Genomic DNA, 72,089 nt, shown 5'->3' with positions numbered 1-72,089 from the left:
ACTTCCTTATGACCCAGAAGTACTTCCAATGAGTTAAAGCCCTAGCACTGGAAGTACTCCCGGGTCCTCAATAAATGGGCTGCACTCCCTTGTCCAGACGAGTCGGAGATGGGAGGACAGACAGCAACACTCGACTAGAGGAGAGCAGTCCAGTGATGAAAGAAGACAAAAACCTGTACTTTGTGCTTGTCTTACTTTTGGAGGTATTTTTGGTTAAGAAATCATCCTTTATTTGAACACAGGACTTCATTTGTGTGGTCGTGTTGAAGTTTGGGGCTCACTGGCACCCTGGTTCTATCACACCATTTATTTGTTAAATTTCACCAGTAGCATGACTAGTTCTACTATTCACCAACTCATTGTGGAATTTAACAAATACGTGGAATGATTGTGGTGCATCAAATAGAGGTTTAGAAATGTGAATGTTGTTCTAGCTATCTCGCAAGAGACCAGTAAGTTTTGTTACTTCTTATGGTATCAATTTTATTTGTTTTTTGTTGTATTGTGATATAGTATTTTCACAAAAAAATAACAGTGCCCAGATCTTCTGCTTCTTTTGGTCTCTCCGATTTAGGGGTCGCCACAATGGATCATCTGTCTGTCATGATTTTCTGCCACACCAACTGCCTTTTTGTCCTCCCTCATCACATCCATAAGCCTCTGCCACTCTTCTCCACCCAGTCCACCCTGCGTGCACCCTCTTCTTCACCTCCCTGCCACACTATCCACTGCTTTGGACAGTTGAACCCAAATATTTAAATTTATCTGTCTTTACCACATCTGCTCACTGCATTTGCACCCTTCCACCAGTTTCCCTCTCATTCACGCTCATGTACTCCATCTTACTCCTAGTGACTTTCATTCCCCATCAATCCAATGCATACCTCCACCTCTCCAGGTCCATCTCAATCTGCTGTCTATTCTCACTACAGATCACAAAGTCATCCATGAACAGCATAGTCAACAAAGACTCCTGTCTGACCTTATTTGTCAACCTGTCCATCACCATTTCAAACAGGAAAAGGCACAGAGCCGAATCTTGATGTAATCCCACACTCACCTTGAACCAGGCTGTCATTCCTACCATACACTTCACTGTAGTCACACTTTACTTACACATATCCTGCACCAACCTCACATACGTTTCTGCTACTCTCAACATCCTCATACAGTACCATCACTACTCACTTTACACCCTGTCATAAACTTTCTCTAAGTAAACAAATATGCAAAGCAATACTTTATGACGATCTCTGTTCTTCTCCATCGACTCTCTTAAAGACATCGCATGTCTTTCCCGGCATGAAACCATATTGCTGCTCACAAATTGCCACCTCTCCTGTCAGCCTATCATCCTTCACTCTTTCCTGAAAATTTGCACTATACTTTTTCTCCATTCCAAATGCATATTATTTGTTAAACAAACTAGTTAACTGATGTTATATACTATTTTAAATTGGAAAAAAATCTAATTCTCTCTTAGATGATTTGTCCAAAACATTTGTAAAACCTGGCAGGACCTAATTAATAATATTTTAGAATAAGCACCTATACTGGAGAGAAAGACTCCTTTCCCTCTATACTACTCTTAAAAGTTGGCTCTGGCTGTTGGCCTTCTCTCTTTTTCATGGGTGGGGGTTGAATTTAATTTAGTTTCGTTAAATTTGACTTGATTATATGGAATGTTACATGCTTTAAATAAATTCAATAAAAGTTAAAAAAAGAAAGAAATTCTACTGACATTTCACCTAGACTTTCCATGCCTCCACTGGTATATCATCTAGGTCAACTGTTTTTCCACTTCTTATCCTCTTCATAGCTTCCATCATTTCTGCCTTGTTGATCCCCAGTACTTTGTGATTTGCTATTTATGAATTACTACCTACTCTCTCTCTCTCATTTTCTATATTCATAAGTAGTTCAAAGTACTCCTTCCAACTTTTCAACACATTCTCCCAGGTTGTCAGCAAATTTCCATCTACATATTTTATCACCCAGACCTGCAGAAAATCCTTCCCTTCTCAGTGTGTGGCCAATCAGTACAAGGCTTTTCTCCTTTGTTTGTGTTCAGCTTCTCATATAGCTCGATATGTGCCTTTTCATTAGTCTTCATCAACTCTCTCTTCACCTTGTGCTTCATCTCTTTTTACACCTCACTTCCTCTCCGAATTTTACCCAATAGTCTTCCCATTTTCATCTTCCACTACTTGATCCTTGGTTCCATTCTCATTCTCTCAAAATTCTTCCTGCATACCACCAATCGATGCTGTCTAGCTACACTATACCCTGCCACCACCTTATGGTCTCTAATCTCTTTTACATTGCATCTCCTATAAAGGACATAGTCCACCTGTGTGCACCTTCCTCCACTCTGTGTTCCTCCTTCTTCTTAAAATATGCATTCACCATCGCCATTTCCATCCTTTTTGCAAAGTCTACTACCATCTACCCTTCAAGATTTCTCTCCTTAACACTAGAAGCCTACAGAAAAACTTGCAATGCCAGGCCACCTTAAATTCATCAGCATCTTTTGTTTTACAAATGTGTCGATCAGCACCAACAGCAGACAGCCTGCTATCTCGTCCCCCACTAATGCAGCTTGTGGGGCAGATTTACTGGCATGATGACACCCAACCTCTTGCTGCATTCCATCTTTCACCTTTACGTCTGGTGCAACTGTATTGTTCTTATATGTGAGTGGCTGTCTGTTTTTCCTGAGGAGGGCTTCTGTTCTCTTTCTCTGATGTAGAACTCTCATCCTCATCTGACTTCACCTCTGTTATAGCACATCGTTATTTGAATACTAACAGTGTCAAATCAGGGGGAGCGTAAATGTGAGTGAGAGAATAAAAGTGAATTAAAAAAAAAACACTAACTTTTACAAGCACCATAAATTTACACCAGCTGTTACAGCCTCAAATAAATCAAATAGATATTTTTATTCTATAATATTAATTTAAAAAGCCACTCACTGCTCAAAAGAGTTAATGTATGAAGGACCCAGGATTGAACCTACTACCTCTCAACTTGGAGACACAAGCCAAGCAGACATATATATAAATATGAGTGTGCGTGCCGTACCCTATCCCAATTTCTTTTACTTTGGTTGCATTCTAGAAAAAAGGAGCATTTGTTTTGTTATATCTGTGTCTTTTTTGAAAATGTTTCTTTGATATTTAGACTTCAGCCTTCACACATTATACACTTCAAGTCAGTATTTTGTCAAATATTAGTACATGAAAAAGTTTCTGTTCTAGTTATGTGTTCAACATTTCTTGCCCCGCATTTACCCATATCGTTGTAGACATGGAACACTCATGAAATGCATGTGTTCCATATAACATTATACTATTTACCCTATACAATTCAAGGAAACACACCGAGATAAACAGACTTGAGCTGGGAGAACTTGGTGTACGACTAAATCTATGTCGGTGGGGGGATGGGATAGCAGGCTACTTGCTGCTTGTGCTGATTGACACATTTGCAAAACAAAAGATGCTGATGAGGAGATGCAAAGGAATTTAAGGTGGCCTGGCATTATGAGTTTTTTTTGTAGACTTCAAGGATTCTAGTGTTAAAAACATACCTGCACATTACCTCCTCATCACCACTGTTCTCTTCGCCAATGTGTCCATTAGGGTCCACTCATAATAGTACTCTTTCTTCTTTGGGTATACCCTCTAACATTTCTGCTGTCTCACTCCAGAAATATTCTTTTTCCTACATCTCACATTTCATTTGCAGGGCATACGACATTTAACACTACCCTTTCAATTTCCAACTTCATGCTCATCACTCTGTGCGACATTCTCTTCACCTCCAAAACACTCCTAACATACTTTTACTTCGTATCCCATTTCTCTTCCCATCCATACCATGGCAGAACAGTTTGCACCCTCCTCCAATACTTCTGGTACTCCTTTTCCACTTTTGTCACTACACTGGTTACCTGTGTCATTCAGAATTGAATTTAAAATACTGCTTATGGTTTACAAAGCCTTAAATAATCTCACTCCATCTTATATATCGGAATGTCTGACACCTTATATTCCAAATCGTATCCTTAGATCCTCAAATGAGTGTCTCCTTAGAATTCCAAGAGCAAAACTTAAAATAAGTGGTGAGGCAGCCTTCTGCTGTTATGCACCTAAAATCTGGAATAGCCTGCCAATAATAATTCGCCAGGCTGATACGGTGGAGCGCTTTAAAAAACTGCTAAAAACACATTACTTTAACACGGCTTTCTGATAAATTCTCCTTCATTTAATCCTGATACTCTGTATATTCAATTCATTATAATAACTATTCATGGTGACTCTAAAATCTGTACTGACCCCTACTCTCTCTTCTGTTTCTTTTCCCAGTTTTCTGTGGTGGCGATCTGCGCCATCACCACCTAATCAAAGCACCCTGATGTCCTACATTGATAGATTAAAAGCCAGAAGTCTACATGACCGTCATCATCAAGTCCTTCCAAGAGAACCCTAAATACAAAGAGGACTGTTTCCTTTATGTTAGGTAGAATGCCCTTCAGGGGACTGGGCGGTCCCGTGGCCTGGAACCCCTGCAGATTTTATTTTTTCTCTCCAGCCATCTGGAGTTTTTTTTGTTTTTTCTGTCCTCCCTGGCCATCGGACCTTACTCTTATTCTATGTTAATTAGTGTTTTATTCTAATTCTTACTTTGTCTTTTATTTCTCTTTTCTTCATCATGTAAAGTACTTTGAGCTACATTATTTGTATGAAAATGTGCTATATAAATAAATGCTGTTGTTGTTGTTTTCCACTTGGTCTCCTGTACACACATTATATCTGCCTCTCTACACTCTAGCATATCAGCCAGCTCTCTCCCTTTACCAGTCATAGTGCCAACATTCAAAGTTCTGACTCTTTCCCTTACTTCTCTCCTATTTTCCTTGAACCTACTTTCTCTTATTCTCCTTCACCTTCTTTGCCCAGCAGTAGCATAGTTTCTGCTGATACCCTGCTGGACTGCAGCATCTGTGGTGTTCATTGGTAACCTGGGCCTCAACTGATCTGGTATGGTCATTCTGTTTCTCATCTTCATGTTTGATTTGGCACATTTTATACGACAGATACCCTTCCTGATGCAACCCTCCCCATTGGCATGGTACTGGAACTAAGAACGCACTGGTTGTGCGATCCCAGTAGCTGCATTAAAGAGTAAGTGCCCATATAATTAGCTTTAAAAATTAAGGCACAGTACTTCATACTTTCATTTTAGCTTCACAAAACCAATACATACTCCAAAAGAACTAGTGTTAAGTGCTTCATTTACTGTATGTTTATATGCCTTAAAAACAGGTGTACAGTTCTCAGATAATAGAGCACTCATTTCACTGTGGAAGCGCACAGCTCATTTTATCATAAACTACTTTTGATCTTTTCACACAGTATTTTTGTGGTTTGATTTTATGTATATTGCATAAAAAAGAAGTTCATTGAATAATTGTGTGATGTGCTGCTGCGACCCCAGAGCATGCATTCTGCAGACCCCAGAAAAATAGCAAGCAAAGGTTTTGCAAAGAAAGCATGACAGTATTTGCAATAAGGTGTAAACCTACGCAGTGAAGGTACGCGCCCAAACGTTTTCCACTGTGTTTTCTTTATAATAGCAGTTGCTAATTCAAAGGACACTGATAAAATACGTGTTCGTGAAGAAATAGGTTATATGATATTAATGTCTTGAAATTGCCTAGAAGCTTATTGCAACTACACTGTAAAGTTGTCAATGATTTGCATTAACCTGTTTCTACCATGCTAAAGGCATTAGTGCTAGGTTTTGCCATGTCACACAGAAAACTAAGCAAAATTACCTATAAGATAAAGATTGAATAATTTAAAAACAAATTTTAGGGGATACTAAGCTATAGGCTTGACTGAAACCAATAATGAAAGAAGAGGAAAATATTTGTCAACTAATCAATCTTTGTTTTATGAGGTTCACTTCACACGGTGCACCATCACAAACTGCTCACTCAAGTGGGGATGAATGTACAAGTGTGTCATTCAGTGGACTTGCAGCCTAAGCAGTTGCAATTAATCTGATTCGAATATAGGCAGCAGCCCCAAATAACGCTGAAATAGTAAAGCAATTAGAACTAATGAATGGTACAGCAACCAAAGCTTGGGATGAATAATATTATAGAGATGATTCAATATTATTCAAAGATGAACTAAAATTATTTCCACTTATTATTGGTTATATATAATCTTGTACAATAGCCAATCACAGATGGAGCATCAGAAACATTTTTAATAATAAAATGCATTACTATAAATGTTTATGATGTGCCATCTGTTGGAATGACAACTGCCAAGCACATGTCTCAATTATATACCATTTGGTATGGAATTCGTAAAAGCAGTGTTAATGTTCGTGATGTGCCACCTGTGGGAATGACAGATTCAATGCATTTTATTATTACAATTGTTTGTGATGTTCAATCTGTTGGAAAAAAGAGATATCACAACCAGATGGTCATACAGACACACAAACACTTATCCTTTTATTAAGGTGGACTAGATGCGCTACCCATCTAAGATGTGTTGAAATCTAAGTAATCAATGGAGCCCTCAGCGTTCAGTGCTTGCAGTGCCCCATGTAACGCATGTGTCTCTGTTATATATTTTTTTGTTCTTTATTTTGCTTTATACAATTTTCTTGTATTAGGAATTTGTTAGTTTTCGCATACACCTTGGGGTCAGAGCGCAGGGTCAGCCCTTGTACAGCGCCCCTGGAGCAATTACAGGTAAAGGGTCTTGCTCAAGGGCCCAGTAGGATCTCTTTTTGGCAGTGATAAGGATTCGAACCGGCAACCCTCTGGATACCAGCACAGATCCTTAGCCTCAGAGACACCACTCCGCCCGTATGCCTTTTGGTTTGGGATTTGCAAAAGCAGTGGTAATATTTGTAATGCACCATCTGTTGGAATGACAAATGCAATGCATTTTATTACTAAAAATGTTTCTGATTCCCCATTTGTTAGAAAGACAGAGACATGGCAACCAGACATGCAGATGGAAACACAGACAAACACACAGACACCAATCTTTTTATTAAGGCGTATAATATCTATGTATATTTTTGTTGTTGTTTTTTTTTCTTTTTTTTTAAGGTAATAGAGATAACTTACAGTTTTATCCATGAAAGTAATCATTGTTAGACAGGCCATGGTCATGCATCAGTTTATCATTGCCAAAAGTGAATGTGACTAATATTAAAACAAAAGAAATTTACATAAGAAAAATGCAATGTTAAGTTAAGTAACATATGATAGTTTGGTTAACAAGTAGATGAACTGTTTCTAATACTGCGTGTAAGCATTCTTTAAAAGATATCAGTCTCTGTACTTTAACTACATGAGTCAGTGCTTTATTCCAGATTATGCTTCTTATGAGAAGTGTTTCATGATATCTATCTTATATATATTTTTGCTCTGGGGCTTATTTCAAATCACCATTTAACTGAAAGGACATTGAAAATTGAAACATGAAATTATATTTTATAATCAGTCAAAAGTTCTCTAAAGCATTTTTACTCAGTTGTAGGCTACATTTAAGCATTTTCTGATTGGAACAACAGTGTTTATGTTCAGTTTTTGTAATAACCAAAATAACCGCTATGATGTCACTTCCTTCACAGACAGGTAGTGTGGTGTAGTGGCTAAGGCTTTGGGCTTCAAACCCTGCGGATGTGGGTTCAAATTCTGCTACTGACACTGAGTAAGTAATTTGACCTGCCTGTGCTCCACTTTGGAAATGAAAGAACAAATGTAACCAATTGCATCATAAATGTTGTAAGTTGCCTTGGATAAAGGCATCAGCCAAATAAGTAAATGTAAATTTATGCACTGAACTTAAAGGGTCCACCATGCTGCATGAAAATTATATCTTCAACATCCAACAATAAATACATAAAAAAATGTCAAAACAAAACATGACAGTAATATTTCATTGTACTTACTTCAAAATTCAGAAATGTGACTGCTTGTAACTATGATAAAACAACCAACAATTGCATGTGCATAAACAAATTTAGAAAAGTCTTTATATGGTTTGCCTTACACTAATGTAAATTGTTTTGGAGATAAGAAGTTAGGGTTAAGCATATGTATTGTCTTTTATTCTAGGGGGCTTATTGTTCCTGCCATCGCTCCACCTTTTGTATTCCACTTTTTCTTGTGTAGCATGGATAATCCAAAATTATATTTTTCTACCAATTTGATGTTTGTTATTTGGTATAAAATTAGCTTTACATATCACTTTACCCAAAATCAGATTTCCAATCCTGTAAAACTGGCATGATAATCAGACAGCTTGAAACTGAAATATTTTGGTTTCTTCCCTGAAAGGCAGGTGCAGAAAGATATATTCTGTAGACTTTTCAAATATTATAATTAGCCACCAGTCTTCAAGTATAATAATCTTTATCATCACAAAGTAAAGAAATCCATCCATCCATCCATTATCCAACCCACTATATCCTTTTTTTTTTTTTAATTAATTTTATTACAATCCATATAAAGCAATCAAGTTTTTACAAAAAGAAAAATTAAGTTAAGAACAGATCAATCCCCACCACTGAGGGAGAGAGCAAGCCAAACAGCGTTAAATTTAAGGCTTGTAAACATACCTAAATTAATAAATTCTCTGTGCTTTATGAACTTATTTTAAAATATTACTGATTAGATCCTGCCATGTTTTGAAAAAAGTCTGTACGGATCCTCTAACTGAGTATTTGATTTTTTCCAATTTCAAATAGTATAACACATCAGTTTCCCACTGACTTAAAAGAGGAGAGTTTGGGTTCTTCCAGTTTATCAGAATGAGTCTGCATGCCAAGAGTGTAGTGAATGCCATCACAATTTGTTTGTCCTTCTCCACTTTAAGCCCCTCTGGAAGAATCCCAAACACAGCTGTTAATGGGTTAGGAGGGATTGTGAGTCCAAGGCTGTCTGAGAGGTAATTAAAAATGTTTGTCCAGAATAATGTTAATTTGGTGCAGGCCCAGAACATGTGACCCAGTGAGGCTGGGGCTTGGTTGCAACGCTCACAGGTTGGATCATGCCCTGGAAACATTTTGGAGAGTTTTAGTCGAAACAGATGTACTCGATATATAATTTTGAGTTGTATAATTGTATGCTTTGCACAACTGGAGCTTGAGTGAATTCTCTGCATTGCTATTTTCCACTCCTTTTCTGATATATTAATTGAGAGATTTTTTCCCAGTGTCCTCTTGGATCTTTGAAAAGGGAGGGATTGTAAAATGATTTTATATATTGTAGAGATGGAGTCTAAGTCCTTGAGATGGAGCAATATTTTTTCCAGCATGGATGAGGGTGCAAGATGAGGAAAATCTGGAAGGTTCTGTTTAACAACACAAGGTGCAAGGCAGGAAACAAACCCTGGGTAGGGTGCCAGCCCACCACAGGGCAAGTAAAGTGAGGAAACTAGAGCTGAGCCATACCAATGGCATCATATTTCAAGAAGGAAATGGTCTGGTTTTTATTGTGACTGACTATTTTTCAAGAAATTTAGTATGATCATGTGATGCCTGAATTATGTTCAGACAAGTTCTCATCATAACTGTGTCTTGTCTTGTGTTGTTTGCTATCATACTGTATGTCTACTGAGCACATGACAGGAAGATAGATATACAGTTGGTCATGTGTGGAAATATTTCTGTTGACAGGAAAGGTGAAAAATATATATAACACTGCATACAAATTACAAGATTACAATATGTACAATAGAGGCTATTACTTTAAAACTTAAAACAGGACTTTCTTATGTAAATAATTTGTGTGAAGCCCTTCTGTTCTCTTAGGAATGCATAAAACACTCCAACCAACTAGTTAAAGAGAATGTGCAGAATGTGTATGTAGATTTTGATATTCCTTTACCTCTCTGTGTTTGGAGTCAGTGAACTTAAACCAACATGCAGACTAGAGAACTGTCCGTAAAAAGAAAGACATTTAAATATATTGTTAAAGAACACACACAAGGGCAATAAAAAAATGAGGCCGTCCAGAGAAATCCTGTTTAATACAAGAGAACAAATAAAGTGTGCTAGACACCACTGACATTGCTTTTTGCACAAACTTTATTATTTGCTGCAAGTCCTTGTGGTCAACAACGGTGCCATTATGAACAAGCATGGGGGTTTGTGGAGGGTCCTGAGGTTGGAGTGACAGTGGCTGGAGAGTTATGTGATGGTTACTGGGGGTCATGCATCTTCTGGTCTTATAAATTCTGTCCTGCATAGGAAGCAAAGAGAGAAGTGAATTCTGGCCTCTCCAGTAACCTACTTCTGTGATTCAACTAGCTTTGCTCTCGTGGGCTCATTTGAAAAGGGCCATCCGTCACAACATTCAGTCAAAACCAAAGAACAATTTGAAATATTTTAAAAAATAAATGATTATGTATAATGTATAGATATTACTCCTGACAAAAGACACAACATTTTAGAACTGCAGAGAGCTTTAGAGAAACACCATTACAAGTACCTAAATCTTCTGCCTACAGGTATAAAAGTACAAGGCACTCACCTTAAGTCTTCTTTTCTCTTTCAAAAAATTCACTGTGCCCATTAGCATACAGTAGCAAAGATGAAACTAACACTGACCTTTGCACATTCAAATAAAACCATTACTGTGGCCTGTTTTAGCTTTATTGCTTAATTAAGCCATTCAATCCCATGTACTGCATCTTCTTTAATGACCTTATAGTTTGTTGACTGAGTTTTAAAGTTGGTAAAGTGAGGAATATAATTTATCTGGTCAAAAAGTGCCATTTACTTATTTTACCCATAAAAAGATAAATAATTACTCTTACATTAAGTTGATTGATATGAATGGAGTCAAGTCTGGGCTTCAAGGATTCATTTATGTCGGGTCATCTAATCATATATAGAAATTATTATGTTTCTTTGTCTTTTTAATACCACTCATTTTATTCATTTCATATTCCAAAATGTTGTTACAAGAAGCAGGTTCTCTAACAGTAGAATCATGGAAAGAGAAACAAAGAGACAGCCTTGGGTATAACGCACCAGGAGAAAGTATTCTTTTTACGGAATAGGTAAGGCACGATAAAAACAATTATACCATTTATAGAAAAGTTTGTCCAGTGCTGTTTTGCAGTTTATTTTCTGAACCTTCATTTTCTATTACATCTTCACAGACAGCCACCAGGAAACAACATTTAATGAAATGCCATTTAATTCTGGGATACACACATGGACAGACTCACAATGACCCTAAGAGGTTCAATTTAAAGTGTCCAATCAAAATGTTGAATGTAGAATAGTGAGAAAAAAATCAAACTCATACACACATTGAGTGCCCAAGGCTCAAGATCCATGAGACAGCATTGCGTTCTAGAACATACAGTATGCATTTTAGTCTTCATTTCTAAAGACTGGTGAAACAAAAAATAATGTCATAGACGTTCTTTAAGTAAGTCAAATTTAGAGCTAGCTAACTAGAAGTGAGTAGAAACTATAATTTTAAATGATCCAAACCTAATGAGAGCCTGAAAACATGTTGATCTAGGGGCACTTCTGAGCACCAGTAACCAGCCTCCAGCAACCATTCTGATACTGTTTCCTGTCACTGAAGTGAAGCCCCCTGCAGTAAATTACATGCAGCATTCAGTCAGCTTTTTTTTTGCAATACTGAAGGATGGCTCAACTTCTCCTAAGCACAAAAACTGGAACCATGCTATTGCTTTTCCTTCTACTGAAGCTGGTTCAGAGTAAGTTACTGAAAAATGTCTAAATATAAGACAACACACTTTAAAGGTTACAGGATATACTTGAAAATTTTACATTTCTGTTTCTTGTTGAAGGAGTAAAATAACTTTTCAAGATTGCAATTTACTTCCAAAAGAGAACTTTGCATAATAAGTAATGCTGGGCAGAGCAATGATTTTAAATGATAACTGCTCATTCAATCCATGTAATAAACTGGAAACAATCATGTTTGCGAACAACAATGTAAAATTCAGATTATTTATAATTTACAAGATGTTTTTTTACAAATATGTTATTGTAAAACCAGTCTGTTTCTGTTTGCAAGTAGACATTTGCCATTGAGTTAAAACAATATTAGTCCTAGCAATATTATACTTTCAGGAAGTTTATTTATTGTTTTATCTATATTTTTAAGATTTTTTATTGTACATGACTAAGACAGTGTCAAAATGCGTGATCTGTCCCAGTGACTCCCTTAGAGATCATTGCTAATTAAAAATATACTAAATGTTTGTCAATATGTGTCAAGCATTTATACAGTTTTATTAAGTTACAAATATATTAATGAAAAATTTCAGATGAACTACGCAATGTTAGAGATTAATGCTCTAAAGTTAGATGACATAATATTTTAATGCTGTTCATGATCATGTTAATGTTTACTCCTTATTGTCTTTCCAAAGAAATATTTGGAAGCTATTTTATAGGTAAATTCTAACAATAGAAGATATTTTTTTAAAACTATGTCATAACACAAAAAAATTACAATTGGAAATTGACAATGGAAAACTTTGCTCATTTATCAGCAAACAATCTGCTTTTTAAATTAGATTGAAAAGGAGTCTTTCCTGTACATTTCTAACTTTTTGATCCATACATTATTATCTTCTGTCTGTTTCAGGCTCTGATAAATATAACAATTTTGATCAACACAATGGGCCCTTTTCTATTGAGGCAGGTCAATCTTCGACAATCTCGTGTTCTTCAGTTCAACAAGGTCTATTAGATCACGGCATCTATTGGTTCAGACTGAAGCATGGAAGGATACCAGAAACAGTACTTATTTCTAACAGCTTAGGAATTGAAAAATATAATATGAATAAAACTCATTTCAAAGGCAGTAAGACATCAACAGAATACAAACTGTTAATCAAAAATTTTAATTCTGGACTCGTTGGAATTTATTACTGTATGACAAACTACAATAACATGATGTATTTTGGAGGCGGCACAAGCATATTAATAAAAGGTAAGATAATCATTTTCATTTTAATAATTATGAAGATTTAAACTGCATAATTTATCACACACATAGTTTATATACGGTGTAAACATTTTGACATAATCCTTTACAGGCACTGTTCAGAACTACTCTTATTTTATTAAAATTAATTCAGGAAAAATTAAACTTAAAAGTGATTTTCTGTTATTCTGCAATGTCAAATTAGTACATTTTCCAAAATTCATCATACAATACATTAATATTGATTGAACAAAAAGTGGATTATTATAATACTCTGAAGAAAGACTGAAAAAAAGAAAAAATCTATGATTATTCACAAGGCCAGTTCTGTCTCAAATAGGACTGATTGTTTCCACTGACACTGCACTGGTGAATGTAAAGTAATGGGCTTTGCCACCATATAGAACTAAATTTACTAACAGGATTTAATTTAAAATCTAATATATTTTTGTAGGACTATAGCACCATGGTTATTCTCACACATACAGCATTTTTGAATCCCACATGGGCCATAGTCTATGTGGTATTTCATCTCACATCTAAAGACATACATGTTACATTAATTAGAGATTCTAAAATGGTCCAGTGTGAGTGCTAGTGTAGGTGTGTGCAGTAGTGTATGCTGCAATGGGCTGGCACCCCACACCTCACACCTGACTCCACCTTAAATCAATAAAATGAAAAAGACATACATTAGATAAGGACACTACAATCAATGATTTTTGCAATATACAAAACAAATTAACCATTTCTCATATCAGTGGCCATCGTCCACTCCCTACCTAACTCTCAACATTGGATAATGTTTTGTAATTTATGTAAAATAATTTTTACCTTGGACACATGCAGTGCCTATATTAAAAATGCAATTTGCTCCTCTTACTATTATATAACTCTAGTACTGAGTTATAAACTTTTTTTACTAAAGAATATTTAATCACACAAAATTATTTTAATTGGTCATTACTACACTATTGAAAAAGCTTTTTGGTGTTTATCACTCATGCAGCAATGGACCATGAGAGAGCTAATGAACTTTCTATGACAATAAGGTTATTTATATTATATTTTAATGTGTGGTTTCAATGCTCATGCTCCTAACCATTATGAATGAGAATGTTGTGATGAGAATCAGCAGTACTGATAAAAAAAAAACTGTGTGCAAGACAGGAATCTTATGGTAGGTACAATCACTCATGCACCAACACGAACTTATAATGTCAATTTACAGCCATTCATTCTTTTATGCTGCATCTCTCTCTTTTTTTTAGAAGGAACTGAAATACCCACTAAAATCCACGTAGACAGGAAAAGCAAACATACTCAACACAGAAAGTGACCAGAACAGGATTTGAGCCCAGAACAGACTCTCTGGCTGTAATCAATTGCTGATCTGCTGCATCTAGCAGAGTACAAAAATATCTAAACACACATCTATGAACTTTATAGTTTTCTAATTGGTTGCTAAGATTTTTGTAATCTACACTCAGACTATCTCAGTGATATTTTTTTTACCACTACATAAATTATTTTGTGATTTTGAATGCCTCTTACTCTAAGAGACTTTCTAAGTAACATTGTATTAAGCTAATGAAGATTTTTCATGTATCAAGACAAACTTTACTTCACTAACTGAAATACTTCCCAGTCTGTTCAGAAAATATACACAAATACTGTATGTGTAATCAAATCACTTTGTCTTCAAATTACTTGTTTTATGTGTTTTTAAAATGTCTCCAGCCACCGATTACTTTCTGATTGCCCTTGTGAACCATCATTTTAGTGCTTTAAAGTAAGTTAACAGATATATAATAAAGGAGACTTTACAAGAAATTATCAAAATTTCTTAAGGTGTTCAACCCTAAAGAGACCCGATGACAGCTTCACTTAAAAAGAGACAAAGTGTGTTAATTTGCAATTCATTTCATCGTAGCATGCAAAACAAAAAAAAAAACAGGACCGACACCCACCTCCTCTAATTATTATTAGAAATACCTATACTGTGTTTAGTCCCTAAATTTTAAAGGAAACTACTCATTGCCGAAATTCATCAACAGGTGAATTAACTAGATAAAATCTGCCATTGATTGTGTCACTAAGTTGTTCTTTCAGGGCCTTTAAATTACAATTAGGTGCAGATAATAAATGATTGAGTAGACAGTTAAAATGAAGGCTGGAATATTTTCAATGAATTGCTGTACTTAAGCAAAAAAGTGAATCAAATCCAATCAAATACAACTTTCACTGAAACATTTCCGTTAAAATATGTAAATTAGAGATTTTGCCAAAATATACATAGCAAAGTTTTCAAAACCTCCTATACGTATCTACTACAGAAATGATGCTTTCTAGCTATGATAAAGATATGGATAGCATCTCCAAACTAGAGCAGTCTTTTCAAAAGAGCAAACCACTATAAAATTCGGGATAGTTTTGAGAAGAGGGCTTTCAGTAAAATTTGTGTGGAATATAATAATTACATTCAGAAATGTACATTTAATGCGTCCTTTTTAATTTAGACTATTCAAAATGCACCCAGATCTAGTTTATAAGCATGATCACCTGTTTCACTGGATCATATGTTTTGTGAACATACCTTATTGAAGCAGAATCTTTGCATATTTATCATTGTCCTAACTGAGCACTGTTTTGGGTATTATCTATGACATTACTGTTATTACGATAACTCACATTATAAGTGAAAGGCTGCCTTATGTTCTGTAAAAATGAAAACAAAACACAGAGAACAGACCAACTTTTTTTTTTTTAATTGTGGGCAGTCATTTTGTAATTTTGTTAATTACGTATGCTGGAACCCCCAGTGTTGGAGAGATAGATAGATAGATAGATAGATAGATAGATAGATAGATAGATAGATAGATAGATAGATAGATAGATAGATAGATAGATAGATACTTTATTAATCCCAGTAAAAGAGTAAAGTCATACACGGAGCTGCTGGAATGGCTACGCTCAATATTTTTGAATGTTTACTCAATATTAATTAAATATCTTCGTTCTTTGCTTTCTATATGCATTTGAGCTGATTTGAATAAGTTGTAGCATTGTAAGTTTGACTGAGTAAGTAACTTTACTAATACTAAATATTCTGAATGGCTATAACTCCTTGTGCTATTTTATCAAACAAGATTAAACATGTTGCTCCCAATAAAGTGTAAAAAATTCAAGAGGCCAATCAGTTATGTTTTACTAATAATATGAAATATGATTAAGAAAGTATTTAAATTTTGAAACTGGAAAAAAATAACATTACAAATTAAACCAGTGAATAAAATGTTTTGAAACACATAAAACATATTATTCAGCAAAAAAAAAATCCATCTACTTCAGAATTGCTTTTTCCCAATGAAAACTGTAGACTATAAGAAGTCTGAATTTATCAAATGTAATGCAAACTACATATAAATGTACTGTATATGTAATATTATTATTAACCAATATAGAGTAGAAGAAACATTTCAGAAAAAAAGTCTAGCTAGTCATCATCAGAAGTAGGAAAAAAATGTTATGAACAATGAATAATTTTTTAAAACTGATCTTAAAAGAATATAAGCATTATTTTAAAAGAAAGAATAAAAGGCTCACATCCAAGCAACAATTTTAAATGATATTACAGAGAGAAGCCGTTTCAGATTCAGCCATTATCGGACCTTCCATTTTACAAATAAAAGTACTCCGTTTCAGATCACAGATAGGTACAGCATCTGGTGGAATCAGACATGATGCAGGGGTCATTTCTGCTTAAAAGCCAGCCTTATTATGTTGAAGTTTCACACACAAAGGCACATTTGCATAAAACTGATGTCAAGTGATCATGCATGCCTATGAGAGAAAATAATACATGGAAATCCACTCCACATCTCTTGGACTGAGACAGTTTCTGGGTCAAATACTAAAACTAGATTCTTGTAGTTGTGTGACTACTGAGCACCATTGCACCATCATGCTTTCCACTATTCATGCTATTAAATTTAACCAGGTATCTTATTTAAATGTGTCTTTCAAATCACTACTTTAGGCTTCACTGTCTTGTTGTTCTAGTTACTACAGTTCTATATACTAAATAGCTTTACAGAATAAATCTGGGTTATAATTGTCAATTTTTTCTTTAAGAGCTGAAGGCGGCTACTACTACTAAGGCTCCAACAACAACAGCCTTTGAAAAACAATCAGACAGCACAAAGAAACCAGATTGCCTCTGTAACTCCAAAAAAGGTATTACAAACATTTGACTCCAGTGGGTATCTTTTTTTTCAAATTATATATTTTTAGAGAATGATTCAAATTGCATTTGGTTTATTAATCTGATATTTAAAAATTGTGAAAGATTTTTAAATGTTAAATAGTATGATTTAGTAGATGAAGTCACTGTATATCTAGGTCATTTAGCAGTGAAGTGTCAAAAGCTGCACTTTGGCCTTTTTTTAATGCAGCTGAAATTTAACCAGAAATCAATAATGAATTATTTAGGTAATTTGAACAGTATCTAGGAGAAATGGCAAAAATGTCGAACATCAAGTCCAAATAAATGGTAACTAAATAGCTTAACATTTCAAGTTGTAACTATATTGTAATGTTACCTGAGTGTAACCAGTACTATCAAAAAAGTATTTTTTCACGTAGCAACTGAATGCATAACAGTTATTATCTCTCTATATGTAAAACAACAAAACATCATGCATCTGTCTATGAGTGGACATGGTGTTCTCCAGTGTTCACAAGGAGGGTGAAATGTATGATGAACAAAAGCAGCATGATGTCCAAAGAAAGGGGAATATAAGGACTAGCATATCTGGTGAACAGATGTTCTTAACTGAACAATGTGATTAAAACAGATGGACTTTCCACTGTGTTTTTGTGTCCATTTTATTAAACAGGCCTTTCACTATGTTGGTACTGTTTAATGGATCAAAGATTTCCCTGGCTAGGAACAACAAACAAGAAACAGGATAGCTTAGACTTTCCACATAAAAATAGAGAGTTCAGTACAGTAAATCTTGTCAGGCATGGCGCCCTATAAGTTCAATATTTAGGAGCATTAACACATGAAGTGGTGGCAATCTGGGATAGAATGCAAGTCATCAAGTGACCCAGCAGATGCCAAGGGATGGTGACCTTATTTTTAGAGAGACACAGTGAGGTCTAGATAGAGGTGGTTTAACTCTCTGTCTTTCAGCCATTAGCATGTGATCCCAGACTAAGAAGGGAGAATGCTCTAAATATATACAATATTTTGCTAGGGGTTAAGCTGGCCCACCTGAGAGACAAGAGTTGAGGGACTGTGGTAACTAGGTGCAGTGGCAAAATTACTATTTTGTTCTGATTATTTATTTCTTCATAAAATTATTTGTTGGTTCCTGTCTGCTTTTTTATAACAAACATATAGTTTTTATACTTTTGGCTTTTTCAGAATTTGTTATAGATATGCAAAGGCTCCACAATACAAATATAGTAGCTCAGCCACACTATGGCCATGCAATTCAGTTGCTTTTCTTGTCTGTCCTAAATCCTGTCCCTAAAGGATATTGAGTTAAGTGCAGGTGTGCAGTCTCTCCTGGTCTCTGAAATAATGTTGAAAGTAGACCCGCTGCAGCCTCCTAATATCTCTACACCCCTAATTTTCAGTTGGGCCAGGGTATCAGGAAAATGGCAGACTTTCAAAGGGGGATTCTAGAGAAATATTAGCAAATGCTCTTTGAAACAAAGCACTAAAACCAAAATGAAACCTAAACATATTGTCAAAAAAAAATCTAACAGTAGACACTAATATGCCTTCCCCTCACTTTTCCCCTCTTGTCAAATGTAGGACTTTTGAGATGTATATGGCTGTTGTTCACTGAATCAATACATATATAGTAGTGACCAGAATTTAAGATGTAGAAAGGAAACCAAAATACCCTGAGAAAAACACAGATAAGACACATTGTGAATATGCAGACTCCATATAGTTATTTTCTGGGCTAGAGTTTAACCCAGGATTCTAGAGTTGTGTAGCAGGAGTGTGAATCACTGCTTTGCCAATACAATATCAAAAATACAAACTAAACAGTGCTATAAAAACACATAATAACAAAATGAAAAACTGAAGAAACTAGGAAGAGGTGGAAATATACCTGACAGATTTTAAACATTGAGTAAAAAAATGATTTATGCAATGCAAATAAAGACAGAAGGTACAAACCAAAAAAGCACTGGATACATTGATTAATAGTAGGTAGAGCAAACTAATTTAATCTGTTAAACAGTTTTGTAGTGATAGTACACTCTTTTTGAATAATAAAGATTGTGAATAATAAGGACAGCACTGAAAAAGCCAGAGAGAAAAATTAAAGCTGAAACAGATGGAAATGAGATTCAGAAGGAAAGCCTATCAATGTACCTTCTGTAAAAGAAGAGTTGAGAAACAGGCAAAAAATTCTTTGGGTACGAGTTGGAAAACCCCTTCTATTGACTAAAAAAAGAAAAAAAACACTTGTTGATTAAGGTTTTGTGCTCTCCTGATCAACATTAGATAGCACCTTTTCAATGCAAAGATGGTTTTAAAAGCAACAGAGTGGTGCTCTGTAGGTAGAGGAGGATAACCAAGGGTGAGAGATCTTCCTGGGATTGACAGTCTCAGAGCTGAGGAAGAAATGTTCCCTTGTTTCTCTAATAGCCCTTTGCTCTTATCCCCTATGCTTATTCCCAATGGGTTTATGTAAATAAGTATGCTCTTGACACTTCCTATACACCGATGTCCTCCTTGTAACCAGTATAAAGAGGAGTTTATTATCATATTAGTCATGCCAACAAATTTTTTTTGAGAAATTACCAATACTATTGTCTTCCTCTACAACAATACTAATAATACATTTATAATAATACATGTTAGTGATATAGCACATTAAATAATGTAGTTATCTCTAGGTGTCTCACAAATAAAAAAGAGTTGTAAAGTAAAATAAATTTAATAAAAATAACAAATGTAAAAACCAGAATTTTACAAAATATATTTAAAATAAACTACAACACAACATTCTGCCTTTGGTATTTGGTTATGACCTGTCTTCTTCTCACCTTTTACTAGTGGAACATAAGTCATGCTCTCTTTGCTAAGAGCTGAAAACAAAAAACAGTTCAACCGGTCTACTGCTACCATTTATTTTGTACAGATTAACAATAGTTAATGTTGGCTATTTGTTTCCTCTGCTGCTTATTCATGCTCAATAATGCATATAAATGTTCTAGGCTCTATCAACATATTATTTTCAATATTATTCTTGCAGTTGTCTTACTTTTATTTGTATTTTAAACAATGAACACAAATTCTTTGTATAAATGATGTAATTATAATCAATGTTTTCCAGTGTGCTTTTAGATTTCTTTCACATTTGAACTTGTTTTACTCTTTCTATAGGTAAGTACTGCATTAAAGTGAGGCCTAATGGCCAAGTTGCTGGAATGTAAACCACTGGGCTGTCAATTCACTAACCAGTGCTGATTCACTGATCAAGTCACTCGCTTAGCCTGTTTCTGCTTCAGTTGTTGTAACTATGTAGATAGACATTTGTGTTATAGATGTATACAAGTTAAGTATAATAAGATGGCGTTTGTAATGCACGAAAGAAGTATATAAGATGACATTTATTTGTTTGAATGTGATTTATATTTTTATTACCTTTGTTAATAACATAAAATATTAAAATGCTGGGATTGGCTCCAGCAGAACCCCATGACCCTGTATTAGAATATAGCGGGATGGATAATGGATGGATGGATGTTAGTAAACATACTGTATATAGAGATGAGGGGAGACTGTACCATGTTATTCCATGGTGTGTAGAGGACAAATACTACAGAGATATCATATCATGCAAAGTGTTTTAATAGAAACTGACTGTTGTGGTTGAGACACCTTGATTAAACAGGATGCTCATAGATCCTTTCGCTGTTAAGGTGTGGGTTGACTTATGATATCTAGAAGAAGGACAAACGTGGGTAAGTGCTGGAGTGGGTAGTGGGAGGTTCCATCAAGGGTATATTATATTTGCTTTATGGAAATCTTTAGTTGTTGTGCTTGCTATTAAAAAAAACAAAATTGATCACAAGAAATGAAAAAATAGCACACTCATTGAACACTGATTAAATAAAAATACATTTTATTAAAGGCATAATAATACTTTCATCCATCCATCATCCAACCCACTATATCCTAACTACAGGATCACGGGGGTCTGCTGGAGCCAATCCCAGCCAACACAGGGCGCAAGGCAGGAAACAAACCCTGGGCAGGGCGCCAGCCCACTGCAGGGCACACACATAACACCAAGCACACACATACTAGGGACAATTTAGGATCACCAATGCACCTAACCTGTATGTCTTTGGACTGTGGGAGGAAACCGGAGCACCTGGAGGGAACCCACGCAGAAACCCAGGTCTCCTAACTGCGAGGCAGCAGCTCTACCACTGCGCCACCGTGCTGCCCATAAAAATACTTTCAGAATACCTTTTATATGCAGAATGAAACAGATTAGTAAAAACAAGACCTTGGGTTATTTTGAACTTGCCTGGTCTTTATTAACAGTTTTAGAATCAGTACGAGTTATAAACTTCTTTCTTAGCATTTCATTGCATGTTGTTCACCTTAATATTTAATTTTTAGTTCATCTGATGTGTAATCAGTAGTTTTAGCTCAAATATATACTAAAAAATCAAGTTAAAAGACTTGTTGCACCTTTACTTTTTGAGTTAAATCTGTTTATTTCATGCATTCTGAGGCACAGCTAAAGTAAAATAAAGATAAAGCAGGAAGGCAGTGATTTATTACAAGGCACACACAAAAACTTTAAAACAATTTATAATTTCGAATTACTGTCTTTGGACTGTGGTAGAAAACTGAACACCTGCAAGAAAACCATGAAAAGGAGCAAGAAATTTGAGGTCCAAGTGCTGTGAGCCAAAATATGACTCTGCATCATTATGCTACTGTGCCTTTGTTCTGGACTAAACAATTTAAAAATGAGCAATGTGTTAGTAGTAGAGAAGTCTGCAACATCTTCATGTTAAATGATGGCCTTTCCACCTACCCTCTCACTAAATAACACAAACGGATGCTGAATTCACACCTGCTTCAGTATCTTAGAGCAATGTCAGCTAAATAAATGTGAGTCTGTAGCATTAACAGATGTTTGTGGCTCCTTTCAGAAAAACTGCTGCAAGCTCTGCACCAAAAATGAAGCACCAGGGTTTTATTTGCAGACATCTTTAAGTTCTCTGCAATATACAGTCTCATAAATTAATTTGTGTTGCTTATTATTTAAGCAAAAACATTTCTGAAATAGTGGACTGGAACAGTATAAACGTTTGTTAAGTTTTTGTTTGAATGGCAGTTCATTACATATGAAGAAAGCAAAAGTTGTAAAAGTTATATAAACTTAACATATAGCTAGACGCCCTATGTCTACATTTATTGTGATATTAAAAGAAATGCTGTTTCAATTTTTAAGTGAAATGTAACTATTCTCAATACATTTACAGCATAGAGTTACTTAAATAGTTTGCAAGTTTAAATCGATAGTTTTATTTTGTCAGTTTCGGTCTTTATCAGTCCATTGAAAGACTAATCTGCGGTGGGCTGGCACCCTGCCCGGGGTTTGTTTCCTGCCTTGCGCCCTGTGTTGGCTTGGATTGGCTCCAGCAGACCCCCATGGCCCTGTAGTTAGGATATAGTGGGTTGGATAATGGATGGATGAAAGACTAATATGAATAATATTTTCTTTATTATGTGCTTAATGTGAACTGCAGTTAAAACTGACAACTTACAGTGCCAGGAGACACGGTTCAGATCCAAATTTCTATATGAAGTATGTTCTTTACTTCCTTTTGTTTGTAGGTTTCTCTGCAAGTTCTTGGGTTTGTATTCCATAAAATGGCGAATATTAGTTTGATTGGCCTCTTGACAAGGAGTGAGTAAGTGTGGGGATGAGTGTGGATCATCTTTGTTTTTAGTAAATTAAATTTCTTCTTATCACTGCATGACAGGCTAATGTATGAACAAACTACTATATTGCAAGGTTTCATAAAAAGACACATTTACTTATTTCCCTGAAATATTTGCATAACATTGCAGCCTTAAAATTTGATAAAACTCTTGTCAGTTTTCTTTGTGCTGGCAATGCTGTTTGAAATGCATACAGCTGTTTCCTCTATAAGGTGAGTTAAACCTGTGTCTTTACTTCATTATACTCTCCTTTAGTGCTTTATTACTATGTAAACATTATTTGTAAAAATATACATTTATTTTACAAATTCAGGTTTTGTAATTCATCTCTTTGAAATATATTCATTTAGACTTTTGTTCAATGTCACCCCTAGCCAAAATGGGGCCCTAAGCAGAATTTTCTTGTTGCCCATACCCCACCCCTACCCTGCCCCTCCTTGAATCCACTACATTAGTATTTCTTATAACAGTTTAATTTAAACTATAAATACTGTATATGAATAAATACTAAATAAACAAACAAGCACACAGAACAAACTTAGCTATAGCTTTTAATATCAAATAAAAATATATTTTTAAAAAAATCAAATCTTGGAAGTGAATATTTAGGTGTATCCAGTTTTTTTATTGCATGTCACAACTGCACATGCCTACATTTTCTGAAGGCAAAGTCATCTTTGAATTCATCACACGATAGCTTCTGTGAGAGGTCGGAGTTGATGCTGATGATAACCGAGCTGCTTATATGTTGTTGTGCCATTTAGTATGTCTTGATGAGTTTAAGTTTTGAAAAACTGGACACTGAAAGAGTTGCTGCAATCCGGAGCGCAACCCATAGATTTGGACTTCAATGATATTTAATGACAATGATATACCAATAGATTTGTTTCTTTTATTATGTCAACTAACACTAGACACCTTTAACAATGTGTAGAGGTTTGGCAACATCAGATTAAACACTCAATATCATAACTATTAACATAATGCTACTCTACTGTTACTCCAGTAAACTGCTAGCTTTAATGTAGTGGCAATTGATGTTACATTAGCTAGCTTAATAGAAGTAAGAAAAAATTAGATTTCAAAATACAACTAATTTTGTGGATTTCTTTTTTCTGTGCTCCTGACTGGTTGACTCTCTTCTTATTAATGAAAAATCATCACAACAGCTGACTGTCAACAATGTTAATTTGACGATTCATGAAACAGCAATAACCCTAATAGAACCTCCAGAGGTCTGCTCCATTGAGCATGTTGCTAGTTTACATTATACTTCAAAGATGTTACACAATATGCCTGGTTATGCTGTGGTTAAGATTAGGGTGATTGGAGGAGTTATCTGACAAGTCAAGTAAACCAAGCAACAAAAATGTGCAATCCGGCTGTCCAGCAAAGCTACTGAATCGTGGAGATCTGCAAACACCCAATGTGTCCCCCCACATTGGTCGTCTGATCATCTGCATATAGGAAGGGGCAGCTGCTTTCATACTCCATTGTAATGTTACATAACAAACACAGGAGCTTAATAAATTTTTATCCATTCATTCAACAACCCATTCTCAGAGACTTTCCCACCAAAGCGGGACCCAGGCATGGGCTGATCACCAGTCCAATGTAATGGACACTCACACACACAATTGTTCATTACAATTATCCTAAAATACACATCTTTAGCATTGGGATTGAAAAAATTACATAAATTACATTTACTTATTTGGCTGACCACAAAAATTAAAGACAAGGTCATGGTACTCATTTTTAGTAGTAGGTGAGCTGCTTTAAAATCTGAAAGGATCACATACACCCGCTACCACTTCAGATCAGGTGGATCTAGTGAAAGTGGTTAAACAACTTTCAGTATTTCTTCAAAGCTAACATAACATAGAATTCTTAAAGCTACTTACATCAGTTAAGAAGTCTGAGGTCCTGTGCTGATCCTGGCTGCATCACGCATAAGGCAGGGACTGAAACTTAATGGGCTGCTACTCCATAACAAGGCCTATTTTACATACAGTAGTTATATCAGGGATGTGTGGTCAGGGGAGGCAGGTGAGGTAGAGCTGGAGCCAATCCCAGCCAACACTGGGCGCAAGGCAGGAACAAACCCTAGGCAGGGCGCCAGCCCACCGCAGAAAACTTATAATGATAACATAAAATAAATGTGTCCACTGGTCAGTCAGTCAGTCAGTCATTTTCCAACCCGCTATATCCTAACACAGGGTCATTGGGGTCTGCTGGAGCCAATCCCAGCCAACACAGGGCGCAAGGCAGGAACAAACCCTGGGCAGGATGCCAGCACACCACAGAAAACTTATAATGATAACATAAAATAAATGTGTTCACTGGTCTATGCTATAAATCTGTTTTCTGTGTGACTCCAATAATATTGATAATTTGTATAGTCAAAATCTCTGAATAGGCTCATTTCCTGAAGAAACGCAAGGTGTGGCAGTGACGAGACGAGACGAGTCTCACCTGTGACTACACTATCCCTCACACACTGGCTTGATGCATGCAACTAGTCCATTCCTGTTGCTGTCTCTTCGTATGTCACGAATGTCTGCAGACACGATTATTATACACCCTGACTTTCCACAGTCTGGCTTTAATGAATGTGTGTGACATACAGTGATCTGTGTGTTGTCTGTAACCATTCTCACAATCCTGAGCATATGCCGCTCCTGTATTTTTCTTGTCCTTCCAGACTTGGGTTTAACAGCAACTGTGCCTGTGGCCTTCCATTTCCTGATTACATTCCTTACAGTTGAAACTGACTGATTAAACATCTGAGATAGCTTTTTGTAGCATTCCCCTAAACCATGATACTGAACAATTGTGGTTTTCAGATCTTTTGAGAGTTGCTTTGAAGAAACCATGCTGTCACTCTTCAGAGGAGAGTCAAAGGGAAGTACAACTTGCAATTGACCACCTTAAATACATTTTCTCATTACTGGACACACCTGTCTATGAAGTTCAAGGCTTAACAAGCTAATCCAACCAATTTCGTGTTGCAAGTAATCAGTATTGAGCAGTTACATGAATTAAAATCAGCAAAATTACAAGGGTACCCAAATTTTTGCACAGCCAGTTTTTCACATTTGATTTAATTTCATACAACTAAATACTGCTTCACTAAAAATCTTTCGTTGGAAAACACCCCAGTACTCCGATGTTCCTAGGAAATGAAAGACATACCACTGTTATCTCTTTTTTGAAAGTAGAGTCAATTATTATGCAGGCTGAGAGGGGTTCCCAAACTTTTTCATATTACTGTATTTAGTCTTGTTGATCGGACATAAAACTTCGTGAAGACGCACAAGGTGAGGCAGACAGTACTGTGCTGCCCTTAAGGGGGCACATGTGAGCAAAACAGGTGTTCGTTGCTGCTGTTCTTCTACACAGGGGCGCCAATAAGTTAGCGATATCAGAAACTCACGTTCAATGCAGTCCATTTATTTTTATTTTTTGTTCCAACTGACTGCAAACTGAAAGATTAAAATTTTTTAAACTAAAGGAAAACAAGGAGGACTTTTACAAGAAAGTGATGGCTAACACGGTACAACAACCTAGTACTAAAGAAAGTGACTGAGATTTTTGTGGAGAAGGGTAGGCGCTTGGACTTCATTTACAAATAAAGGTAAGACCAGACACAGTTTTCAATTTTATAAAAAATGGGATCAGGCTAAGAAAAACTAAATCCAATATGCAAAAACTAAATTTTGACCTTAATTAAAATATTTTTTGTTTTTCTTGTTATCCTTTTGTAGTCATTGTGCAGGCTGCCAATTGAATGGTGAATAAGCTACTCTTTTGGGTTGATATATTTGTAAATCTGACTCAGCATTCAGAATAATGTGAAATGCTAGGAAGCAGATATAATATATTATTATATATTATAGTTGATTAGCCACCAGAGACTTTACAAATAAGTTTATTTACAAATAAATCAAAAACTATTACATAACACAAGTTATAAATGTTCCTTATGCTGTAACCACAAAAAGGTTCCATAGTTATGTAACTGACAACATTTTACAAATTCTGTTCGTATTATTTTAATCCAACTGCTATTTACATTAGCTAAAGTTAAAAAAAATATATATATATATATATATATATATATATATATATATATATAAAATAATTTCCAAAGAATTATTGCAATTTTCTATATAGCGCTGTTTTAGACTAAGCACCATTAGAGTAAAAGCAAATTAACTGAATACTGGAGGTGATCAATAGTGAAAGTTCATATAATGTATGTATGTTCAGCATTACCAGAGAAATTAAAATGTGCATCAGTACATTAATTAAAAAAATGCATAGTTTTACAAAAAAAACTTGTGTAGCAGTCCTTCCTTTCACATCCTGCACATTTAAACAAATGAAGCGACTTTCTCTAACTTGAAGATAAAAGAGTCAGCACCAGTAGAGTGAGTTCTAGAGTGCACACTTATGAAAAATAAAATTAAAACTTGATAAAAATGTAAAGTACAAAGATCCTTGGGTAAGTTGGGAAAAGGATCTTTAACTTAACACCTCTGTAAAGGAGTGGAAGGCAGCTGTATGTAGAATACATTCCAGCACCATATGCACAAAGCATTCAATCACCCAACTTATAAATTTTTATTGAGCACATTTATCTTATTTTAAATTATCCAAAATGTATCCAGAGTAAGATTCAACATGTGAATGCTGCAATTATAGCTACAGCCTTAGTTGGCCACTTGTTTTTGGGTGTGCACCAAATTAACATCATTCTGGATAAAAATCATTGAATTCCTATACATAGTTGAAGGAGCAGAATTTGAACAACAATTTTAGAAGTGTGAGGCAGCATTGCTAACACTGCACTAACATATTTCTAATATGCAGCATAAATACAGAACAAAATATTGGTGACCTTGTATAGCAAGGACCCTCAAATTCGTCTTCCAGATTCAACAAAGCATTTAAATTATACTGCAAGTAAGAACACCATGTTGTAGTGCAATATGATAAAAGTGAACAATTTTGGCCTAAGTGGAAAACCTGAATTCTTCTGAAAACCCTCTATAGCACTGTACCACTATCAAACAAAAAGCAGTGGCTAAATTATAGTATAAAGATCGCTCTCCTCTGTAGTCTTGTAATGGTTTGATAAGAAATAGACGAAAGAAAGGTTAAACAACTGCTTGTTTCAGCCTGTTAAAGATCTATAGGAAGTGTACACTACAAACATTCACAAATATTATATATCTAAAGTAGTAATTCAAATAAACTGTAAAAGGATGATTCATATATTGTTCACTGCTTCATACTTGATAAAGAAGACTTAAGATGAGCTCTTACTTGCCATCCTGATTACTTGTATAGTCAGCCTTCATTCTTTAGAAGAACAGTTGTGCTTTGTTCCCAACTCACGTAGCTATTGCCAGGTGGACTCAGCCCTCACTCAGGACACCATCAGCTGCATTTTAAATGTTGTGATCAGTCAATATGACATGTAGATAGACAGCTGAAAAGACAATTTCCTAATGTTAATGTACTGTAATTTAAGCATTTTAAAATAAATCCACATGTGTAATTCAGAGGTTATACATTATATTCTGAGATTTTTTTTTTAAATGAAAGAATTAAGTATTTGCTTTATATGAGATTACAATGTTCAAACTTTGGGGGCACTGACTCTAAGGCTGAAAGAAATATTATGGCAAAATGTATAAATCATCAGTAAAGAATCACATATTTTCAGTTGACTTAGAAATTCAACAAAAAAACTGATCAATTTTATTAGTATAAAAGATGCCCATGCAGGGTATCATTAGCAAAACTATGCTAATCTATGGCCAACATGAATGCAGTTGCTCGTATTGTTTTATCTCTACCAGCAGGAGATTTCTTGAGTAGACACCTGAGGAGGATTTATTCAATTGAGAATAAATTGTTCAATTAATCTGCTTTACAGATTATACCTTAAGTGGGCTGATGTTTTTCTTCCAATCTGCAGATTCAAAATTGTGCAGTTTTTTTTTAATATGCTAGTAAAGATTAATGTATTCAATTCATTATATACACATTTTGACTGGTATTTTCCTCATTATTTATCTGTGTTAACTGTTGGCCCTGCACCAGTGATTGTGGTGTATATGTGCATGTGGTCTGCAGTCGGTGGACACCTTGTTCAGGGTTGGTGCCTGTTGGTGTGAGCTCTGACACCCTGCTATTCTGAATTGGATTGGCAGATTTAAAAATGTATGTATGTCTCGATGGATGAATCTGAAATAGAAAAAATTAAAATAAACTTTTTTTTATGAAAATCTGAAAGCAAAACTTGACGGTCAATTAATATCTACCTTCCTGAAAACAAAATAATTGATCTAGAAAAATATACTTTGAGAGGACCAAAAATGTTATTAAAAATATATTGAATAAGTAGATTCTGGTAGTTAAAATTATATATTTAGTTAAATTAAAATGGATTAATATTCATTCAAGAGTTTCATTAATTATTTGCTTGTTTACTTGGTTATTTATTTTGACTTTGGTTTTTTTTTTTTAATTTCTTGATTTATGCAAACATTTCAGCTCTTGATGCCAATGCTGTGAAGCCTGGGTTGAAGTGTAGCATAGCCATTTTTGCCCCTCTGGCCGTCGGGTGCATTGTTCTTCTAATTCTTCTCATCATCAGCATTGCAGTATGCAACAGTAAGTAAATATTTTTCTTTTTATTGGCAAAGTGTAGGTGACCCTTATTTTATTTTGCTTCAGGTCATATCATCAGTTATTATATATTGTCCCCAGCATGGCTTCAGCACAAAGCTCATCTCTTCAGCAGTTAGTCCCAATTGCAGATAGAGCTGCATCAATACTGACTTGAAAATATTATTAATAGCATGTGCAGTTGAAAATAATAAAGTTAATTTCCATGTATGGGTTGTTTGACCAAGTTTTTATGTTAAATTATCTTATTAGAATAAATCCTACCAACAAAATAAAACAATATGTACATGCTTCAAAGCTTTACATTGTTCAAAAGAAATAAAAGCTAGGCATTACTGAGACAACCTTCATTTGGGACACTGAATTACTGTATATCACATGACTTAGATGGTGGTCATACATTGTAATTGGTTATAATATTCACTTCTGTTGCAGCAATCAATAGTAACACATTTCTGATTTCACAATTTTGGTCATTATTAATGTTTATTCTGTAATGACTGTAAATTTGGTGTTGAGAAAGACTTTTTCAGGTGAATTTGCATGACTAGAGGAAGACAATACTTCATAACTGATCTTAGATTACATTGGATTAGTTTATATATATATATATATATATATATATATATATATATATATATATATATATATATATATATATATATATATATATATACAACCCTAATTTATACTTTTAAATGTTATGATTGGCAGTTTTTGTAGACCATACCAAAGGCTGAGTGCCCAAAACACATAGAATTCAAGACAGTTTAAAAATATATTTATTTCATACAGCACCATAACTCATATCCTATTTAATAATGGCCATATTATTGAATTTGTACTTTTTTTCACTGTCACCATTGGTGAGGTCTGTATTTTTTACTGTTAAAGGAAAATGTAAAGATAGTGTATATGTATCTCCCTGGACCATTTTTCAGTAAATTAATGAAAAACATTAGATTTGGTTTCCACATAATAGACATAAGTAAAAAAAAAAAAATCGGAAGCCATCTTAATGTGGGTAACAAGTGGGTATAAGTGAAGGTAATCTTCTCACCCCCACATATGACATGGTACAAACTAATATTTGATGATGATTCTGTGTGTGTGTGTGTGTGTGTGTGTGTGTGTGTGTGTGTGTTTTACTTTCCCACCAACTATTAGAGAAGCTGCCATTTTCAAAATGATACACTTACCAAATACACAAAAACAAAGAAGTCTGTCTTTTCTTGTAAGTCATTCTATAATTGACAAGACATACACTATGAAACTTACTTCACTTCATGCTTTGGCTGGTATCATGAAACTAAAAATAATAATATCTATATGCAGCCAGAAACTACTTTATGTTGGAATGCATTCTTTTGTAAAGTATGGTTTCCATTTAAAGACGCAGAAGACTACAGAAATGTTAGCCATTATTTATTGTAATTAGTTAGTTACTGTAATGATAAATAATCTCCAGAATGATATCTCACAACTTAATAGAACCCTAAAGGCCTATTTAACTAAATAACTTTGACAATGCGTTCCTTATAAATAATCTCTTCAGATTAATAATTTTAAAAATCACAGCCGTGTAAAAGTAAATTAATTTAACATCTGCATTTGTCTTACAAATAATCCAGTCAAAGTCTAACATAGACCGCTGTTCTTCAGTCTGTCGCTTTCCTAAACGAAAACTTTTTTACGAAGGTTTAATTTGTCATTTCATATCGTTTGCTATCCCGTTTAATCCTGAGCAGGGTCGCGGAATGGAGACCAGAGCCTAGCCCAGCAAGCATAAGAGGGCAAGGCAGAAACAACCCCTGATCAGGGCGCCAGTCCTTCGCAAGATGAACACACACACAGACACACACACACACACAAACCCATGTATACTGGGACCATTTTTTCTAACACGTATGTCTTTGGACTTGAGGAGGCAACGCACCCGGAGGAAACCCACGCAGCCACCGGAGAACAGGTACGTTTTACAGTGTACATTAATAATGGCGTGGACACACCTTCATATTTATTGCGAAAGATTTTTTTGATCACTGATAACATCGAATCAGTAAAAATAAATGACATTCTGCTTCAGATGAATCCAAAAATTGTTGAAATATAATGTGTAAGAGCTCATTCAGCTGTTGAAATCAACCAAGCGGTGATGTTTACTTATAGTTTAAAAAGACGCAACCTGGCACACTTACAGATCTAGGTTTTCTAAACGCTGTCATTACTTATGTCGATTCGAAGGCAAACCTAAAATACGTTTTCTGGATGTGGAAGAAAACCAGGCGACCAAGACAAAAACTGCCAAAATACGATCAAGAATTATAGTGTAGTGGTGAGATGCGGCTGTAGGCTTGATATCGAAAGGAAAAATTAATTCTTTTAATATTTAGGTTGCCAGAATCAGGCTGCTTTTCACAACAACTAAAAATCTTAGCGATAAACTAGTAACTTTGATGCACATGCCTACTTTTATTGCGCTTCAAAACGCTTCTTAAGCTGCCACTCGTGGTGAGTATGAAGTGGTATTCTGTTAACCCCGACTGAAAACCAATCGATCGACTAAATCATTATATATTAATTCATTGGTCCATTGGTGGAAGGAAACAAACCTGTGTCAAATCACAAGAAAACATGACGTTATAAGTGAAATACCAAATACCACAATGTGAATATGAATAAGCACGCGTATTGCTTCTAAGTCGGACGCAAAATTCATGATGGACATTTGCTATAAAAAGCACACCTTTTAAAGAAGAATCTGTAATTCTTTTAGGTGAAGGCACAGTGTAGTTGTTTACAAAGTCACACAACAGCTTTTCCAACAGGGAGAAAAACTAAACTGGGATGATACAATGAAGAGAATATGTCCACGTATCACAACCTCACGTTACTGTCTTTCAGACACAGCAGTTTGTAAATTAATTATGTATTATCCCTCGAAATCATTAAATGAAACAAATAAATTCAACCATACAATAAAAGTTTCCTACACTCATTCGGAGGTGGTACGATGCATTATATAGAATGAATAACTCGAGTTTAATGCAATGCAAAATAAAAAATAATTCACAGTACTGCTTATGAAGACAGCGGAAGTGCATTCTCCACATACATCAGCTCTTCGTGGCAACTATACTGTTGTATTGCGATATTATTCTTCGATTACAGGTGTCAATAAGTTTACACGAAGGCGATGTCTGTTTTCACCAAGTACTAGTGCACTCATAAAAACTTTTTATTTCTTGTCTTTTAACACACACATTGGCTTAGATGAAAGTATTGTGGGTGCTTGCAGACTATTTTTTCACAGAATTCGTAAAAAAAAAAAAGGTCCGTGCAAAGTCAAATATACCTTCAATGTAGAAAACCTTAATGGCAGATGTAACAAGAATCCAAGAGGCCGAACGTATAAGTGGGTATTGATTACATCCCCTCGGTTTATTTAAATAATGTTAAGTGCTGAGGACGTGAGGTGCATGGTGCCCGGGGACACAAAACCAGAGTTCAACTGAGGTTCTGGGTCATCTTTCTTTATCGCAGCCGTACTCGGTCAATCCAAACGTACAAACACCCAGGTCCTGCCACTTCACTTATCTTTCTTCCAGTTTCTCTACATAACCAAAACAACACAGAAAATGTCTCCGCATAGTGTCTTCAAAACTTTTAAAGAACATGAAAATATCATGAACGTATAAATGTGCACTATACATAAAGAGTATACTATAAATACTTTAATACAGCTCATCATCAAAAGAATACAATCTTAAGTATAAATATTATTGTTGTAAATGTTCAAAGCGCTGCATAATGTAAGTTTGATGTATTCTTCCTGGCATAAGAAGTAGCCAGTTTAGGAGGCACTTAGCGATTCATGAGCGCGTCGAGGAGTACGCACACGCTTAAAAAATAACGGTTCTTTAAATGTACTATATGTTTTTTTCTTATGTTGTGTTGTTCCTCGTATCTCCATTGCTTGAACAAACGTCATTTCATTCTGAGACAGTTTATCTGCATATAAAATTGGTTCTTCGTGCTTTGAAAAACTTCATAATACGTAGGAAAAAATTGTTAATGTATGGTGGGCTGGAGGACACTGTCAGATTAAGAAAACCTGGACTTGGCCTCTGTTACTGAATGTATGCAGCGAGACAGATTGATATTTCACAAAGCGGTTACCATCAATTTGTGGTTATTCACTGTATGGAGCCTGTTCCGGATCTACATAAATAAAAGTTATTTCTGAAACCTTCACAAATGTTTTCTTTTTTGGGAACCAAAAGTAATTCTCCTATGTCATCGCTCTGAAGAACCACTCTGGCACCTTATTTTTAGGAGCGTAACGAAGGATTTAACGTGCTAATTTAATTATAACTGTGGTGGGCTGGCGCCCTGCCCGGGGTTTGTTTCCTGCCTTGTGCCCTGTGTTGGCTGGGATTGGCTCCAGCAGACCCCTGTGACCCTGTAATTAGGGTATAGCGGGTTGGATGATGGATGGATGGATCTAATTATAATGGGTTCTGAGTAACACATTTCAATTAAAAACTGATCTTAAAATGCAGTTTGTTTTTAAAGATGCTTTCGGGAAACGCAGCCATTTAAAATTATTACAGGAATTTCAGTATAGCAATATTTTTGATTAACATGAGGCGTCGAGATCAGTGTAGTAACAATACTCATTGGAGTTTACTCCGTTAAGTAATGTTTGAAGAATGTCTAAAAAAAAATTAGTTAAACTCTGGAAAGACGCAATTTTTAGGTTAATTGACAACACTTAATTGTCTCGGACTGTGTGTCTGTACGGCATCCGACAGGCTACTGGCCAGAAGAGTAAATAAATAATAATAATAATAATAATAATAATAATAATAATAATAATAGACCCCTTTTGATGCAACATCTTTGGAAGATTTGGAATTGGTATAGATGACATTTACACAATATTTAAAATAATATTTGATGTAAAATTACCAACGTTGATTTTGAACCATGGGTAATTAAGTTTAAATGTATTTAATTTCAACTGTACATAACAAAATGTTCAGTGTTATATTAATCATTGAAATTGCATATATAAAAAGAGTGAGAGTGTGTGAATGCTAAGCTGGTGTTTCGGTTAAGTCGTGTCAGTACTTTTCAATGCGCAGATATGGCCTTTCTTTCTTTCTTTCTTTGTTACAAACATATTTCAATTATAAATACGATCGTACTAACAAATACTGATATTTTGTCAAATGAATACATGTATACCTCAATCAATCAGTCAAATAAACGAAAACATAGCCTCTATCCCCTACTTAATTCAAACTGCTGTGATTCCTAACATACAAGTGAAATAAGACAACAAAAACGGGTTTAGTTGTTCACCTCAATAAAACACTATATCATTTTCCAATATATTTATGGTAGGTGGGTTAGGAATTTTCATCTGAGAAAGATCAGCCTTTCTCTTCCAATACGGTATGAGATGCCATTATGGATTTTTTCATTAATTATGTGATTTTAAATCCAAGAATACACAGAAAAATAGTTTAGTCAGACGAGTACTTGATGACACAATTTGAATTGTGTTCTGTATATATGTTAAATGCATTTTACAATAATAAATATCACGATGTACACTCTTAAAAATCAAGGTGCCACAGTGGTTCTTCAGAGCTTTATTTGTTTAGTTTTCAAGCTGTCCTTTCATATGAATGTTTCAGAAAGAGTCTTTATTAATTTAGATCCTTAATAGACTCCGTACAATAGACAGTTTTGCGAACTACCAGATGGCTCGTGATTTTAGGATGACTGTTGATACATACGTGCAGGCTAGCAGGTTTTCATTAAAGAGTTCCATTTTTATTAAGACGTTTGTCAAAGAACCAACTTCATATGCAAAGAGCCCTACCCAGAATAAAACGGTGCTTTGTCAATCAATGGTTCTTCAGGGAAACGCACAACCCAGTAAAGAACCATTATTTTAAGAGTATACAGTTATAGATTAATTAAAGATGCTTTGCACAAACTCAGTAACAAAGTTTTTTTTTTTTTCATGGATGGCTGTATTGCACAGTCTTTCTGAAATTTAAATGTAAAGATCTTTGCCCCATCATTTCGTGAAGGTATCTTCATTATTTATTGAAATTTGTAAGATGGAAACGTGAAATACCACATGTATTGTTGCTACAGCTTGGCGGTATCAGCTCAGGAATGCATATCGATGGAAGATATGCAGTGAAGCAAATCACTTATGAAGAAATTTGTATTTTGTATACACACGGTTATAGCTGGAAGACAGTCTTTATGACACGGTAGCTCAAACGTTGCTACAAGTTTGTCTACATTTGGAATGCCTAAGGGACTGGATAATTGTGACTTCCACAAACCAAGTGCTGCTTTCATTAATGCATTTTGGATTGTCACACACGAGGGAAAATGATATGGACACCTCTTCCAGTATGTTCTACTGGGTTGCTGGTAAACGAGTGTTTACTGGAGCGCAGAGGTGGGCATACACTAACGATTCTGAGCTCACTTTCCTTTCTACGACTAACCAAACAGGTGAGTTTTTTTTTTCTTTTTCTCATTTTTCTCACTCTTCACTTGCCGGTACTCCGCTTTAACACTCGCATTTTCTGCAACTAATTCATCGCTCATATAGGCGTACCAGCCCTGGTAAAAGTGAGAATCCCCTCCTCCTCTCGTCATTAACATTGATATTCACATTCTATTTTATAACGAATATTTTGGGTGTTCACATTTTAAAAATATTTGTCTAATAGACGCTTTTATCTTAAACGACTTTTGTAAAAAGGTCAACATAATGTAGTAATACCAGTCTGGAGACTATTTCAGAATAGATATTACAGGACAAGGTCAGAAAATTGATCACCACAAGTGAAAAGCTAATATCAAAATTTAAGAATATCAGCTAGACGAATTCATCAAGCATGGAGACGTTTCTCAACGTTCTGGACTGGGGTGTTGCCTAAACGTTTAATATTGCCATTGATTTATAGACATCCCGCGTCTGGCTCTGCTGAGCATTACGCTACACAGCTAAGATGTGACCTGTTACACAAATGACGGCAACCTTACGTTTATATAACTTAGTTTACTAAACAGTCGTCATCATTTACTGCAAGTCCGATAACCACCCCACAACCCTCATCTCAACTACAATGTAACCAGGCGTGTCGCCCTTACTGTCCATGTAGCCTGACAAGTGTATTGTTAATTAGGTCTCTAACTGTGCTCTACTTGTTTCACTGTGAGTAGACATTTTTCCGCTCGTTTTAGTAAAGCCACTTAATCGGTTACGCGTCTCGACGTCATTATTTTTTTAAGCGTGGGGATTTGAGGCCCTCTTGTGGCCAAATGTTGTTATGTCAGTTACAACATAAAAACTTAGCAAAGCGCTTCAAAGCCAGTTTTTACCAATTGAGGTATAATATACAATAGATTGTTCTTGGTGATTTTCAAAATTGTCATGGAATTCATAAGCTAAAAACCTCATGCTCCTCTGTGCATGAAGAATGGACAGAGTTGTTTACAAAGAAATGTGATTAGTTACAAATTGTGTTTATTTAGTCGAGTGTATACTTGTAATTGTAAGTGGCTATCCATACAGTCCATTGAGATGACAGCTGTAGTTCAGTTCAATGTGTTCTCAGCCGGAGATGTTGCTTCATCAGCCCCATTCAGATCAGGATTGCTTATCCAAAGTGTTGTAAAGTGATATGGTATCTGGATGAATTATTTGAAAATTTTTTGTAAACATAAACAGCACATATACAATTTTCTGCCAAGATGAGCATTGTACACTAGGCTAAAGCCTTTTATATGAAGAAATATGGATGCCTTTAAAAAACTTACTGAAGCAGCAGTCTCATACAGCCTAACAGTAATTTCACTCCCAGGACACTTCAATATCCCAAAGATATGTAGGTTAAGCAGACTGGGGATTATAAATCTTCCTCTTTGTGAGTGTTTCTTGTGATGGATTGACACACTGATTAGGGATGCTTTGTGTCCAGTGTTCCCAGGATAGAGCTTTGCCCCAAAAAACTGTTAACTGGATTAAGTGGGGTTGAGAATGTTATTTTATGCCTCAGCTCTACAGTAGTGAAAAAACTGAAGAAAATGAATAATGACATTTCTCTGCCATTTACTTAAAATACCATACCACATTTTTCATTAAAATACCATACCACATTTTTCAATGTTTTAATGTGTTGTGCTTTTTAATCATTCTACACAACCATCTTGTTAAAATAGATTATTTTCTGCTGCTAAAAAAGTAAATACATCCAGAGTTAAAGCTGGAAATTTGAAAAGTTCAGCCTGGAAGCAACTCGGCACAATCGTTACTGATAGAAATGAAGCATAGGAATAGTTCTGACAAGAACTGACTATTTAGTTCAACATAGTTCATCAATTGCTATTCACCAAAATATTTTCAAAATACACAGTCTGAAGTCCCAAATGCTCTACTATCCACCACACTGCTTGGTATTTTATTCCTCTTATGTAAGGTTTTTGGTGTGATGAAATCTTTTTATCATTTGTGGAAGTACAGCCTTAACCATCTGCCATCTGTGTTTAAGTGATTTTGTTGAATAACAAATTTTAATGTAACAGCTGCAATCCACTGTACTATTTCTGTTAATAATTTTGAACACTTTTACTGTCTCTTATCCACTGTTGGTTTAAACTGAAAAGATTCATATGTTGTAGACCTAGAGTCAGTACAATACAATACAGTTTATTTTTGTATAGCCCAAAATCACACAAGGAGTGCCACAATGGGCTTTAACAGGCCCTGCCTCTTGACAGCCCCCCAGCCTTGACTCTCTATGAAGACAAGGAAAAACTCCCAAAAAAAACCCCAGTAGGGAAAAAAATGGAATAAACCTCCGGAAAGGCAGTTCAAAGAGAGACCCCTTTCCAGGTAGGTTGGGCGTGCAGTGGGTGTCAAAAAGAAGGGGGTCAATACAATACAATACACAGAACAGAACAAATCCTCAATACAATATCAAAATAAAAAATTTAGAAGTACATAGCAGAATTTAACAGTGGATGACATCACATAATATGAGTTGGATTTGTTTAGAGTCCTGGAGACCTCATCCATTAAGCTGCCTCCCCCATTTGGCCATTCCACAGCTGAAACAGTGCTGGGCCAGCCAATCCGATGAAAGGACCTCACTTTCCCATGATTCCAGCAATCCTCTATCGGGGATGACTTTACCATAGGCAGGTACAACAACTTGGCAGGTGGGCCATGGTACCAAGTGCCACATTTGAGTACCGAGAAATCAGTCTAATTGCTCTTCTCTAATTTTTTTTTTTGTGCCATTAAAAATCATTTTTGCAATATAGAGACCAGCACTACATACAATATTTCAGAAGAGATGTTACTCTTGGTAAAGCATTTAGTTAACAATTCTCTGGGCGTGTCCAGGGAATTCAACTAGCTTAATAAGTATCTTGTACTTTGTTACAGCTCAACCTATGAGAAGTACAAAGAGAGAGGAGCACTTTCAATTCTGTCAAATTTGTTTTGTAAGCTACAACCCCAAATCAGAAAAAGTTTGGACGGTATGGAAAAACGCAGTGATTCTTAAGTTTACTTTGACTTCATTGCAGACAGCATGAACCCAAAATACTGTATTTCATGTTTAGTCTTGTCAACTTCATTTCATTTGTTAATAAACATCCATCTCTGCATTTCAGGCCTGTAACACATTCCAAAAAAATTTGTAACGGTAAAGCATTCACCATTTTGGAATGTCACCATTCCTTCTTACAACACTTAAAAGATGTTTTGGCATTGAGCGATGAAGCATTTCAGGTGTTATTTTGTCCCAGTCTTCCTACAAACATGTCTTAAGGGTGTGGGTCATTATTACACTTTTCATAACAAAATTCTGCACAAATTCTTTTTTTTGGGGACTGGTCAGGACTGCAGGCAGGCCAGTCCAGTATCTGTACCTTCTTCTTCCACCCCATGCCTTTGTAATGTGTGTATGTGATTTGGCATTTTATGGCTGAAAAATGCATGGACATACAAGGAAAAGATGTTGTCTTGAAGGCAGCATATATTGCTATGTTGCTCTAAAATCTCAATGTATGTTTCTGCATTTATGCTGCCATCACAGAAGTATAAATTACCTTTGCTCTGACACAACCCCATGCCATAACAGACCCTAGCTTTTGGACTTTTTGCTGATAACAGTCTGGATGTGCCTTTTGGTCTTTGGACCAGAGCACAGTGTCCATTTCTTCAAAAAAATATCTGAAACACTGATTCATCTGACCACAATACACGTTCCCAATTTGTAATGTTCCATCCCAGATGCCACCAAGCCCAGAAAAGTTAACAACACTGCTGCACATGGTTAACATACGGCTTCTTTTTTGCACAGTAAAGTTTTAAGTGGCATTTGTGACTGTAACTCCATATTGTAGTGCTTGACAAAGGTTTGCTAAAGTAATGCCTTGCCCATGAGGTTATATTAGCTGTTGATGAACGCTGTTCTTAATGCAGCGCCGTCTGAGGTATCGGAGATCACAGGTGTTCACCTTAGGCTTGCCCCCTTACCCTTTACACACTGAAATTCCTCCAGATTCCTTGAATCATTTAATGATATTAGGCACCGTAGAGGAAGAAATATGCAAATTCCTTCCAATCTTTCTTTGGGGATACTTGTTTTTAAATATTTCAATAATTTTCTTGCAAATTTGTTGACAAACTGGGGATCCTCTGTCAATCTTTGCTCCTGAAAGACTCTTTCTTTCTTGGATACCGCATTTCTACCAAATTATGATTACAATCACCTGTTAACATCACCTGTTTGAAACCACATCATTATTTAATTATTTTACCTCATTACTGGCCCTAATTTGCCCCCTTCCTGACATTTTTGGAATAAGTTGCAGGTCTGAAATGCAGGAAGGGATATATATTAACAAATTAAATTAAGTTGACCAGAAAAAACATGAAATATCTTGGGTTCATGCCGTCTGCAATGAAATAAAAATCAAAGTAAATTTAAGAATCACTGTTTTTTGTGTTTTTCATTTTGCATTTCCCATACTGTCCCAACAATTTCTGATTTGGGGTTGTAATAGCTAAGCTGCTTCAGTATGTTGTTCAGATAACTTTCAGGGCGTTTGTTGGAGTTACATGGCTTAGTTTGTTCCCGATTCCCATGATTCTTTGTCTAAAGATGTGCATCCTAGACATTTTATTTAATTTGATTTCTCATAATTTGTTCAAAGATTTCTGCTTGATCAACCTTGCCTAATAAAATGTTAGTGTCTATACCTGCTTCTGGAGAGGTAAACAAGGAAGGAAAGCAGGAGGTGTGGCACTATATGTGAAAAATAATATTCAGGCCAGTGAATGCAAGATGTAAGAAGGGAAAATGTTGGCATCACTGCGGGTTAAGCTAGTAAGGAAGAAAGCCAGAGACTTGGCTGTTAGAGTTAAATATAGGTAACCAGATTCTGACATTTCAGGCAATATTATTTATATTATTTAATCAAATAAGACATGTGTAAAAAAGATGATGTAGTGATCATAGGTGATTTTAAATTTCCAAACATTGATTGGGAAGCTCCAATAGGAAATACGAAGGAGAAAACTGAAAATGTGCTGATGAAAATTGATTATTTCCTCACCCAGGCTGCTGCAATCACATCATGTGGTAACACCAGTGTGGAACTCATGTCTTCTAACAATAAAGTTAGAATAATAAACACAGAAGTTATTGATACTTTCAGCAGCATTAACCACAACATAGTAAAATGTTTACCAAAACAAAGCCTTATAATGTGTGGAAAGAAGACTTCACAGGAATTAGAAAGTTTCTGGAAACACAGAACAGGAAAGTAAAACGTGCTCAGCTATAAGTAATAGATGGCCTCACTTCAGAGACCTTTAGATCGTTATCAAAATAAGTATATTCCGAAAACGAATAAAGCAAAAAGACTAAAAAAAAAAAATTCTGAAATGGACAAATAAGGACCTTACTCTAAGAGTAAAACTGAAAATGTCAACGTACAAGAAAATTAAGAAAAAGCAAAATAATTCTGACACAGAGGAATACCAGAGACTACAGCAAGAGATCCAAAAAGTCTAAAAAGAAACTGAAAAAAATTGCTACTAAAGAAGCCAAAACAAACAGCAAGCAATTTCTTTTTTGTTCTTTATTTCATCTTATACAATTTCTTGTATTACGAATTTGTTAGTTTGTCAATACCCCTTGGGGTCAGCCATTGCACAGCACCCCTGGAGCAATTGCAGGTTAAGGGCCCAACAGAGTAGGATCCCTTAGTTAGTAACAGGTGTTCAAACTGGTAACCTTCTAGAAACCAGTGCAGACCCTTAGCCTCAGAGCTACCACTCTGCCCAATGCTATTAATACCAAATAGTACCAATGTACTAAAAGATGATAAAAGAGAATTTAGGCAGCTAAAGGGCTAGAATAGTGACAATTCCATGTCTGACCAGGGGGTGGTGAGGTGCACTGACTTTTTCTCTTAATCCTCTGCAGACCATTCAAAGGAAATTCCACATGGTTCTGGTGGCTGTGATCACGTCACTTACGGATCCAGTACCTGTGATGATGTCACTTCCAGTGCAGACCTATAAAGCCTCATCTTTGCCACATGTCATCAGCTCTGTTTTGGACATTGAACCACACACAACTCCTTGATAATTAACCCTTTTGCAGCTAGGGCATAATACATGGGTGGCTTCCCCAAACCTTTTTATGTCTCCTGTTTATTTCTGTGACATGGGATATTACCAATTGTTTTAAAAAATCAATTAAAGAGATTATTTATAAACCCTTATTTAGCATACAGCAGTCATTTCAGAGAGGTGAAGTACCTGAGAACTGGAAAGTTGCAAATATGACTCCAGTCTTCAAAAGAGACTATAAAATAGACAATACAAACAAAATAGAAACTGGTAATTATGGACCAATTAGTCTTACTTCTGTGCCATGCAAAATTATGGAAATTATAAGAAGAAATAAATTACAAAAATATCTGTACGAAAACAGCACACTAATTAACAGTTAGCAAAGGTTAATGAGAGGATGGTCTTAGCAAAACCAATCTTTTAGATTTTTTCAAACAGGCAATTGCAATAGTTGACAAAAACAAAGAATATGACAATTTATTTAGAATTTCAAAAAGCCTTGGATACAGTCCCACGACAAAAGATTAATTCTGAATCTACAACCTGCAGGTATCAGAGGTAACCTACAAAAATGAGTCTCAGGTTGGTTAAACAGCAGGAGACAAATATTCTTAAAATTTTTGAAAATTACTCCCCCTGTTGTGTTCTCTTTTGAACGCTAAACAGATTTAATTTGTTTAGGCTGTTAGGGCAGGGGTGTCAAACTCCGGGCCTAGTGGGCCGCAGTGGCTGCTGGTTTTCATTCTGACCCTTTTCATAATCAGTGACCAGTTTCCCCTGCTAATTAACTTCTTTCTCTCTTCATTTTAATAGCTCTGTTTTTAAGGATTCAGTTTTCTCAATTGATTAATTTCTTCATTAAATGACAGCCAAACAGAAATGAGACATGAAATGAGCCAACAGATGAGCAGATAAACTGGGGCTGCAAACTCCAACCAATTTCTGCTGTTAATTAAACTCGTTATTTAATTCCATGGCTTGTTGCTGCTCTCATTCTGCCACAGCACTGTCAAAATATTTTGGTGACCTGGGAGATCAGCCTTACTGAGACCTTCACTTTCCTTTATTTTCAGATATTGTGTGATGGGCACAGATGGACTGGTCATGTAGTGGCTTGTTTTATTTCTCACTATTATTTGGCTTCTAATTAAGGATAAAAGAAACAACAAAGGGGTCCGAGTCAACTTAATTAAAATTAAGGCAAAAGAAGTTAATTAGCAGCACAAACTATTCACTAATGAAGAAGATGGTTAGAATGAAAACCTGCAGCCACTGCGGCCTTCCAGGACCGGAGTTCGACACCCGTGTGTTAGAGTAGGTCATGCCTGTTAGACCAGAGATACTGTTGGTTGCTCTTCTCTGAACAGTCTCTAGTGTTGCTGCCTATGACCAGAACTGTATTTATTGCCAAACATTATAGGACTAGTTTATTGTAAAGTCATAGCATCCCTTATATTATATTAAGCCGTCTGTATAATTCTCTGTGATTTGCCTTTACAAAGAGAGTGCTCCATCAGTATAATGCCCAACATATATTTCTATATATGATCTAACAGTACATGGTCCAGATAATAGTTAAACTTACACTGTATGAAAGTAGCTAGAGCAAAACTGCAGGAACAGAATTGTAATACTGACATGGTGCCTTTTACCCCACAGAAAACTGGATCAGTGAAAACTGTTCGTATCTAGAAAACATTCATTTTTGCTTTAAACAGATATAAAAATAACAATGAGTAGCCATCTCTTTCCAGAACGGTTTTTTAAGAGTTAAGTTGTTTGGAGTTTTACTTTAATACATTCAATTTTTTGTTGGCTATTTTTATTTTGTACTTCAGAGAGCCCTGGGGACATTTGCAGCAAGGGAAGATTCCATTAAGTGGTAAAATAAGATTTAATTTAAAGAATATGATGTTATCTGTGGAGCCTGATCTTTGGTTACAGGTTGCTGTAGTAGCTGACTAGTTGACTAAAAAGGCCAGTGTACCAGAGATGATGTATACCTCTGTAGATAGGCTGTCACAGTTGGTGGGTCAGTTTCATGCAAAATTTATTGGGTTACACCATGTGAGTATCTCCAGGGGTTTGTATACTCTGCTGTGTGTTCCAGTGTAGCATACCAGTGGTTTAAGATACTTAGCAGGAAAAAAGGTACGAGTGAACACAACAGTGAATAGTAAAGAAGTGTCTGTTTTTTTCTTTTTCTTCTTCTTCTTATTCAAAAACACTGACCACATTATATTCCTTCTGATGAAAGCTGTTTGATAATATCACTTCAGATAGTTACATTTGCTCTTGTTTTAACAAATTTCCTTAAATGAATGCTGAGATCTGGGTGATTACATTATAAAACATGTACACATACTAATCCATTTATCATACAAACTTGTAGAAAGATTTTGTCCTGCTCTCTAGTTCATAGCTTCCGACCAGGGATGTAGCAACCACAAGGAGTGTGTGGGAAGTCTTACCCTAGGCCTCGGGTTGTACGGGCTGGGCTCCTAAGTCCCTTCCTTATTTTTTCCCCAAATATTCCAACCATTTCATGTTTACCAACTCATGCTGAAGGCATGTGTGATCAGGATTGCAACCAGCAAATTTGAAATCATATGGTTTCAAACTGTAGACCAGTGTTTCTTAAACTATGGGTAGCAACCCAAAAATGGGTCATGGATGTATTAGTTATCCCAGGTATGAATTATATACTGCCCACCATTTACTGTGGGAAACAATGCCTTTAACTCATCACAGAGAGCTTTCATTTTCATAGCACAGAAATATATAAAACAAAACATCTTACATCATCTCCTCTGTCACAACCAGAAACAATCACAAGCAAAGATATGAATAAGAAAGGGGTGAGAGGAAGGAATGATAGGTGAACCTGTAAGGCGAGGGAACCGTGGCTACAAGTTTAAAATGTCAAAATGAAATTAACTGATGTGATACAAGAAAGTGATCATTTTCGTAGTATTACAAAGCATAGAACTGAATAGAACTGGGGTAGATTTGCTGTATACTAGAAGCAAGTTCAGTTGCCATCCCAGCAAACAATTAAATGTTACTGTAACATTAATGGAAGGTTATGTATTGCTTACCGGAATATTAACTGTACAGTAATATTCCTGAGTAAAGTGAAAAGTTTGTATTTGTCGGCAGAACGGTATCTGTGAATTTTGGCAAACAACCTTTTTGGAAACTTTGAAGAGCATAGTGTGTATAGTTTTAAGGGCTCCTGATTTTCTGGGGTTATGGCTTCAGAAGGAGATGAGCTTGGGGGAGATTAGCTCTGCAACCCTGTTAATCCATGTTAGAGGGGCCCAAGGTGAAAAATTTAGATTTATTTACTGAAAACCCAAAAACAAAATGTTTTATTTTATTAAATACAACTTCAAATTTATTTATCCTCCTCTTCATCCACAACACACTGAATATCAGGCCTGAGTTTCTTTCACTTTGCAAAAAAAATAAAAAATCAAGAATCCCAATGTAACACAACAGTGACATTTTCCTTGTTTTAAATATTCTGCAACTTTACTGAGAAGTGTACATGTATACTTGACCAGATTTTGTTTCTCTGTGTGTTACTGTAACAGTCAAGTACAAAAGATTTCCCTGCAAGAATATATATATGCTGTAAAGGTTTAAACAATAAGTGCTATCTGCTGTTTGACCGTTTTTCTAGCTATCCATTCTATAATTACTGTGTTATAGCTTATGTCATATAACAAGGGCATTTCACTTTTGTTTTGATTCACAGTAAATATACACATTATATCCACAAATTAGTTACCTAATACCACTTCATTGATAAAAAAAAGCTCCCAAATTTCAGTTTTTCATTTTCCACTTCACTGTGTAGGGATGCCATCAGCTGGTTTGAGAAGAGCTTACTCATAATTTCAGACTGCATCACGCAGGTCTATGCCACAAACTCAGCCAAGCTGCTGGATCTAATGAAAAAGCATTAGTTAAAAAACTCATGGCAAACATGAATTATCACAATTATAACTGCAAAGCAATATTATTAAGAGTGTGTATTTGAAAATATAAAGAGCGGAGTATGCTTAGATTGAAACACACAAGCTACATGGAATTTTTCCGGCGCACCTACTGTATGCATAGAGTGAATACCATACTTTTCCAAGGTCAATACTTTATTTAAGGGAGGTGGAGAAGTTGTCTATTTCTGAGGTTGTTTTCAATAGTTCTTTGAGAATATCTGATAATATCTATGCATGTTAGTCCCAATACCTTTTCTTCATATTTCTCAGGTGCTCAGTTACAGTTTAAAGCTATATTAGAACTATCCACTGGAAATCTGCCAGTTATTTTATGGAATTTTATATTTAGACTTCACCTAAATTTTTCTCACACAAATTTATTTTTTATCAGTAGAAAAGTCACTTTAGCGATAAGCTTAATATTAATATCAAGGTGAATATTTCAGTTAGAGACTTAAACCCACCCTACAACTATTCACTAAAACTAGGTGTTGCATTAAATTCTTCACATACCAAACAGATTTATAATGATGTCTTTGTAATCCATGCTGGTTCTGCTAGCTGTACAGTTCCATGATCTTTACCACTCACCTCTGGCACTTACGGACATTAAGTTTTTATCTAGAACAGACTATTTTTATTGGGGGGGGGGGCACATGAAAAAAACAGCTTGTTAAGGAGGGATGAACACATTCTGTCAACTGTTACATTACAGTAAACATGTTATTTTTTTCACTGTAATAAAATTAATATCCACCAAATATTCACAGATTATTTGATTTATGGAACCAAGGAACATACACACACTATATCATGCTAACACAATCTATAATTCCTGACTGAGTAAAACAAAAAAATAAACTAAACACATTTTACTACATTAATCATTGATAAATTATTTTACTGTCTCTGTACCTTTGACAACTTAGTGGGAAGAATTACGTCTTTGATGAGCTTCAACTAGTGCACTGAAGTCAGGTGTAATTCCTGATACTGCTATTCATAGTACAGCAGACAGACGAGCATCACTGAGAGAACATATGTATCTGGATTTGTTGAATTTCATTACTGAGAATGCCTGTCCGTTTATGTATGTTGATTCAAGTTGGACAAGCATTCCCTAAGCTAGTTTTCTCAAGTGTGGGAAATTCTCCTTTTTGAGAGACTTGTAGAATGTAAGTAATGGAACTTAATTGAATTCTGCCAGGAGTATGTATAAGTTCAAGTTGTACCTCACTGGGGTCACTGTCCACATTACCTGGATATGGTGAACATTTCAGTCTCCACTGCTTTGAAATCTTCCGAGTGGCTGGAAAACTCACCATGCAGTTCCTTAAACGTGGGTGCATATCTGTTAAGTTGATCAGCAGACAGATTCCTAACTCTCAGTAAAGGAAGGTATGTCAATGTGTTCCTGTCTACTTGTTGAGAGAAAAGCAGCAGCTTCCTCATGAAAGCCTTGACTGGGCTGTGCATATAATGTGCAAAAAAGACCTTTTTCTTGCAATTTTGTATTCATTCCATTCATAAGTGCAGTCACATCAACATCAAATGCTAAGTCTGATAACCACTCAGTGCTGCTTAGTTCATGGATGGGTTTTCCTTTCATTTAACAAAAGTCCTAAACCTCTGATTTTAGATCCCAGACTGAGCACTTTGCCCAGACTTAGCCATCTGACAGCTGTGTGGTAGCCCAGATTAGTGTTATCAGTCTCATGCTCCTCCAACAGTGTAACAAACTGTCTGTGATTTAATGCCCTAGCCCTGCTGAAATAAATATTTATTACAACATGAACCACACAATTAATTTTCAGCACTGATTACATAGAACGTTTTGTCACTTTTTCCTGCATCCTTTTTAAAAGTCCAACATTTTACCTGTCAGATTTGGAGAACCATCAGTTGTCATACCTTTCCCATTGCAGTCCCAACATTTGCAAGCATGTACTGACTTTAGTAAATAAATCCTTATCAGTTGTTATATCTTTCACTGACTGAATAGATGTAAGTTCCTCTGCCATTTCAAAGTCTTTTATTATTCCTTTCACAAAAATCAGCAGCTGTGCTGTGTCACGAACACAGCTCTCATCCAAGGCCAATAAGAAGAAGAGAAGTTGACATTTTCCATCATGCATTTCAGCTGTAGTACCAGATTCTCCGCAATTTCCTCAATCCATCTTGTAACCATTCACCATGAGAAGGACAGAAGTTCAAACATATCCTTCTTCTCTGGGCAGAGAACAGACTATATGCACACTCTCTTCCAGGTTTCAAATCAGTCAGATGCTGCACTTCTGGAGCCGATATCAGAACAGACTAGCTATGGTATTTTTCACCTGATCGCTTCAAGATGTGCCCAGACGTAAGTGACATAAGTCGCATTTTTCAAACATTGTGCCAAAAGTCAGGAGCTAAAAAGGAGAAGGGCTTCAAACTAAACTACTCAAAAAAATTAAAGGAACACTTTGAAAACACATCAGATCTCAATAGGAAAAAAAATCATGCTGGATATCTATACTGATATGGACTGGGTAAAGTGTCAGGAATGAAAGGATATTGTCACATCACTTGATGGAAATGAAAATGATCCACCTACAGAGGGCTGAATTCAAAGACACCCAGAAAATCAAACTGAAAAAATAATTTGGCAGGCTAGTCCATTTTCCCGAAATTTCATTATAGCAACTCAAAATCGTACTCAGTAGTTTGTATGGCCCCAACATGCTTGTGTGAATGTCTGACAATGTCGAGGCATGCTCCTAATGAGATGACAGATGATGTCCTGGGGATCTCCTCCCAGATCTGGACCAGGGCACCACTGAGCTCCTGGACAGTCTGAGGTGCAACCTGGAGGCATCGTATGGACCAATACATAATGTTCCAGATTTGTTCTACTAGATTCAGGTCTGGCAAGTGTGGGGGGCAGTCAATGGTATCAGTTGCTTCATCTTTAAGGAACTGCCTGCATACTCTCGCCACATGAGGATGGGCATTGTCATGCACCAGGAGGAACCCAGGACCCACTGCATCAGCATAGGGTCTGACAATGGGTCCAAGGATTTCATCCAAATACCTAATGGCAGTCAAGGTGCCATTGTCTAGCCTGTAGAGGTCTGTGCATCCCTCCATGGATATGCCTCCCCAGGCCATCACTGATCACCCAACTGGTCATGCTGAATGAGGTTACAGGCAGCATAACATTCTCAACGGTTTCTCCAGACCCTTTCATGTATGTCACATGTGCTGAGGGTGAACCTGTGATTTGTGAAAAGCACAGGGTGCCAGTGGTGGACCTGCCAAATCTGGTATTCTATGGCAAATGCCAATTGAGCACCACGGTGCCGAGCAGTGAGCACGGGGCCCAATACAGGACATCAGGCCCTCAGGCCACCCTCATGAAGTCTGTTTCTGATTGTTTTGTCAGAGGCATTCACAACAGTGGCCTGCTGGAGGTCATTTTGTAGGGCTATGGCAGTGCTCATCCTGTTCCTCCTTGCCCAAAGGAGCACATACTGGTTCTGCTGATGGGTTAAGGACCTTCTACGGCCCTGTGAGGCTCTCCTAGAGTAACTGCCTGTCACCTGGGATCTCCTCCATGCCATTGAGACTGTGCTGGGAGACACAGTAAACCTTCCGGCAATGGCACATATTGACCATTGTACCATCCTGAAGAAGTTGGACTACCTGTGCAACCTCTGTAGTGTCCAGGTATCGCCTCATGCTACAAGTAGTGATACTGACCATAGCCAAATGCAAAACTAGTGAAAAGACAGTCAGAAAATATGAGGAGGGAAAATGTCAGTGTACTCCACCTGTTAAACCATTCCTGTTTTGGGGGTCATCTCATTGTTGCCTCTGTAGTGCACCTGTTGTTAATTTCATTAACACCAAAGCAGCTGAAACTGATTAACAACCCCCGTTGCTACTTAACTGACCCGATCACTATCCCAGAGGTTTCACTGACTTGAGGCTATACTCTGATTAAAAAAGTGGTCCTTTAAGGTGACGGTGCAGGGGGAAAGAAGGTAGAAAAAACAAAACAAGAAATCTAAATATCTGAGATATGCAAATGAGTGATGGATGGAGAAGGAGGAGAGGAGAGGTTGCATGTGAAAATGAGATCAAGTTGATAATTTGTCAAATGTGTAGGATGTGATGGGTGCAGAGAGAAAGAAAAGATTGATGTTGAAGTCTCCTAGAAGGACAATGGGACCTAAGCATAGGGATACAGAAAATTTACATGCAGACCTGAAGGATGACAGATCACAATGAGAAACAGGTTATAGGGGAAGGTTACTTAAATGGGATGAAATTCAATGGAAAAAAAGCTAGAAGGTGCTAAGAAGATCAGGAGCAGTATATATCCTGTTAGGAGACAGGAGAAGACCAGTGCCAGCACTTAATCTAAAGGCACATGGAGTTTGAGAAAACCTTTAAGAGTAGGAAGAATCAACAGGAGTTACTGAGTTACATGAAGTGACATACGTTTCTGTTAGAGCTAGGAAGTCAAGATGAAGACGAGAAATATAGGCAGTGATGAAATCAGCCTTGTTGCAAATGGAGTGACAACTCTACAGTCAACTAGAAAGACCTTGAGGGAATATGAAGAGAGATTAGGTTTGAAGGAATGGAGACCTGTTCAGCATGGGAGGCAGGCATGGTAGCGGGAGGAAATAACAGAAATGAGGAGTGTAAGTGAGGAAGACATGCTGCAAAAATGAACGTCCACGAAAAGCAAGAAGTGCAGATAAGCTAGATATTAATTATTATCACTGCTTCATTTGAATGATCAAAAGACAACTGAAAACTGCTTGCATCAGAAAAGTATTGACTATCTAAAAAAGAAGGACTAAGAATAATTCTTGAAGAGCACAAATATTAGTAGGTAAGACAGCTCATAGCAATATAATAGCAAACTCAACAGCCAATCAACAACATTGCATAGTAGATAGAGACAACTAAGCACATTGATCTTACCTGAATAACTCATCAACAGTGCCTCACTTTGAGGCTGAAGTAGACTCAGGATGAAGTAGACACAAAACTGAGAGCAGGGGTTTGTTCAAGAAAGCAGGATTAGTGTGAAATCCAGTTAAAGTAAATTGGGATTTACAGACATCAGGCTAATTCCATTCCAGAAAACCTGGATTTAGCCAAACCTGCATGTTTCGGGAAACAGATTATGCCAGAATTACATGATCCATGAGGCCAAACATGTGGATAGCTTACTAATTCTGCTTTTCTGACAAAATTCAATATAGTTGCTGGGGCAACCAATGCTGTGAAACTAACCTACAAATAGCAGAGTTAAAGTGAAGGCCTAATGCTTTGTGGTCATAAGGGGTATCTAATCAGAAGATCAAAGTCTATAAATGTCTGGTCAGAAAAGCTGATTCCAGGTCAAATATTCAGTATTTCAAGTTAGAATAAGGTAACCATATATAGCAGGTGCTGTGATTCCTCTGTTGCTGATTTGTACATAAATAATTAACCTTTGGTTTCTTTTGGCATGTAATCATGGGACAATACAGGGTTCAGTGCAGGCAGAGTAACATTTAGCATCTCTCACAGTAATGACCAGGTCAGCTCAATGAACAATATTTTCATCATACATAGACTTTTTTGCTATCAATGATATAGCAAAAATGGAATACAATGCTTACTTGTGGGCATACAATGTTTCAAACAGAGTAATATCATCATTGGTACATTTTGCCCAAGGCAACAATTTACCACACAGGGTATTATATAAATTTCACTGATTAACTGTTTTGGCAATTCATTCTTTCAGTGATATTACTCCACATCCTCTCCCTGTCCTTGGTAACTTCTACTGCTATATTATTCTTCCTTTGTTGGATATGCCAATTATCTTTAAGCATGGCCTCTAGCACCTCTTGCTCTGCTGGCATTAACATTGTTTCCTCTGTTTCTCAGACTTGCAGCACATAGTTATTTGTCTGTTCAATACTCAACTCATAAAGGCTTGTAAATTTTGCCATGAATGCATGTTAATTCAGATAAACCTATGTGGGATTGTGTGAGCCGATTAAAATCTTGTGTTTTATTAGATTAGACACCCTACCTTTTATCCTTGCAAAACAGTTTAAATACCTAGGGGTAAACATCACAAGTAAACATAAAGCTCTTTATCAACAAAATTTCGCTGTCTGCATGGAAAACATTAAGCAAGACTTGCATAGATGGCTGCGGAAGGGCTGGCGCCCTTCCTAGGCTTTGTTTCCTGCCTTGCGCCCTGTGTTGGCTGGGATTGGCTCCAGCAGACCACCGTGACCCTGTAGTTAGGATATAGCGGGTTGGATAATGGATGGATGGATGCATAGATGGTCAACCCTTCATCTCACTCTAGCTGGAAGAATTAACACTGTTAAGATGAATATTCTTCCTAAGCTTCTTTTTTATTTCAAAACATTCCAATATACATCAATAAATAATTTTTAAGCAATTAGATTCAACAATAACCTCATTTATTTGGAACTCAAAACATCCACGTATCCAAAGAGCGACCCTAGAAAGACCAAAGGCAGAAGGTGGCATGGCTCTACCTAACTTTCAGTTTTATTACTGGGCAGCAAACATACAAGCTATAAAAACCTGGACACAAATAGATGAGCATACACAGGCCTGGTCCACAATTGAACTAAAATCCTGCAGCACTTCTTTATATTCCCTGCTTTGTGCCCCAATAAATGCAAGTTATCGCCAATATACTAATAACCCAATTGTGCTTCACTCACTCAGAAAAAGGAACCAATGTAGAAAGAATTTTAAGATGGAGAATCTTTTATCTGTGGCACCTCTGCAAGAGAACCACCTCTTTCAACCTTTGCAAACATATGCAGTTTTTAATATCTGGAAAAAAATTGGGAGTAACTTGCTTAGAGATCTTTATATAGACATCTTTGCATCCTATGAACAATTACATTCCAAATTTAACATTCCAGCTACACATTTCTTTCACTATCTTCAAATTAGGAACTTTAAACAGAACCTGCCCGATTTTTCTCATCTTGCACCCTCGTCCATGCTGAAAAAAATATTACTCAATTTCAAGGACTCAGACACCATCTCTGCAATATATAAAATTATTTTACAGTCCCTTCGTTTCAAAGATCCAAGAGGACACTGGGAAAAAGATCTCTTAATCAATATATCAGAAAAGGAGTGGAAAGTAACAATGCAGAGAATTCACTCGAGCTCCATATGCACAAAACATACAATTATTCAACTCAAAATTATATATATAGCACATCTGTCTTGCCTAAAACTCTCCAAAATGTTTCCAGGGCAAGATCCAACCTGCGAACGCTGCAATCAAGTTCCAGCCTCACTGGGTCACATGTTTTGGTCCTGCACCAAATTAACATCATTCTGTACCAAAATTTTTAATTACCTTTCAGACAGCCTTGGTCTCACAATCCTTCCTAACCCATTAACAGCTGTGTTTGGGGTTCTTCCAGATGGGCTTAAAGTGGAGAAGGACAAACAAACTGTGATTGCATTCACTACACTTTTGGCACACAGACTTATTTTGCTAAACTGGAAGAATCCTAACTTTCCTCTTTTAAGTCAGTGGGAAACTGATGTTTTATACTGTCTGAAATTGGAAAAAATCTAATACTCAGTTAGAAGATCTGTACAGATTTTTTTCAAAACATGGCAGGATCTAATCAGTAATATTTTAGAATAAGCTCTTAAAGCACAGAGGAAGCAATTATTTCTGCATTTCTTTTTCTTCTCCATTCATCTCTATTGGTTTATCAAACGCATCAATTTAGGTATGTTTACAAGCCTTAACTTTTACTCCACTGGCCATGCTCTTTCTCTCAGGGATGGGGGTCGACTCGTTCTCAATCCTACTTTTTGTAAAAATGGATTGATTTGTATGGAATGATTACAATAAAATTAATAAAAAAAAATAAATAAATGAATAAATAAAAATTAAATCTTGTGTTTTGAAGAATATTTCAGTAAACAAAGAAACCATCATTGCTGGTAAACGTATTGTAACTTAAGGCACAAAAAAATTGGCACTACAAAGCTGGGCAGGAAAGACAAATTTGTGACTTCTCACAATGAGATACTAAGATGGCTCACCACTAACTAAGCACTGAAAATATTTACTTTGTCTGCTATCACAATTAATCTTTTGTTCATGGTCATGCGGAGATGTATTCCACCAAAAATACAGTAACTGTGATTAAAATTTGCAAAACACTTGAATATAATTCATCATATCACATATAGTATATGATTGATGATAGAAGAGTTTATATAGTTGAAATAATTTTGCATTTGAAATGGAAAATTGATGAACAGCTGGAATACTGTACTTATATGTAGAGAAATAAATTTCCTGATAATGCATATCTTATTCAATAGAAAAAATTTTAGAAAATTTTTCTTTATATCTTACAATTAAAACTTCATAATATTTGCAGCCTTAGATGAGACTCTTATTTGAAATTTGTAAACCTCTTTTAACTGGGGACCCGAGCCCTAAAGGCAGGTTAGATGATTAGATGTCTGGCCGCTCCCTGGCAACACAACATTTACAGAAGACAAACTGTAAATGTTGTGTTGTTTAGATGACAATATTTACCCAATCAAAGGACTTTCTAACATATCTCATAATGGCAAATTGAACTTATTGAAATTTATTTGCAGGAGATGCATAGTAATGAAAAGGTTTATTTTAATTCTGTTGTTGCTGCAGACTAGTGCAAAATATTTGTATTTCTTATTTTACCATTTTATAGTAACCGAAAAGGAATGGCGCTGTCACTGCAGAGCAGGGTCACCTGTAGGTTAGCAAAAGCTATTCATACTGAATAGCATATTTTCACGATATGCCAAAATAAATGACATATAATAATAATAAATCATTAACAGATTAAACTCAGTTTGCTTTGAATTTACCAAACTTTAGAAAGGTTCAGGATTATAAATAAGGAAATTCCATTTTTTACAACATAAAGGACAATAATATTGGTAAAAATGTTTTATTTATAAATATAAAATAAGTGTTATGATTTAGTATAGTAATTTAACTATTTTTTATGCTTTCAAGTGAGTGGTCTAATCTCATAAAATGTGTGTTAGGTTATCCTGTAACCAAAAGGTACTGTTCCTGTTATGCTTGTTGTTTGCTGGGATGATCGACAGTTCATTATGTGCTAGCTATTCAGAAACGCGAGACAAGGTTTACTGTAGACATTCAGCAGGATGCCCATCAGCAGCATTAAACATTTAAAAGGGGACAGGAGCTCTTATGAAAAATGTTAAAATATACTATTTAAGACAAGGTAAATGAACTGCATTGATTAATTATTTTTGACTACTTTATTCCTTATCTGGTGCAGTTAATCAAGTGAATAAGGTTAAGCAACCATTAATACACTGTCCTTTCAAAAATCATCAGATCAGCAACCCAAGAATGTCTCTCTCTCACCTTTACTAAACCTTACACAATGTGCTTACATTGCCATTGCTATACGTCAGGAATCTATTCCTTATTTAGAATAACACTGTAAAAAATCAGTGATATTACTACTGGCTACTAATTGCATTACTTTCACATCATTTTACCGTATCATATGATTTCACAGTAAATGTTTTGTAATGTAGGGTGTGCTACAGGTTCACCAGTTTATTGAACAAAAATGATCATAAACCAGCTTCCATAATCACAAAAAAATCTTCAGCATACATAGAAAAATGAGTTTGCTAGCCATCTTTAAGTGTTTGTTTCCCACAGTGAAAAAGTGTGATGGTCATCAGGAACCATGTACAGAGTTGCTTGCAAAGGGGATGCCAGTCAGTCAGTCAGTCATCTCACAACCTGCTATATCCTAACACAGGGTCACGGGGGTCTGCTGGAGCCAATCCCAGCCAGCAGAGGGAGCAAGGCAGGAACAAATCCCGGGCAGGGCACCAGCCCACCACAGGGCACACACACATGCCAAGCACACACAAGGAACAATTTAGGATCGCCAATGCACCTAACCTGCATGTTTGGACTGTGAGAGGAAAATGGAGCACCCAGAGGAAACATACAAACTCCACGCAGGGAGGACCGGGAAGCGAACCCAAGTCTCTGAGGCAGCAGCACTACCACTGTGCTGCCCCAAAAAGGATGTTCCTTATGCAAATATATTAACTTTATACAAATGTATTTTTCTGTGGTATTGTGACTTTACTGCAATACAACAATTATTCATAAAAAAGTAGTGTGCACATTAAACAATTTATTTGATATTAACAGCCATGACACTTCTTGTGTAAGTTTATGTGCATTTATGTATTTAAAATCATTGTTTTAACCACTTATTATACTAACATTTTTTCAACATAAAAATACACATTTAATGTAATGTATTTTTAGAGTTTATTTTATAGTGTATTCACTTACTTTCCCTACAATTTGCATCCAATTGAATTCTTTAGATCCCTAAAGTTCTCCCCCTCGCCACATGACTAATTAGTAACTTGCTCTTTGTGTCTGTGCTTCTCTATGTGAATAAAAACGTCTTTATGCTTGGATGACATCAAATAAGGTTCCAATAGTGTACCTGTAGCCAGATGGCCTTTCCTGCTGTGATAATAAATAATAATGAATTACATTTATATACACAGTGCATTTTTCAATACAGTATTTTATCATGAAAAATTACAGTTAACTCCTCTGAAATGCTGGAAATTTTACAGTGTATTGTTTCATTAACAACACATTTACTTTCTACTTTACTTTTTTAGAATGATTTATGTGTGAAATATGCATGAAATCAAACAATAACTTTAATTGTTTATTGCTCAATGCATTTGTTTTTCCAGGTATCCGAACTAGGCACTGTCCTCACCATTACAAAAGAAGGTATGTATGAGGTGCTCATCTTTTTTTATGCTGGAATAACCTAAACAATTAACTATGTTAATTTCGATTAGCTTCATTCCTGAGCATAATTCTAGTCCCCAAGCCATATGTGGGACTAAACTTTTAGACCTTCTGCAATGAATGCCACCCAAGAAGGGTAGCCTGTGCACATTTTCCCACCTAATCAGGTGTGAGTGAAAGGTTCAAATTAAGGTTAACACCACCCTCTATTTTGTCTTAGGACCTTCCCACCCTTTAAGAAGAAATCTCTTGACAAAATTCAAGAAAGAAAACTAGTTAATATTTGAACAGTTGTAATAAAAAATACTTAAAACATAATATGAACATCCAACAAACAACTGCGACACACCCCAGAAAACTATTTGTACAAACTGTTATGAGTCCTGCTACTTTAGGAATTTTACATTGAATCTAAAAGCAAAAACAGCTCTAACAAAGCATAACAGTCCAGTTTAAATGTTAATGGTAGAAAGTGTGGTATGTGAATGGGGCATCAAAACAGATGACAAAGTTTATAGTCAGAACTATCAGCAACATGCGAAACTGGTACAGTCTCACCAGGTTTAGCATTGGGTGGGGCCCATGTTCAATGTCCAGAAAGTTTTTTTTTCTCCAGCTGCTTACTGAGCACACCTCTTGAGATGGCCACCCTTTCCATTATTAACTTCTAAACCAATGATCAGCCAGTCTTTGTTGGCGAGGGTAGCTACCATTCAATAAATCTGCCAATATGTATCTTTTTGAACATATACAGTATACTGTATAATATTGAAGCAAGTCTTTGCGGTCACTTTTTCTTCTTTTTTCCTTACTATTTTACATTTCTTTTAAAGGGCTTCCAAGGGAACAATCATGGTGAAGGCTCCTATTAGGCACCACTTCTCTATCCCATACAATTATCAGTTAACATCAGGACAATGAAACAAAATAATGACACAGGCAACAGAGAAAAAAGAAGAATGAACAATGTGACAGTGTTACACTTACACTGCCCTATCCTACGATCCTCACTCATTCTCTAGTGTCAATAGATTTTAACTTACCTTTGAATTTACTTTTCCAATACTTAAATGGATCACTAATTCACATATTAATCTATTTTAGATATGTATAACTCATCTGTTTCAGTAGGGTACTCTACGTACCATTAACCTATACTTCTCTATCCTACACCAGAATCTGGGCCATGCATAAAAATAATCTGATATTCTCAGTCTTATCCAGTTAGGCATATTGCACAGACAGCACTTCAGTGAAGACCTCCTGGTTACTTCTTCCTCTAAATGTAGAAGAATTCAGAGAGCTTCTTTGAAAGGCACATAAAGTGCTGACTCTTGGCATTCAGCATATCCTGTTGTATTGTGCCAAAATGAGGGTTGGTTTCTGTGAAGAAAAACATTTTTGCAAAAATCCTGGAAACACCATATTTTCTCATAAGAAACATATTACAACATGTTATCCCCATCCAGACATGCAGGTCCTCCACATTGACATCTGTTGCCTACCTCTATTTTGTTATACATTGTAATAAGTTATGAGATGAGTAAGTTATTTTGGTGTCCAGTTTAAATGTATTCTTTTATTTGCCTGGTTACCAACTTACTAAACCTTTACTTGCTGAATGCTTATCGTTAGTTTTTATACTTTACCGTGTAATATAGTATAGTGAGATATGGTGGTGAATTTCTGTTATTTTTCTTCAGACCCAGAAAAGTTGCCACAGGAAAGTTACTGCATTCAGGACAGTATGTCTAACTTTCTCTATGCAAGAGATGTGATTTTAAAGGTGAGTTAATTTAGCTAGATTTCTCAATTTGTTATTCATATAATTTTCTCAATTAGCATCTGCATAGTAATATATCTTTGCATTAAGGTTCACAATAAACTAACTTATTTATTATTCCGTTTGTTTTTTTTTTTTAATTTTCTTATTTGTAACAAGGATTTCCTTCTAGTTCATGGGGTAGTGTAGCTTGCCCGGCCATTTCTTAAAAGGTTTTTCTGCTATGCTGCAATTGAGTACAGTATATACTGCCACTCAGGCTTGGGTACAGTCTTGTAGATTGACTGTTTGTCTTCTGCCACTCTCTTAACTGTAGGGTCAGTGTTGTACAGTCTGAGTGTCTGTACAGTCTTTACACATCCAGGGTCTTGGGTCCAGTGTTTTTTATTTTTATGTCATAAATCTAATTTACAAAAGAGTTTATTAAAATATAGTCCAATTAGGAGTATGAGAACTGTGAAATCATCAGTTTTTCTACTTAATAGAATCTGTCTAAAACACATAATATCCTTTCATCTTGCAAAGAGCTTATCAACCTCCACCATGTCAATCAAACTACTGTATATGCACTTAATTTTCCTTCCATACACTAATGTTTTATTTGGCTAAAAAAATTTTTAAATTTGAAATTGACAAATTGTCAAGTATAAGAATTCTTTTTATTTATATAGTGTTTTACTCACTACCCAAAACACTTTGCAAACTCCACACGGGGAATAACTGGGCGGCAAACCCATGATCATCTTATTGCAAAGCACAGCGCTACAATTACACCACCTGTGCTGCATAATACTGTGTTTGATAATTTAAAATTACAAACACATAATTTCAAAAAACAAAGAATATTAGCTGCAGGTTAATAGATAGATAGATAGATAGATAGATAGATAGATAGATAGATAGATAGATAGATAGATAGATAGATAGATAGATAGATAGATAGATAGATAGATAGATAGATAGATAGATAGATAGATACTTTATTAATCCCAAGGGGAAATTCACATAATCCAGAAGCAGTATACTGATACAAAGAAACAATATTAAATTAATTAGTAATAAAAATGAAAAAAATTAAAATAAAATTAATGTTAGCATTTACTCCCCCGGGTGGAATTGAAGAGTCGCATAGTGTGGGGGAGGAACGATCTCCTCAGTCTGTCAGTGGAGCAGGACAGTGAAAAAAGTCTGTCACTGAAGCTACTCCTCTGCTTGGAAATGACACTGTTAAGTGGATGCAGTGGATTATTCATGATTGACAGGAGTTTGCTTAGTGCCCGTCTCTCTGCCACAGATGTTAAATTGTCCAACTTTAATCCTACAATAGAGACTGCCTTCTTAACAAGTTTGTCCAGGCGTGAGGCGTCCTTCATCTTTATGCTGCCACCCCAGCAAACACTACATACTATGAAGAAGTTATGAACTCCCACTAAGCAATCAGTGCTTAAATTGATTGAGTTTAAAGGAAAATTCCAAACTTTTTGCATTTTTTCATCAAATGCAGTCTTTCTAATTCAATCCTTGCTTTGAGTGTCAATGGCTGATCATCATCCTCGTAGCAGCCATAGCAGGATCGAAGCATGCGAGTGGAGGGCCAACCAACCATATGAAGAGAAGTGCGGAAACAATGCTTGTCAGTAACGAGGCTCTCATTGGAGTAATAATTAGATTCATCTGCGAACATCACATTCAAATATACTTGATGCTGGAAAACAACTAAGACTGAGCACACCGTTGATTAAAGAATCATCAATGCCACGATCAGATATCACAGCTGAGGTACCATTACCGGCACGTACCATCACAAAAACTCATTTCATCATAGACTACTACCACCATTTCTAATTACACGTAGGTTGAATGGTACTAGGCATTATTTATACTACTGTAGGAATTTCTGAAGGCTCACAAAATGTGTTTCTCTTGGTTTTTCTGTGCGTTTCTGATGTGACCAAAGTCTGGGCCACTCTGAGGTTGCTTCTAGGTTTCATGTGGCCTGTGGTCCAGCATTCGAATAGGCCAGATCTAGAATGTACAATTTCAGTCCCCTCTGGTTGTGTCAGACTATAAAAATACTTTAATACACTAATTAAAGTGAATTGTTTTTCTTATTTATGAGTGTCTCTGAAAATTTGTTTTATGCCTTTGCTGTTAATTTTTTTGCAAAAATGAAAAATAGTAATTAAGCCTTAATCTCTTTTCTGCAGAATCACACTGAGTTCATGGTCTCTGCCCTTATGAAAAAACATATTATTAAATTAGTTTTAAGTAAATTATTTTGATAAATGTTTATGCACCTAATGTTGATGATGAGGAATTTATACAAAATTTATTTGCATCCATTCCCAATCTGAACACTCATAAAGTTATAATGGCTGGGGACTTTAATTGTGTTTTAAATCCACTTTTAGATAGGACTTCCTCCACAGGGGGAACAGTATCTAACACTGCAAAGATAATTACAAAGTTTATAACTGATCACAACTTATCAGATCCCTGGAGGTTTTTAAACCCAAATTCAAGAACATATTCTTTCTACTCACCAGTACATCATTGCTACTCAAGGATTGATTACTTCTTTATAGACAATAACTTCTTGCCTAAGATTAAATCTTGCAAATACGATGCTATTGTTATTTCTGAACATGCACCTATGATCTTGGAGCTAAAATTACTAAGCCCCACACACTCACCCGCAGATGCGCTCAACCGCTTCTATTAGCTGACGAGAATTGTACAGAATTTATATCCAAACAAATCAAATTCTTTCTAGAGACAAATACATCCCCCGAGATCTCTGCAGGAATTCTCTGGGAAACTCTTAAGGCCTTCTTAAGAGGACAGATTATCTCATATCTTTCCCACAGAAATAAATCCGAAGCCAAGAAAGTAGCAGAGATAAAAAGCGAAATTACTAAAATAGATGAAGAACACGCCAGACTACCAAGCGAGACTCTACATAGAGGAGGCAGGCTCTACATTCAGAATTAAACCTCTTGACAACTAAAGAAACTGAACAACTAATTTACAAATCCAGACATCATTACTATGAACATGGAGAGAAAGCTAATAAGCTTTTAGCTCAACAAATTCACAAGCAAGAATGCAATGCAATCTCGGTAATTACTAACACTAATGGAGATAAAATCATCGAACACAAAAATATAATGCACACTTTCAGAGACTACTATAAATCCCTATATACTACTGAGTTTAAAGAAGACAATACACAATCTAATGCATTTCTGGATACATTACAGATACCACAAATAGACGCTATTAGTGTGGAGGAACTTGATAAACCTCTGGCATTATCAGAATTACTAGATGCTATAAAGTCACTCCAAGGTGGAAAAGCAGCAGGCCCTGATGGCTACCCTGCAGAGTTTTACAAGAAATTCTCCGCTCAGCTAGCTCCCTCCTATTAGCAACATTTACAGAAGCCAGAGATAACCAATCTCTCCCACAAACCTTTCGCCAAGCACTAATCACTGTCTTTCCAAAACAAAATAAGGACTTATTACAATGTGCATCATACAGACCAATTTCACTTCTGAATAACGACGTTAAAATACTCTCTAAAATCATAGCTAGAAGGATGGAGAAAGTGCTCCCTCGTAATATCACAAGACCAAACTGGATTTATTAGGGGCCGACACTTATCTTCAAATCTTCGACGCCTGTTTAATGTAATATACTCACCAACTAAATCAAACACCCCAGAAATATTATTATCATTGGATGCAGAAAAAGCATTCGACATGATTGAATGGAAATACCTTTTTACTACATTGGAGAAGTTTGGGTTTGGCCCGAACATTTGTGCATGGATTAAATTACTGTATACTAACCCAGAAGCTTCAGTTTGCATCAACAACATTTGCTCAGACTACTTTAAACTAGAGCGTGGCACAGACAAGGATGCCCTTGTCACCACTGCTGTTTGATTGCCATTGAACCACTGGCAATACATTGTCGAAATACTGATCAGATAAAGGGGATTAGCAGAGAAGGACTGGAACAGAAAATCTCATTATATGCAGATGACATGGTACTGTATATATCGGACCCAGAAAATTCTGTGCCTGCAGTCTTAGCAGCACTCACAGAATTTCAAAAGATCTCTGGTCTCAGAATTAATCTGAATAAAAGTGTACTCTTTCCAGTGAATTCTCAAGCATATAATATTAGATTAGACACCCTACCTTTTATCATTGCAGAACAGTTTAAATACCTGGGGTAAACATCACAAGTAAACATAAAGCTCTTTATCAACAAAATTTCGCGTCTGCATGGAAAAAATTAAACAAGACTTGCATAGATGGTCAACCCTTCATCTCACACTAGCTGGAAGAATTAACACTGTTAAGATGAATATTCTTCCTAAGCTCCTTTTTATTTCAAAACATCCAATATACATTAATAAATCATTCTTTAAGCAATTAGATTCAACAATAACCTCATTTATTTGGAATTCAAAACATCCACGCATCAAAAGAGCGACCCTACAAAGACAAAAGGCAGAAGGTGGCATGGCTCTACCTAACTTCCAGTTTTATTACTGGGCAGCAAATATACAGGCGATAAGAACCTGGACACAAATAGAAGAACATACACAGGCTTGGACCGCAATAGAAGTAAAATCCTGCAGTACTTCTTTGTATTCCTTGCTCTGTGCTCCAATAAACACACGTTATCGGCAATACACTAATAACCCAATTGTGCTCCACTCACTTAGAATCTGGAACCAATGTAGAAAGCATTTTAAGACGGAGAAGCTTCTTCTGTGGCACCCTGCAAGAGAACCACCTCTTTCAACCTTCACAAACATATGCAGTTTTTAATATCTGGAAAAATTTGGAATTAACTTGCTTAGAGATCTTTATATAGACAACGTCTTTGCATCCTATGAACAATTACATTCCAAATTTAACATTCCAGCTACACATTTCTTTCACTATCTTCAAATCAGGAACTTTGTTAAACAGAACCTTCCAGATTTTCCTCATCTTGCACCCTCATCCATGCTGGAAAAATTATTGCTCAATTTCAAGGAGTTAGACTCCATCTCTACAATATATAAAATCCTTTTACAATCCCTTCCTTTCAAAGATCCAAGAGGACACTGGGAAAAATCTCTCAATTAATATATCAGAAAAGGAGTGGAAAGTAGCAATGCAGAGAATTCACTCAAGCTCCATATGCAAAGCATACAATTATACAACTCAAAATTATATATCGAGCACATCTGTCTCGACTAAAACTCTCAAAATGTTTCCAGGGCATGATCCAACCTGCGAACGTTGCAACCAAGTCCCAGCCTCACTAGGTCACATGTTCTGGGCCTGCACCAAATTAACATTATTCTGGACAAAAATTTTAATTACCTCTCAGACAGCCTTGGACTCACAATCCCTCCTAACCCATTAACAGCTGTGTTTGGGGTTCTTCCAGAGGGTTTAAAGTGGAGAAAGACAAACAAATTGTGATTGCATTCACTACACTGTTGGCACGCAGACTTATTCTGATAAACTGGAAGAACCCAAACTCTCCTCTTTTAAGTCAGTGGGAAACTGATGTGTTATATTATTTGAAATTGGAAAAATCAAATACTCAGTTAGAGGATCTGTACAGACTTTTTCAAAACATGGCAGGATCTAATCAGTAATATTTTAAAATAAGTTTATAAAGCACAGAGAATTTTTAATTTAGGTATGTTTACAAGCCTTAAATTTTACGTTATTTGGCTTGCTCTCTCTCTCAGGGTGGGGATCGATCTGTTCTTAACTAATTTTTTTTTTGTAAAACTTGATTGCTTTGTATGGATTGTAATAAAATTAATAAAAATAATAATAATAATAATAATAATAATTTAGTTTTAAGTATAACTTTAACATATACCTGATGCAAAAGTGGGACCTTAGCAGTTCTAATACTGGAAATGCACATTTTAAAAAGGGGAAACATAACTACTAAGACAGAATTTTAAGGAATGAAGCTTAATGTATAAAGGCCCTATCACACTACACAAATTTCCAGCTATTTTCATTTACAGATTCTATTTACATAATCTCAGTGAGTTATGTGCAGTCACTGTGTTCATCTATGACTGTCTGTCATGTAATCTGACATCTCCAGCAAATTAGTCCAATCAGTCTGTAACTGGCAGTGACAAAATTAAACAGGATTTGAGTACTTACCTGAAAGTACTGTGCATGCAATGCATCACCAAGAATTAGGGAATGCATGTGCTTTGGACCAGAATAGATGCTCATCTGTCTGATGTCTCATGTTTTATATCTCACAAAAGAAAAGAGAACAGAAAAAAAAAGCATTGAGATTACAGCTCAACTCCCAACACCTGTAAAACTTTTATACAGTACCACTGTGGTTAGGAAGCACTTTACTGGCTATCAGAAAAAGGGACAAGGTCATGATACTTTGGAAATTTGAGACTTTTCTAGAAAGTTGACACAGTGTAACACAGTTTTGTCATCTCCCATAATTCCAAGGTGTATAATTTGACATCCTCAGGTTATGAGATCAGCAGCTGAAGCTGTCAAGGATGACTTTACTACAAAAGGAGCACTAGAGTGATTAGTTTATTTAAGCCAGCAGTACATTACATGATTTCTAGTTAGAGGGGATATCAAAATTCATGACTGCACCTGCTGGATCTTGTAGCCTTCAGGATGTCAGATCACATGACTAGAAATCACAGGAAATGCCGGGTTACAATAATTTATTCCTGACAGCACCAGGCTTTTTTGGTGTGGCTAATTCAGATGTGATCCCATCCCTTTTATTTCTTAATTCTGTCATGGTATGACAAACATGAGACATCGAACATATGAGCCTGTTTGATTTTTTTCAGGCCATGTCGCAGACATGTATGACTGAGTTACTGAGAATGTCAAACTACTCACAACTGGTGGTTATTGGAGCATGCCACAGCTGCCCCAGATTAGCTAAGATTATGCAAGTGAAGTCTGTGACAGAAAATCACTATAAAAGTCATTCATTGTGAAGGGGGCTTTAATTGGCAGCTTTAGTTTTGCTCCTCCCATTACCTAAGTAAGCAGTGGTTAGCATTTTTCAGCACAGCAGACAATCTCAAATAGGTTGTGGCTGGATTAATTGTTTAGCCAGGCCTGTCAATCCCATTTTGGCAATAAGAATTATTCATTCTGATGAATGCTTTCAATAAGCTTGAATCTTGGTTTATCCATTATTGATTTATTTATCATGGATTTTTCGTTTCAAAATGCGCCAAACATTCTCTATAGGAGACAAATAAGGGCTGCAGGCAGGCCAGTCAAGCATCCGCACCCTCATTTTATACAGCCATGCCTTTGTCATGCGCACAGTATGTGGTTTGGCATTGTCTTGATGAAATAAGCATGGGCGCCCCTGGAAAAGACGTTGTCTTGAAGGGAGCATTTGTTCCTCCAAAACTGAGATATACTTCTCAGCATTGATGGTGCCATCGCAGAAGTGCAAGTTACCTTTGCCGAAGGCACTGACACAACCCCATACCATGACAGACCCTGGCTTTTGGACTTGTATCTGGTAACAGTCTGGATGGTCCTTTTCCTCTTTGGTCCGCAGCACACGGCTTCCATTTCTTCTAAAAAAGATGTAAAAAACTGATTTGTCTGACCACAATACACGTTTCCACTGCACAATGGACCATCCCAGATGCCTCTGAGCCCAGAGATGTCGACGGCGCTTCTGGACACTATTTATGTAGGGCTTCCTGTTGGCACAGTACAGTTTTAGCTGGTATTTCCTAATGTAACTACGTACTGTAGTGCTTGAGAGTGACTTCCTGAAGTAGTCCTGAGCCCACGCAGTTATATCATTTATTGATGAATGACAGTTTTTAATGCAGTGCCGTCTGAGGGCTCGGAGATCACGGCCATTCAGTTTAGGCTTGCGCCCTTGGCCTTTGCGCACGGTAATTTCTCCAGATTCCATGATTCTTTTCACTATGTTATGCACTGTAGAGGGAGAAATGCCCAAATCTCTTCCTATCTGTCTTTGAGAAACGTTTTTCTTCATCATTTCAAAAATTTTTGCCCGCACTTGGTGGCAAACTGGTGATCCTCTGCCCATCTTTGCTCCTAAAGGAGTAGGCCTTTCCTCGATGCTGCTTTTGTACCGAATCATGATTGCAATCACCTGTTAACATCAGCAGTTTCAAATCACATCATTATTTAGTTATTATACCTCATTACTACCCCTGAATTGCCCCCATCTCAACTTTTTTTGGAATGTGTTGCAAGCCTGAATGGCAAGAATGGATGTTTATTTACAAATCAAATGATGTTGACCAAAAAAAAACATGAATTATCTTGTGTTCATACTGTCTGCAATGAAATAAAAGTTAAGGGAAATTTATAAATTACTGCTTTATTTTTTTATTCACATTTGCCACACTGTCCCAACTTTTTCTGATTTGGGGTTGTGTGTGTATATATATATATATATATATATATATATATATATATATATATATATATATATATATATATATATATATATATATTACTATATACAGTCAACCCTCGTTTATCACGGTTAATCCGTTCCAGACTCTGCGATAAATGAATTTCAGAAGTAGGATTCTTTATTTATAAATCAAATATTTTGCAGTTAGAGCATAGAAAACCTGGTTACGACCTTCTAAATACAGTATATATATATATATATATATATATATATATATATATATATATATATAAAACTATATTACTATATATATATATATTACTATATTACTATATATATATATATAAGAAGATATATACATTTTTAGGTTTTACCTAAGCTACATTAGATCCAGCCCACTGTAGTAAAATGACAAAGTGCCTCAGTTTCTTTAAAGTGACTGTACTAAAATGAGGTTTATATTTTTGAAGTACAACTAAGTAGAGCAGACATATAATTTAATGGCACAGCACATAATTTAACAGATACATTTAGTCTTATCTCTTATAACAGCCTACCCATCTTCACCTTATCTCACATCTGTACATGCTTTGGTGTCTGACTCAGCTATTGCTTCACTGGTATGTTTCCTTGCATATGGCAAGGGAACACAATATTTATGATAAACAAATACAGTAATGTTTTTATTTGCCATTACAAGGAAAAGATTTCCAATATTCTTTTGTTTCTTCTGAATTAATCATCTATGTGCAGGATTCCATAAAATGGTTAAAAATATTATTTTATACTGTGCAGTTTTACTGCTGATTTACTAATGCTATTGTGTTAATTTCCCTTTTGGATTAACAAAGTTTATGCCTTCATGATGATAAATTTTGAATGCAGAAGGCCACGCCTGTTGAAATGGAATTTATTAGGTCTGGTGCCTCCTTCGACTTAATGCTTTGTATGTGTTTTTTTACTCAGGTGTCACTATGAATCTTATGTTACCCCCCTGGAGTAATGGAAATAATTCAAGATTTCTTGATTTTAAAACTTTTATGACCAAGATATAAAAGTGATTTTCTACTTTTTGTTTCTTACTTTTCCTCAAAATGCCACATTTTATTGTTTCTTTTCCAATTTCAGATCAAAAAGCCAATGCTCTTCCTACTCCAGTTCAAAGGACAACAAAGAGCAGCTATGAGAAACCCTTTGTTTCTAGTTTCTTTCTATTCCTGTTTTGTTTAAGTCAGACAGTGGCTCATAGTTTATTATAGCTTCTATACAAAATGTTTACCTCATAATGGATACTTACTATACTAAAAGAGGCTTGCACGTACAGTAGAGTGTTGTTAAGCTAAGGAACAAAAAATATAGCAAGAAAAAAATATTTTCTTCACATTTTTTTTTTAACCTTTCCCTTTAGGCAAAACATTATACTGAGCTGTAATTCTATGGTGTAAATTATTCTGTTATTAGTGTACTTTGCCATTTTTTGTTTAAAAGTGCATATTAAAATAAAGACTTTTTTATTGCAAGAATAAAATACTGTGATATTTGTCTGGAGTCTGTATCTACTGAAAACAATAAACGATGCAATATCATTACCATAATGAACAAATTGCAGCTGTGGTCAAACAGTAGATATTAAAATTAGACATGTGTTTGGGCTGAGATGTAAATAGGACACCAGGGGAGAATAAAGAACATTTTCTCCAGCAAACATTTTATGTAAAATGTCATGATCCCTCTAGAAAATCATATCTGCCTGTGTGGTAAATAGTTGTTTGGAGTTTGTTTCATGATATATGATCAGCGGCCTAAAATACTGAGCACTGCTGTAAAATGTCAGCTATCCTAAATAAAATAAACAAATGTAATGCAATTTACCTATTTATATAACAAACCTGATTAAGACACTCTGGGCTATGCACACAGAATGTTGTTTTGTAGCAAATCCCAAGTTTTGGGAGGGTGCTAATGTCACTAACAGATTTAAGTAGCAATGAGGTTGCTATGCTTTTAAAACTTGAGATGGATGGAATCAGGCCATCACCCAAACCCTACTGTATTTTCAACCTTAACACCCAAATAAAACAACACACACAATATAAATGTCAAATTAGATTAAATATATCAAGCAACATTGACCAAACACAAGCATTACCTTATAGGTACAGGTAACAATCCAAATCAGATTGCGATTCAGACCTATGAATACTTTGATCTTCACCCTATCAAGTGAACCAGCCACCATGGCACAATGTCAAAGGCTTCATACTGGCAGTAATGAACAGCAGTTTAACCTACAATGGCTGCAGCCGACATGCATGCAAGCAGTGGATATGCAATGCAAGCAGCATTACATGTAAGTGAAATGTATATATCACTGTGACTGCAGTGCTTGAAGTGGAACCAAATTCCTGGCAGTGCACTGTTTATGGTGACACAGTAACAATCAATCAAATAGTTAGGGTGGGCTGAGTGTAAAGATTTCTCAAGAGGTGCTGGTACTCATTGGTCTGTTAAGAAAAGGTGCTGGACTACATTGTCACTTCACAATGAAAATCAAAGAAAGTGTGGGTGGGGTTTCCCATAAAGATTCTTGAAACAGTGCCGGTATTCACTGGTATGCTAAGAATAGGTGTCAATATGGGTTGAGCCACCCCCCTGAAAACGAATGAAGTGATGCCAGCATTCACCAGTACAACAAGAAAAGTTGTAAATATTCTGTGTTGAAACTGAAAGGGGTGTCGGTAAGAGCCAACCATCCAATTCCTACTTGTATGCCCCACACCATCTCTTAGGATATACCTCAAGTACCATCCAACCACCTATTGGCTCAGGAGGAACCTGGTCATTGTACATACAGTATATAACACAACTAAAACTTTTTTACATTTTTACAAGTTGCTAACAAAAAGATACACTATTTAGCATGATTACTTACATCACTACTGTCCAACGGTCTGATATCATATAAAGAGTTACTTATTCATTCAATTGCCACTGGAATTAACTCTGGTATCCTGCAAACCTGAAATAAGCAAAGATGTTCAGGAATTGGAATAGTATTTCAATTTCCAGACACTTCCTTTTTGTAATGCTTAGAATGGTCAAATTAAGCTTTGAATAGAATATGGATATGAGGTAGTCCTCTTCAAAAGTGTTAGTTTTTTTGAAAGAGCTCTAGACCCTAAAGCTGTACTCTTTTCACTAGTCTATTGTTCACCAAACAAGAAGAGACATTTATACAGTAATGTTTTTTGACAATACTGGGCAAAATTGTTCTTTGAAAAATTACAGCAGGATATTTTGTGTTCAGCTATTTAGAAGACTAATAGCTATCTGAATAGCATTGAAAATCTTGAAGAAAAATAAAAATGCAGTTGCAGTATTCATATTATCAGCACACAGTAAATGCAACAAACTTACACACTTTGGAAAGATTAAAAAACAAAGGAAATTACATTTGTCAGAGCTTTTTCCTTTCTATTTTCTGTCTGTTCACTACGCAATCACTTATAAAGCTGATTGCATTTTTTAACCTTCTGCTGCTTTGTGCTTTACAGTTTATGGATTTTTAGTATTGAGAGGCTGAGATTGAAAGGAAATGACTTTTAGAGATATTAAAATATACTAAAAATAATTCTTTACATTTAAATAGCTATGTTCTCACTACTTAAAGAACTCTAACCACATTGATAACCCAGGATGATCTCCTTACTGAGAGGCAGCAGTGCTATTGTACAGTTTGCGTCTGCTAATCCTCTGTTCAGTGAAAATTTTTTTTTATTAAAATTATGCCTAGAGTTTGTGCATAAATAGTTCTCATGTATTTGTGTTTATGCTTATATGATTTACAAGTTACTTTGAATAAAAGTCTATTCTATGTAGGGACTGCCTGTGCACTAGAGAAAGAGCCAAACATTGCCAAAAGATTACATTCAGATACATACCGGCAAAAGGAAAGCCCATCTGTTGGCCATTGAGAACAGTTAATAAGCTGCAGGTCTTGCTATTAGAGGGCTTGCCCAGAAGGAAATTGCCAGGGGGAATCAGTTGACCATAAGATAGTACTGAAGTAAAATGTGTAACATTCACTCCATACAGGAAATGGCAGTCCATCATATATTTAGAGAAAAATGACTCTAGTTTTATTCCTGTTGGCCATCAGGTAGCAGTAGAAGTCTCTTACTAGGGGTAGGTGCCGTTTCCTAAACTGAAGAGCAGAATACTCAAAGGGACCCTGGAAGATCTAGTCCATAGCAAGGTCACAGAAAACTAAGGGATGTAGATCCCTCATAATCCAATACAGTGGAACCTCGTTTCACGACCATAATTAGTTCCAAAACTCTGGTTGTAAACCAAAGCAATTTCCCCCATAGGATTGTATGTAAATACAATTAATCCATTCCAGACCATACAAACTGTATGTAAATATATATATTTTTTAAGTTTTTAAGCACAAATACAGTGCATCTGGAAAGTATTCACAGTGCATCACTTTTTCCGCATTTTCTTATGTTAC

General features: G+C 36.0%; 1 gene segment (V, D, J or C); it reads left to right on the top strand.

Moving 5' to 3' along the window:
• Window positions 1–11,685: 11,685 nt before the first annotated feature.
• On the top strand, window positions 11,686–68,698 carry LOC120532747. The segment is given in 6 exon segments: window positions 11,686–11,780; window positions 12,680–13,027; window positions 17,156–17,257; window positions 57,282–57,321; window positions 59,046–59,128; window positions 68,543–68,698. Coding segments are annotated over 5 exon segments (615 nt in total).
• Window positions 68,699–72,089: the final 3,391 nt, after the last annotated feature.

This window comes from Polypterus senegalus, chromosome 7 (genome assembly GCF_016835505.1).
Source record: "Polypterus senegalus isolate Bchr_013 chromosome 7, ASM1683550v1, whole genome shotgun sequence".
NCBI lineage: Eukaryota > Metazoa > Chordata > Cladistia > Polypteriformes > Polypteridae > Polypterus > Polypterus senegalus.
The sequence above is the reverse complement of the archived record's forward strand: the minus strand, read 5'-3'. Positions and strand labels throughout refer to the sequence as shown.